Source organism: Anoplophora glabripennis, unplaced genomic scaffold (assembly GCF_000390285.2).
Source record: "Anoplophora glabripennis isolate ALB-LARVAE unplaced genomic scaffold, Agla_2.0 scaffold383, whole genome shotgun sequence".
NCBI classification, from domain to species: domain Eukaryota; kingdom Metazoa; phylum Arthropoda; class Insecta; order Coleoptera; family Cerambycidae; genus Anoplophora; species Anoplophora glabripennis.
In genome coordinates, this window is record NW_019416484.1 from 362,130 (window position 1) to 434,218 (window position 72,089).

The following is a 72,089-nucleotide window of genomic DNA, read 5'->3' on the forward strand; positions in this document are numbered from 1 at the left end:
AATTTACCGGATTTTCTTCGGATCTAATTATCCGATCGTATCATTCGACCTCTCATTCTCTCCATAATTTCATTCTCTACGATTCGTCCAGTGACAACATTAAGATTGCTTCAGTAGTTTGCATTTTATAAGCAAAAAAACTAAAAGTGCGAAAGTGTGCAGAATTTATCTACTAATTGTCCTTCACATAATCGCACGGTTGATTTCCAGGTAGTTTCTATGTCAAATTATGGCTATTATTTTGCTCTGTTGCTTAGCTTAAGAGTACAACACATAAAATTTATCATATTTACAATTGAGACCCAAACAAGTAAAACAAAAACACAATAGATTTTTCATTTACTATATCACTGTAAGTGCACAAAACAACCAGTTGGCATCAACAGTTTCTCAAAGAGTTGCATAATATTTAAAACCTCCAGATGCATCCAATTGCAATGGCCACTGCTTGAAGAACACTGACAACTTCCTCGTTAATGTAGAGATAATATTCAAACACTTAAAAAACATGAAGGATGGCAGTCAACTAGTGTGGCTAAAGGATATCTCGAGGAAAGCATCGTCAGTAAGTCGAAAATTTAAAAAAGTATATTTCATCAGCAAGAGCAGTGGCACCTCAAAATCAATCAGAAATGCCGATAGATAATCATAATAGTTTTCAGGAAGAACAAGTAGAATTGAATAAATTTCATGTTTCTAACTTTTCAAATTTGAATAATTATTGTACTTTTAATATACAGGGTGATTCAAAATTCAGTACAAATAATTTAATGGCGTATTTTTGAAACCAAAATAAGAATTTTTTTTCCTATAAACGTGTGTCCAAAAATGCTTCGATATACAGGGTGTCAAAGTTTTTTATTTTTTTCGATTTTTTAAGAATAATTTTCAAATAGATTTGAACGTTCGCTTAAAACTTGGGATACGGGTTTTTTTAGAATGGTAAATTTAAATATGTCATTGCTTTTGAAGCTGCTTATGGAGGGGGCCACCTATAAGAGTAAGCTTGAATTAAATTGGCCCTAAATTTTGCTACCCCGTCCTTGTACATTGACGTTTCCTATTAGTGCATTTATTCCCCTATCAGTTGTAAGCAAAAACGGTACACTTTGCCGAAATCTCTCAGGCCAACTGTTTCCGAGATACAGGTTGATGAAGAGCTAAATGCACACCATATTTCCAAATTTTATAACTATTTACGGTGAAAAATTTTAAAATTTATTTTGGTCTCATATTTATAGAAAAAAAAGTCTTATTTTGACCTCGAAAATATGCTCCTAAATTCTTTGTACTGAATTTTAAATCAGCCTGTACATAGCAATGTTTCCAATATTTAAATAAACAAGTAAAGTGACATTTCATGTGGTAAAGTGCCACTTTAATAAAAGATTTTGAATTTAGTAAAATAGCACATTATTAGTCAAAGTCAAAATGTAATTTTTGTAATAGTTATAAAACTGAACACTTGTAAAGAAGAAACATTTTGAACAAAATTCTACCTCTACAGGCTGCTACAAATTCGCTTCTCACCACAAAGATCTAGGAAACGGTAAGAGATAGGAAGTAGCTTAAATGAGGGCAAAGTTGCGTAATCAGGGGACCAACATTATGCCTCTAAAAAATCAAGGCTAACATGATTAGTTTTCGAAATATTTGAAAAAGACCGAAATTTTGGAAATCCATATTTGTTTCATTTTAGCCGTCTTTGAGGTGATATTGAAAAAAGAAAACTTTCTCATGGCGACTTTTTGTCCTTTATAAATAGCATAATCAATTTTTATATTTAACGTTTCGTCTCTCCAGGACCATCATCAACTTCATTTTTTTAAATACGACCCTGGAAATATTTTACTGCATCAGCTCGAACCAGATTCAGACGTTTTGTTTCATCTTCAGTGTATTCATTCTAAATTTATCTAATTTTTTTATTTAAATTTTTATGTTTATTAAATTATCCTACACTCTAAGTGTCGTTAGACGTTCATAATTTGCATGTGTGGAGTGATGAGAACCTTAAAGAAACACGATACTAATCACAACACCTTATAGCTACAGCAATTAACATCTTGTTTTCATCACCTAACTAAACTCAAAGTTTTAAATCCGCGACACTGCTAATTAAATCGATATGCACAGATCTGCAAATCATGCCATTTTTCTCAAGAATGGCTTTCTGTAGGCGATTTTCTCAAGATCCAATTTTTTTTAAATAAACCCATCTTATGTTGCTGTCCGCCGAGAAAACTATTACCCATACATCGATGTGACTACACTTTAAGAAACAATAGCTATAATAGTCCAAATAAATGTACCAAATTTTAACGGGATCGGTAAAAGGGTTATGAAGTTATTAATTAAATTAGTTTTACTTTTGACAACTTTGAAGGCTTGTAACTCAAAAACCAAAAAGATTTAACTTTTGTTTCGTAGATCGTCGTGAATATGCAGTTAAAAGTTGTCGGTGAAATTTGCGGACACCCTGTATATAAATAATAAAATTTGTGTCTTCCTTTACCTACTGCAACTTATACAACCAATAATACTGTAAGACTAGCCTTAGATTAAGCTACCCCTAAACTCTTATTAGTTAAGTGGATAGAACAATCTTATTCGATTGGTTGAAACACAGCCTTCCTAAACTACGCGGTTAACAAAATACTATTTTTTTTGTCTAAATATAGTCCATTTACATGTATTTATTCACAAAAGTCAATTTCAATCGGAACATTTAATCTTATAGTTAGGTACCATTATATCCAATTTATATTTTATTTCACTAGATTTTATAGTTTCACGGCAAATTGCTCAATGGGTCACGGTTCACTTCATCCTGCAACTCAGTGGCCTCTTGCTGCAAAAATCCTGCATCTTAAAGTTACTGCCTGCACTCTATTAGAAGTGACCATTCAATCAACGCGATTGTAACTGTGACATCGATATTTTCCCGTTTAATTACCAGCCATGATTCGCCGATTTATACAATGACTTCTCTTGTACACCCGGGACATCCGATCGTTCGCTTTATTAACAAAATCAACTGCCGTGGGGTATATCAAATCGCAGACAATCTCATTAAAATTATTGTTGTGCATCGTCAATGTATGAGTCCCGAAATGAACAAAGTAGGTGCCCATACAGCAAATTAATACTCTAAAAAGATTTTTAAAATATTATTACTCATTTGTTACGACGTTTTTGAAACATTTCGAAACATTTTTTAAACGTTTTAAAAATGCCAAGGCCATATAATCATTTTGAAAATACTAATTCGATTGACATAAATGCAATTTAAGAAACAAAAATAAAAAACTAAATACCCTACGTTGTAAATTATATTTGTTCTAAACATCTCACATACATATTTAATATAATAATAAATAGTATATTTAAGAAATGCAATTATGTACAAGTACATATATCAATTATAAAACATTATTTTTAACATTTACTTACACCTGAACTAATTTTTGAAGCGCGAAATATATACATGCAGTTACTAGTTAGGTATATTGCAAGTAGGCACCTAAAGACACTATTTGACACCTGAGACATACTTTTGAAAAATTTTTGTAACTATTATAGAACGCGAAATGGTACTTTTGCGTGCAAGCATTTCGAATTCGAGATGCAAACAATATTTTTTCGAAAACTGCAATAAAATAAGACAATTGTGTCATATACAACAATTTAATTTATATTTGAAAGCGTTTGATCAAGAGGGTTTAGGCGCGGTAACTATCATAAATAAATAAATAAATAAATAAATAAATAAATATTTGTTGTTTGAAAAAGTAGTGTTAGAATTATATATTGTAATTCAATTTATAAGAGTTTTTCATTCAAAATGAGTTCGGAAGGCGTAGGCAAGCCAGGGGAAGTATTGGAAACGGCACAAAGTATATGCCGTTCTGATGAGTTATGCAAACTTATTTTGAACGTCAATTTAAAAAATTTCAATGACATTATTGTAGTTACAATTCCAGATTCTAAAAATATGGTATGTCATGTACGTTTGCAATTACTTCTCGTCTGGGTTCTGTTTCTCACTTAGAAATTCTCATAGAAATATATATATATATATAGATTAGATTGGAAATTAAAAGTGAAATTTCACGCTTTTTCATGCGCTATCAAGCAGGTAGATGTTACAACCAATCAGTCGGTAAGAATACCCTTTCTATGATTCCTAATAAGATTGCACAGTTTTTGAAACTAGAATATCCTGAAACATATACAGGCCATTCATTCCGAAGAACATCGGCAACGTTACTGGCTAATACAGCAGTTGATGTATTAGCAATCAAGAGACATGGTGTGTATAAATCAGCCACAATTGCAGAAAGTTATGTTGCTGACAGTTTAAGTAACTAACATGAAATAGCCAACAAGATTCTTTACAATGACAATTCAACTCCAGGTTCTAGTATTACGTCGCATCATGCTGTTTTAATGGATCAGTCAGATAATATTGAGCCTCTGGTGACTGAAATGGAGTGGTCGAATCATTTTGAGAAAAATGTGACAATTAGTAGACGTGAGGGGAATAATTATCTAGATTTTATAAATATTACTAAATATAATAACTGTACAAGTACTATAAATATTTCATTCATAATAATTAAGAAAATGTAATGTTCATCAAATATTTCTATTTTATTAGTTCATAAAATATGCATTTATAACTTGAAATCGATTTTATCCCTAGGGAGGTAAGTTACCTCACTTACCTCCCGTTGTCCATAGCAATATCCACTTCTACGGTAAAATCTACTTAACCTACCTTATTAATAGTCTATTTGCTATAGTGGGAGCAGATAAAAGTATTCTGCAGCTAGGTGATAATAAAGACTCACTTTGTCAACTGAAAATTGATCGAAAATGTCGCCTTTTGATGACAGCCTTCGAAAAAGGTAAGTATTTTATCTATTATAACTTTCCATTAGATTCTAGTAACACTAGGTCGTTTTTTGTCTCAGCGATATGGACTCTTTCTATAGGCAACCATACATACAATTAGGTTTGAATGATTGATCTACTAGAACAAAATTATGTTTATATCAGTAAGGAGTTGCAAAACCAGATAAATCCAAAAGAATGTTTATAAAAAAAAAACGAATAAATCCAATAAAACTGATATATTACTGATAAAACAATAGATCAATTTCTTTTCAAAATGAAATTGAGGACCGTTCTAAGCACGTGTTTTGCCGAAAATAATGTTTTTTTTAGTTGAAGTTTAATTTAGTTCTGGTTTTTGATATTAAAAATTGATTTATTTAAATTCATCATTTATATTCTTTTATAGAAATAAATAAGTAGTTTAAGATGTGATTTTATTATTTTATATTACCACAAAATCAAATAGAAAATGCAATGTTATTAATTGTAACAATAAATCAGAAAGTTTAATAGGACGGATAAATACTTTTTAAATATTAGCATTATTTAGTAATACTAAAGGATGAAAATGTTAATTATGTAGTTATTATTAGAGATCGAAAATCTTTTATATAATTTTATTCAAACAAAAACTGACATAACCATTGCCATCTTATAACTGAACTCTTCGTATTATGTACGTAAGTACATATTTGCATAGTAGTATGAAACAAAAAGGGGCATAGTCTATTTTTCTACACTAAACACATGGAATTTACCATAAAATATATAAGTATAGTACGTAGTAATATGTATCACCAAAAATTAACAAAAATAATAATTTTCTATTACGTCCGTACGATATTTGTTGACATTGAATTTCAAGAAGACCCCTGCTTCACTTTCTTGGAATTAACCGCATGTTACGTACCTACTATGATCCGCACGCACGCCTTTGATGCGCTACAGCAAAACGGCTGTCATAAATAGAGCTCGGGACTCGGTCGGATGATCATAGCCGTCGCGTCGGCCTTTCGCTACAGCGCAAAGTACGAAACCGGTAATAAAGGCAGTTATTGGCTTCGCGTTTACTTCTTGTATAAGTGTTTTAATATTCTATTATTGTAGAACGCGCCAAGGGATGAAAACGGCCTTTTGCTGATATAGTACGCAAATTTATTTATTTTTATTTGTTTACAATAAACACGCCGATACTAGCTGATGAAAACCCTAAGCTTTAATGATAAAACTGGTATTTATTAGTTGAGCTGTCATAATCGGCCCGCTAGTGATGGGCGCCGTCAATAAGATTTCCCTGTAATCGAACGATTTCTTTTACGATTTTAGTTGTCTTTTGATGCAATTATGTCCAGCGCAGTTAGTGCTAAAAAACAGCAAATAATTCATACTATACTGACAAAAAAAACAAGTTTACCGGTAAGCAACTATTCAAGTTCCATTTGATATAGTAAATAATAAAACATTTCATTCCTACTGGAATAAGTACAACCCCGAGTGGAAATTACCATGTCGGACCAGCTTGGAAGTAATTTGTTTAATTATATAAATATATCAGTAGATGTCGAAAGGTCGTTCTCTTCAGATTAAGATATTTTATCACCGACCGCCGCGAATAAGTTTCGCTGAAACAAAAGTGGAAACATGCCTAATGATGCGATCTATAACGGATCCTATCCAGATTGTGGTATCGATGGCAACGAAACCTAAAACAATTTACGTGTTTTACATGATACGGTGACTTAAATATTATAATCATTGTTCACTTTATTTTATGTTGATGATCCGCACGCCTTTTGGTGCGCGGCCTATTCTGACAACTGTATTTATAAGTCTCGTTAAATTATTACCAATTCTTTTTGTATTTCATCACATTTAATCTGTTATTTTTGGATTATTTAAATGTTAATTTAAATAAAATTTTCGAATATTCGAGAATTACGTGGAAAATATCTAATGAGGAAGAAACAGCGATTTAAAGGGAATGCTGATGTCTTAAGAAAAAGTCGTTATTAATTTTTGTGTTGTTTATTTTACAAATGGCAGTGTTTAATAAGAAATATGGGAGCAGAGAGATATTATAACAAAAAATAGCAGTGAAGGTGTATCGGATCGTTTTGTCGTGGTTTGACTAGAGTAAAAATTAGAAATTTGATGAAGGAATGTCAGACAAGAGTATAAAAGTGTAAAAATTTACGGACAAGTCCATCACTGCAAACTTAAAGCGAACACATAAATTACTCTAGAAATAGATAGCACCATAAATTTATTAATTACAAAAATATTCTCTTTAAAAGATAACTAGTATTACGCTTATGATAAGAATCATCACAGCAGGCCTGTTAAACTGTGATCCGCCTAAGAGTACACCACTGGCTTCGACAGAAGGATTTCCTCGTGTGGTATCATTACATACATACAACTTACCCTAAGTACTATACAAAAATCTTTACATGCTTTTTATTGTTACACAAACATGGCACGGCGTTATTAAAAAAGTTACAAAGCATACTATACAGTTTTGACCGCGTGTTGCTAAGTACTTGGTCATCCGTTTCTGTAGAAGTATCACGCTAGATGGTCAAGTACTTTCGCCATACAGGAACACTAATGGTTGAACACAGCTTGTCTATCGATGTGCCATTCCCACCAATATTTAGTTGTGGGTATGAGTAGGTACGAATTCGTGCGAATGCCACATCAAACATGAAATTATAAAATGATTTCCTAACAAAGTAGCCTAAATAAGTAACAAAATTTACGTGTTCCTAATGCAGACTTGACATCTGCTGATCCTATTTCTGACGTTGCCGGCTTTTAGGGTTTGCTTCTGTGGTTTCTCAAACTGTTGGTTTGTCTCGATTGTGGCCAGCCAGAAACTTAGGGTATTGGCGAAGTAATGGCAAGTACCCTGAGCTCCATTGCACTCTATGAAAGGCGTTGCTCTGAAGTCTTCCAGACAGGAACCTGGGCTGGACAATGACTGACCGCCACCTTCTGCTCCGGCAGCCGTATGCTAGAAAAAAATCAAATGGATTACATTCTGGTTCTGAATCGAGAAATATGCAACTTACCATGACAAAACTGTAACCGATCCAGAGGGAGCTCCAGCCGTAAGGACAATCTGGTAATGTTAGTGACTGACTGTGGACAGCGATTACGTTTGCCGGCGCCTCGCACACCACGCATCTTGAAATGTATTCCTCGATTTCATGTTCGGCTACTGGCATCATTGGAATAGCTGCGCTAGTTGAGAGCCAATAAGACTTATCATTGCGACTGGCGTAGTGGCACACGTTGTTGTAATCACAGAACACAAATGGCATGGTGGAGAATTTTCTGATGCAAGAGCCGGCGAAACCTAAATCTTGAGCGTGAGCTTTTTCATTACCCTCGACATATAGAAGGGAGAAACCCTCCCACAATCTAATGTGACCACTTTCGCACTGTGGTATTTCTCTGCTTTGGCTATGCCGTACCAGTAGTGTGCCTGTCAGATAATCTGGTACATTAGTGCAAGGAATACCGGGTTCTCCTTTTTGCCCAATTTCTCCAATAGCTCCCTGAAGACCAATCGCTCCTTCAAAACCACGGTCCCCTTTCTCTCCTACCAAGCCGGGACTTCCTGGTATTCCCGCAAATCCTCGATCTCCTTTTTCACCAACTTGTCCAGGTAGTCCCGGAATGCCGTCAATTCCTGGCGACCCTCGTTCTCCTGGAATACCTGCAACGCCAGGATAACCCCTATCTCCTTTTGGACCCGGAAAACCTGGTGGTGCTGGTTCTCCTTTTTGTCCCTTCATTCCTAGCGCACCTGGGAGTCCTGGCGTTCCTGTCAATCCTTCATCTCCTTTAATTCCAGAAGGTCCTATAGGACCTGGGAGTCCTGGACGCCCATCGAAACCTCTATCGCCCTTTTCCCCTGGTAACCCAGGAATTCCCGCCACTCCTGTTAAACCTCGATCTCCTTTTTCTCCGGGTGAACCTATAAGTCCAGGAAGACCCCTATCGCCTTTTTCTCCAAGGGGGCCCTCAGATCCATCAATTCCAGGGAGCCCTGGAGGACCAACGGGACCTACTGGTCCAGGTACACCATCAAATCCGCGATCTCCTTTTTGTCCTTGTAGGCCCAGAGGTCCAGGAGGTCCTGAAGGTCCCGTTTGGCCTGGTAATCCCTGTAAACCTCGTTCACCTTTTTCACCCGTAAGACCGGGAGCTCCTTCTCTTCCATTCTTGCCTGGGAAACCAGGGAGACCTTTTTCTCCTTTCACTGTAAGACCTGGCAGTCCAGCAGCTCCAGGGTATCCCGCATCACCTACAATATTTTTTCCGTTAAATCTATAGCGAACAATTACTTACCAAACAAATATTTATATTTATTCTAAAAATATTAATTTTTAATTTACTATTTAATTAAATTGAATTTAATGAGTGACAATAGTAAATTCTATATAGAACGAAAAATTTTAATTTTGTTGAATAATTATTTTCTTTTAATTACTCGGTACTTATTAATTAATCAAATGTTACCCAATTATATAGAGAATTAAAAGTCTGATATTACTTTTATCTACAGGTACTTTATACCCACCTTTGGGTCCGGGTATACCAGGTAGTCCAGGACTTCCTGCAATACCTGGAAGTCCTATATCTCCCTTTTCTCCAGGTAGTCCAGGTTGTCCTATATAGCCTGTGTCGCCTTTCTCTCCTGTTCTACCAATTAGACCAGAAGGGCCAGGTTCCCCTTTTTCACCCTTCATCTGAATTAATGGACCAGGGGGACCTCTTTCTCCAAAATCGCCCTTAGGTCCAGGGAAACCTACAGGACCAACCGGTCCTGGTGAACCTCTTTCACCTTTTGGTCCATCATAACCGTTTATACCGGAAAAACCTTTATCTCCTTTTTCACCTGAGAAGCCGGGCGCTCCCGGATAACCTTTATCTCCTTTTTCTCCTGAAAATCCATCCATGCCATCAATACCTGGTGGGCCGCGATCACCAGGGAAACCTCTGTCTCCTTTAGAGCCAGGAATGCCATCAAATCCTCTATCTCCTTTTATTCCGTTAACTCCAGGTAAACCATCTAGTCCTGGAGGGCCAGTATCGCCCTTTTCTCCAGGAATACCGGCAATGCTTCTTCCTGGTTGCCCAGAATCTCCTTTCAGACCTTGGAAACCACGTTGACCAGGCAATCCGTCAGGTCCACGCAAGCCCGGCATCCCTGGTTCTCCCTTTTGACCTTTCTCAGACACTGCGCCTGGCTCTCCTTTTCTTCCTGGTAAACCAGGTATTCCATCTTCTCCCTTAAATCCTGGCACACCGGGTGACCCTGGCACTCCTGGAGGTCCAAATGGACCAATGTCCCCTTTTTCCCCCGAAAAGCCTACTTCTCCTGGCATGCCGATCAAGCCTTGTGGCCCTATAGGTCCTGGATAGCCTCTTTCACCCTTTTCTCCGATCAGACCTGGAATTCCATCCATTCCGGGAGCACCTGGTGCTCCAGGACGCCCTAGACTGCCTTTGAATCCTTTAGGTCCTTGACCTCCTGGTATACCATATTCTCCCTTCGGGCCCGGGAAGCCTGGCAATCCTGATCTTCCAATTTCTCCCTTTAGACCCGGTTCTCCTTTAGCACCTTCTGGTCCAGGCCTTCCAGGTATACCATCAATTCCCGGAGGTCCAAGTGGACCAGGCTCTCCCTTTTCTCCTGGAGGGCCAGTCAAACCATTAAGGCCTGAATTTCCAATATCTCCTTTCTCTCCCATTATTCCAGGAAATCCGTCATTGCCAGGAGGTCCTGTTTTTCCTGGGAATCCTGGAAGTCCTTTTTCTCCCTTTATACCGATTGGTCCTGGAGGACCTGGAGGTCCTATTCCAGGAATACCCGCTTCACCTTTCTGCCCTTGCAATCCTCTTAATCCAGGTAGGCCGGAAGCACCGTCTCTTCCCGGTTCACCTGGGAAACCCATTGGACCGACTTCTCCCTTATCCCCTCTAGGACCTGGTAGACCTCTTTTTCCTACTGGTCCTGGAGGTCCCAATTCACCTTTAGGGCCGGGGAAACCAGGGCTACCTGTGTCTCCTTTGAAACCAGGTTCACCATCTCTTCCCGGGAATCCGGCTATACCCTTGTCACCTTTCAATCCTTTACTTCCTTTCTGTGGAGGATATATTGTATCTAATGGACATCTTCCCGGTTCACCTTTACGTCCCGGATACCCAGATACTCCTACTTCCCCTTTGTCTCCTTTCAAACCCATCTCTCCGATGTCTCCTTTAATACTTATTCCCTTTTCACCTTTCGCTCCCGGTATACCTGGTTCACCAGACCTGCCGTCCAATCCTGGGAAGCCAGTGTAACCTTTGTCCCCTTTAGGTCCTGGTAAACCTGTTAGTCCAATTTCGCCTTTGGGTCCTATTGGTCCTGGGAGTCCTGATGGACCTGGTGGCCCTACATCGCCCCTTGCTCCTGGCTCACCCTTCAGAGGTCTTTTTAGACTCTCAGGTATGACTGCATCCTTTCCTGGGGCTCCCGATAATCCCGGAAGACCGTCATTTCCATCGCGACCCTAAAAAATAAATCGAGCACAAAATTTGAAATAGTACTCACAACTATGAACAATTCCTTATTTATTAAGACCGTTATCACAAAAATAAAATAATTTGCAAAAAGGAAACTTACTGGTTTGCCTGGTGGTCCGTCTCTTCCAGGTACCCCGTCTTGACCTGAAAGTCCCCTAAATCCTGGGGAACCAGGGGGTCCTCTTGGTCCAATGTCTCCGTCTCTTCCATCGAATCCTCTATCACCTTTATCTCCTTTTACGCCAGGGAGGCAGTCGATGCATCTACCACCAATGTCTCCTTTTTCTCCTGGTCTGCCCGAGCTTCCGGGGATGCCTGGTCGACCAGCGTTACCCTTTTCTCCCTGAGGTCCAGATGGTCCAGTAAAACCAGGTATTCCATTTAATGCATCTCCAGGTGCTCCTCGAGGGCCAGAAAAGCCTTTTTCTCCTTTTTGACCCTTTTCTCCATCTCTTCCCGAATCCCCATCCTCTCCTTTAGGTCCCTAATAAAACAATTCATGCAGTTTAATGTATTCCCTTTTATTTAATATTTACTAGGCTTGTACACATTGTATAGAGGTAAGTAGTCATTATCTACATTACGATATTTTACCGGAAAAATCAAAACTCCGTACGAAAAGGCGTATAAGGCCTTTATAAATTGATGGGGAAAAAAATTAGATCGAGAAGTTCATTTGTTTTATTTTACTGAGAAATCCCAAAAGCTGGTCTCTTCAACCTTACGAAGCTTATACACAAGTATATGCTGGCCACAAAAGAAAATGGGCATTAGTTCTTCAAGCTAATAGCATTTATGAAAAAAATCTATTGATTATATGCCAAATAATTAAAACCTTTCTGGATAATGCTACCGACAGAGAATATCTTAAGTTTAAAGTATACCAGAAAGAAAAAACAAAGTTAAAAGTGGTTACAATGATATGATAAGAAAACAATGTTGCTCGTCAAAATCAAAATAATGATTCCGAAAGAGATATTCAGCTTCATAGGCCAAATCAACGAAAAAAAGTTATAAGCGTGAATTTACGTAAAAATTGTACAAATTACCAGCCTGTAAACAATCTTCCCCCATTTTTATGACTGTGGATACTAATATGTTATTATACATAATATTTAGCATCTATAGTGATAAATTCAGCTTGCCGAAATAAAAAGTCGTGCCCAACTCTATATTATCTGGCCTATTTACAAAAGTTATTTACAGCTAAGGCCGTCGAACACCATCTGTTTATATTTTATAAATGTATTCAACTCAAATTGCAGCGACGTATTCTGTGGAAAAACTTTTTATTTACCATTATAGATAATCCTTTTTCTCCTGGTAATCCTGGTGCGCCTTGAGGGCCAACGGGTCCAGGAAAACCTCTTGCTCCATCACTTCCAGGGAATCCTATCGAACCAGATTCTCCCTTCTGTCCTTTTTCTCCCGGAACTCCTTCCGGTCCGGGTGTTCCGGGAAGCCCAGGCCCTCCCGATGGTCCAACTGGACCTCTGGGTCCGGGATCTCCTGGGAAACCATCCATGCCTTTTGGTCCCATTGGTCCAGGATAACCGCGAGGGCCTTGCGGACCAGGCGCCCCAGGAAAGCCTTTTCCACCTCCTGGTGGCCCAGGAGGGCCTGTCAATCCTACTAAACCCGGAGGACCGTCTCTACCAGGTTCTCCTTTTAAACCTGGCCTTCCTGCTAACCCTGGAAGACCTTCCAGACCTCTATCCCCTTTTTGCCCGGGGGGTCCAGGTGGTCCAGCAAAACCATCTCTTCCCTAAGAAGTAAAAGGAGCTTAATTATTAAAATAATAGAATTATATTCACTTACCCTAGGTCCAGGCGCTCCTGGTAAACCCTTTTCTCCTTTCATGCCGACACCACCAGGTATTCCATAATCTCCATCGGGTCCAGGTTCCCCCTTTTGTCCTGGTAATCCAAATTCACCTCTGTCTCCTTTCATTCCCTGTTCTCCCCTTGGTCCAATATGCCCACCATTGCTTTTTTTTTCACCACACGCCGGTTCCCCCGGTGCTCCTCGAGGACCCGGTACTCCTTTCTCACCTTTTGCTCCGTAAAATCCGACCCCCATAGACCCTTTCAGACCTTTAGAACCAGGTGGGCCTCGCGGACCCTAGTTAGATTACACAATATCACTAGTAATTCATTTTAGAAATAACACTATCGTCACTTACCACATCTCCTGGCGATCCTTGCGGACCAGATGGGCCTGGTGGACCAAGAGGTCCAGGATGACCAGCTGGACCAGTGACTCCATCTCTTCCAGGCTCTCCCTTTTGACCTTTCAAATAGCTTTCGCAGTGGGCTGCTTCTCCCTTTTGTCCCTTAATTCCAAATGTACCAGGGTAACCTCTTGGTCCCGGTTCTCCTGGCAGACCATCGATTCCAGGAAGACCCTAAAAAAGAAAAAAAAAATGAATTGATGAACGCTGAAAATAATTTTATGCATACATCAGTGCCGTTACAACCGTCCAAGCCTGGTATACCAGGAGGCCCCGATGGCCCTTGAATGCCAGGAATGCCGTTGATACCAGGAAATCCCGGAACACCGGTTCTTCCTCTTTCACCTTTTGGGCCACGCGGTCCCATCGGGCCTTGTTCCCCTTTTGCTCCTTTTTCCCCCGCTAAACCTTCCTCGCCGGGAAAACCACGGTGTCCCTTATCTCCGGGTATACCAGGTATACCAGGGAAGCCCTGTGTGAGAAAGTACGAAATTTAATAATGCGACGTAAACAGATAATAAATTCTGGAACTGTATACATACGCGATTTCCTTTTTCAGCAAAACATTTCGGTATGCACTTATCGCTACCATTTCTTATACCATAAGCGCTTCCGGGTGCTTCGACTATATCATAACTACTAGCGTAGGGCCTGCGGTTTTGATAAGGACTACTGTCATATGAGCCATAGGGGCCGGACGATTGGCCTGATTGACTTCCATATGATCCAGACTGACTGCCATATGAGGCTGATTGACTACCAGATTGACTACCGTAAGACGATGATCCAGACTGGCCACTATACGCAGCTGATCCAGATTGACCGCTGTATGACCCCGATCCAGATTGACCGTTGTATGACGCCGATCCGGATTGACCGCGATATGACGGCGATCCAGATTGACCGCCGTATGATGATGATCTAGACTGTTCATCGTTTGATGATGATCCAGATTGGCCGCCGTATTGGCCATCCAATGATGCTGATCCAGATTGTCCACCGCTAGACTCATAGCCATACGATGACTGCCCAGAACCCTGTGACAAATTTGGTGAATTTGTAGAATACTCCCTTCCATTTTCCCTGGAATTGTAAAAAAGAGTGGAACTACTACTGGATGAATCATATCTTGTATCGACATCTCCAGATTCTCCATATCCTCTTTGAGGCGTTTCCCTTCTCTCAGATGACTCGTATCCACCTCTGGATGATTCATATCCATTAAGAGATGAGTTGATGTTCTCGGACTCGATGGGGTCTTGATCTCCTCTGAATTCAGTAAAAAATTAACTTTTTAGATTTTATAACGCTAAACAATAAAATATAACGTTTTAAAATATGTACAAGGTTTTACATGGGTAACATAAAAAAAAGGAAAAAACATAAATACATTTTTTTTGTAATCGCTTCTGTTTCCGAGATATGATGTGTTAAAATGATAACTGCTAATTTCTACTATACATATACTGTATATAGTAGAAATTTGGAAAGCTGGCATTTTAAGAAGGATCGTCTACTACTAATACGTATGTTCATACATAATTACCATTTTCCGAGTAAACATAATGTCTCAGATTTCTTTTTTTTTTTCTAAATTTATACCATTTTTAAATATGGTCGGAATGGTCAAGAATTGGATATTTCGAGCTATGGACAGCGTATTCCCGCGAAAAATAAATTCAAAGTTTAATTGACTCAAGATATGAAGGTTACTGACCACTCAGAACGCAGAGAGGTCGTTGAATGGGTGGGTGATGGAACAACAAGTGGATGCTGCCTTCTTGTACAAAATCATCTTTAGCGGTGAGGCTCAGTTTCATCTTTATAGCTTCATTAATAATTGTCAAAATTGTCGTATTTGTGGTTCAAAAATGCGCGAGGGATTGTCGAGAAACAAATGTCACTGTCTGGTGGGGATTTTGGTCTGGAAGCATCATCGGACCATTATTCTTAGAAAATGCGACTGGTCAGGCAATAGTAGTTAATGGTGCTCGCTATCGAGACATGATAATCCAGTTTTTTTGTGCCTAAATTGCAAGATATGGATGTGGAACGACATGTAGTTTCAGCAAGACAGTGCTACATGTCATACAGCCCGAGAAACGATTCAATAACTACGTGAGTTATTTCCTGGTAGTGTAATTGCCCGTTTTGGTGATCAAGATGGGCTGCCCAGATCATGCGACGCCGTTGGACTTTTTTCTCTGGGGTTTTTTGAAGTCTAAGGTTTATGTCAACAAGCCCACGACAACTTACACCTTGAAGGAGAAAATTGAGCGCTGTATCGACGGAACTCAGCAGCATTGACGCAAAACGGTAATGGAAAATTTCGACTAAAGTGTGCATATGTGCTAGCAATGCCGTGGAGGTCATTGACCCGATACGATATTCCGTACATAACCCTTTATACTTTATGAATCAATAAAAAATTCAACATTTTTAATTATAAATCTGTTTTTCTATCAAAATTCTATGAAATACATTGGTTTAAAAATTTTTTTATTGTTGTTCTTTCAGCTAACAAATTGATATAATACGTTTTTTTTTCATGATTAATATGTACGATATGTGTATTGTTGGCTGGTGACTTTTCGCAAAACATCAGTTTTCCAAACTTACTTACTGTGGTAGAATGTATAAAGGAAACTGATTTAGTAAGAACTATTTTCTTGTATTTCAGAAACAAGCGATTAGGGAAAACAAAAAAGTTTTCATTTTATTTGCGGCGGTAAACTGTTACAGTAGTTCCTATAACAGAATTTTATTGGCTTATTCTTTTCTTGGGATTCTAACAACAAATATTGTACGGACTGCTGAAGAAAAGCCACATAATAAATTTGTATCTTCTTTTTATTTAATTTGTTGGAAATTACCTTTGGTATTCCTCCCTAGTTTCGTACGTTGGATGTTCTTGAGGATTTATGGAATCTGCATCCGAGCTTCTATAGTAGCCAGGGGGCACCCTCGAACCACCCCGATTATGGGCGTTGTAGTATCGTGCTCGTTCTCGGTCATAGTTTCTTCCATATAGTCCTGTTCTGTTCTCTGCAGTGTAACTGCTGACGAATTGCTAAAAATAAAAGGTTATTAATAAAAGAAAACTAGGAACTTGTAGACTTGATTATGTATGAACATTTTATGGACAAATTCTTAGAGAGAAGTACAAAATAAATAAGGAACTAAATTGTTGGAAACCTCCGAGACAACAGTAAGTAAATACCAAAGTTAGGGTATAATAGGCGAGCGGTTCACCCCTAAAAAGATGCTTCTAAATGAAGGTAACCGACTAAATTTTTAAAACAAAAACCTACAGCATGAAACTTTTTTTATTTTATAAAGTGTATTTTTTTGATAATTTACATATTTTTTTTATATTTTTCGGCGTAGTCAATTGTTATAAACAAAAAAGTTGTAAAAAAAATTACTCGCCGAATGGCTTTGAAAATAGTTTCTTTATTGTAAAATGGATTGAAATAAACACATTTTGTTCTTTGACAAAAATTCTAAAAATGCTTCGTTTCCGAGATATCTACAATTTAATGTGAAAAAAAGTGACGAAATCGACAAACTTTCGGAATATTTTCCCAAAAACTACTGAACAGAGTTTAATTCTAAAAAAAGCATAATAATCAGCAGATCTTCTACTTGTAAGACATATTTTTTTTGGTATAGGTCAATTATTTTATTCAAGGTCTAAAGCGAGTAAAAAAACAGTCTACAAATAGTGAAATTGTAACTGTATCCATTGACACATGGATGGATGGAAAATCGAAAATGATTGTTTGGATTTTAATTATTTCGAAGGAGAAACTGCGTTAGATATGCTTCAAAAATATTTTTGCTCATGTAGTAGAAAATGTTCTATGAAAAATTGTAATTGTTTGTCATCGAACCTGGAATGCTGTGCAGTCTGTGCGTGCTCAGGTGAATGTCAGAATGTTCCATCCGAAATTGATGATGAAACGCTTATTTCAACTCAAGAACTTGTCGAAAATTACGAAAAACTTATTATTTAAAAATTAAATCAAAAAGAAATTAATATACTTTTATTGCTCTTAATATTTTTGTAAAATAAAAATAAAATAATTATCCTANTGTTTTTCTATCAAAATTCTATGAAATACATTGGTTTAAAAATTTTTTTATTGTTGTTCTTTCAGCTAACAAATTGATATAATACGTTTTTTTTTCATGATTAATATGTACGATATGCGTATTGTTGGCTGGTGACTTTTCGCAAAACATCAGTTTTCCAAACTTACTTACTGTGGTAGAATGTATAAAGGAAACTGATTTAGTAAGAACTATTTTCTTGTATTTCAGAAACAAGCGATTAGGGAAAACAAAAAAGTTTTCATTTTATTTGCGGCGGTAAACTGTTACAGTAGTTCCTATAACAGAATTTTATTGGCTTATTCTTTTCTTGGGATTCTAACAACAAATATTGTACGGACTGCTGAAGAAAAGCCACGTAATAAATTTGTATCTTCTTTTTTTTTAATTTGTTGGAAATTACCTTTGGTATTCCTCCCTAGTTTCGTACGTTGGATGTTCTTGAGGATTTATGGAATCTGCATCCGAGCTTCTATAATAGCCAGGGGGCACCCTCGAACCACCCCGATTATGGGCGTTGTAGTATCGTGCTCGTTCTCTGTCATAGTTTCTTCCATATAGTCCTGTTCTGTTCTCTGCAGTGTAACTGCTGACGAATTGCTAAAAATAAAAGGTTATTAATAAAAGAAAACTAGGAACTTGTAGACTTGATTATGTATGAACATTTTATGGACAAATTCTTAGAGAGAAGTACAAAATAAATAAGGAACTAAATTGTTGGGAACCTCCGAGACAACAGCAAGTAAATACCAAAGTTAGGGTATAATAGGCGAGCGGTTCACCTCTAAAAAGATGCTTCTAAATGAAGGTAACCGACTAAATTTTTAAAACAATGCATATTTTTAGTATACAGTAATTACTGATAATTTCGTCGGGGTAAAAACTGATGCCGACGCCAATGGGCTTCAGATGCAGGTTGCATCGACGCAAAGTGCAGAGCCAGGTCCGACTGTGATTTACGGGGTGGAATTCGGCAGGTAAAGTTGAATGAACTGGCTGTGTAATGCTGCAATCAAAAGAGAAAATTGCATTTTGGGTTTCGGCCTCGTCGTCCAGTATAAAAATAGGAGTATTTATGTTCTTTATAATTGCTCATAAATGTGGTGACATAGTTTTTTAAAAGCTGCAGTTACTGAAAATTGATTCATTATTCCATGGCGAAATTACAAAAAAGTGGATTCAAGTGTGGCTTGGGTGGTCCGAGGAAATTGATTTTTGTCTTCCTGTGTGGCATGACATATTTTTTTACTTAAAAGGAATTGGTTTATTTTCTCTTTGTAAAAAACAATTTATTATGTGAGAGAAATATTATCTGAAAGATATAGGCAATTGTAGGAAATGTTTGATTCATTTACACTCAGGTTTTTGTTATAATTTAGGATTTACTTTTGAAGAAACTTAAAGTGGCCTAATCACATCTTTCCTTTATAAATATTTCAAAATAATTTTAATATAGGCACTAGTTCGACAAAATAGAAATTCTTAGGATTCATAATTAATAAAAACGTATAATTGGAATGGAGAAGGGCAACATATACCAGTACTAAAGACTTAAGAGAGTATAATCAGATTTTCATTATTAATCCACCACTAAAAAACTTAGATATTAGATTACGACCAGTAAAAGGAATGTTAAAACCTTTATTACCTTTTAAAGCTAGTTATAAAAACTTTAACAGCTTAACTTTATTTAGAAAATATCCGAAACTTCAACTTTTCCCTTTTACTTATAGTTAGTATCAGGGTTTTAAAAAAATATATTTTAATCTAAATATCATATGATGTTATTTTAAATAAAGTAACAAAGTTCGGATCAAACTCATATCGTCACTGAGATGATCAGATTAAAAAGAGAGTCCGCAGTAGATGTAACAAAGACAGGATACGTTAATACCGAGCGATCCAGAAGGACTAAAACTGACGTCACACGTAAATGTTACCAAAGATGTTAAAATTTACTTCCATTTGATCAAAATTACTTTCCGTTTTCTTAGATTTCCGACCACCACGATTCATAGACGTCCGTGCCTCCCATGTGTGCTTGTGTTGTATTTATTTGTGTTTTTATTTGAATTTACCGTAAATCTTTTAAATAAAATCAGTGTCTTTAAACGCTAATCATCTGTGAACTGTTAGTTTTGTGGTAAGGAAGCAAATACTGTAGGTTTCTTCGATATAAAGTACTCGAACTGTTTTAGGTTAGAAAATGGTATTTTCGTTAGAAGACGATAAATTTATTGTAGAGGCCTACTTCTGGAATGGTCAACGAGATGAAAATGGATGGAATTATTCAATCCATTCATGTTTTTTGCAATTCCAGGAAGAGTTTTCAAATCATAAGCCGCAGATTATTAACATTTTTGTTCAGCATGTTCGACGTTTGGTGACACGATTCAGAAATATTGGTCGTGAAAAGTTAAGTAAAGGGAATTCACCTGGAAGAAAGTCAGTTCTAACTGAAGATAAACTGGAGGATGTTAGAGAGAGTTTAGCAGCAAGCCCCACTAAACCTTTACGACAACTTTCAGCTTAGATGGGTAAATATTTATAAAATGAAAAATATGAGTATTTAATGTCATATGGTTCGGTACACAGAGCTGTAAGAGAATTACGTTTACATCCATATAACGTTTCCATCTGACCATCTTTTAGATATAATTGTTTTACCGATGAGGCCTGGTTTCATTTTAGTGGTTTGCTGGAAATCCACACGTGTTAGTGGAAAAGATTTTACATCCTTTTCAAATAAGTGTTTGGGTAGCCATTTCTCAGCGAAAAATAATAATTGTACCTTTATTTTCTTTCAAGATAGTGTTACTGCTGAGACAGACATGTTTAATCAACTACATGATGAATTTCACAATAGCTACTTTTAACAAGATGGGGCAACAGCACAGACAGCTAACACAATACTCGAGTTCCTAAGAGAATTTTATGACGATCGCATTGTTAGTCGAAGCTTATGGCCTATAAGATTTCCGGACTTAAAGCCCTTAGATTATTATCTCCTTGGAACATTAAAAAATTCCATATACAGGGTGGTCCAGATTTTAATAGACAAACTTACTTTTATGCCATTGAATTAATTGGTAATATGAATACACTCTTTTATTTTTGTCGAAAAGTGAATGGTTTAAGAGTTATGAGACATATTATGATGCGGTTTTCCAGATATTTAAAACAATTAGTTTATTTTTGTTAATTTCAACACCCTGTATCTCATAAACGGTAGTTTTCTGCATCTATGTTCATAGAGCAAAGTGAAGTTAATTTTTGTTATTTAAAGCTTTCCCGAAGTTTGTCTATTAAAATCTGGACCACCCAAATTTGTTTTATTTTTCCCTATTTCAACGCTTTGTTTACTTGAATAATATGTCTCATAACTCGTAAACCATTCACTTTTCGATAAAAATAAATGAATGTTTTTTCATCCGGAATATTTCAGACTATTATAAAATGTATTCATATTACCAATTAATTCAGTGGCGTAGAAGTTTTACTCTAAATAAGTAAACGACATCCTTGTTTCTCCGTCACTGATCTTTGAATTTCGACTATGTGCATACAAAACTAGGGGAAATATTTGAAAAAAATGTGTACCAAATTTGGATAAATTTGATAAAGCCGTTTTCCAGTTATTTAAAAAAAAAATGTTTTATTTTTGTTAATTTCAACGCCCTGTATCTCATAAACGGTGGCTTTCTGCGCCTATGTTCATAGAGCAATGTGATGTTAATTTTTGTTGTTTAGTAGTTTTCCGAAGTTTGTCTATTAAAATGTGGACCACCCTGTATATAAACCGTTTACACACAGTGAATGAACTAAAACCATAACAAATAAATTAGCTAATACTAATTACAGAAAATGAATTGCAAAATACAGAACGAAGACAGACATTTTGAACACTTATTGTAAATAAATTGTCATTAAAAATATTAAATATTTGTATTCTTAGTTTTAATATTTAAGTAGTTGGAAATTATAAAAAATTGATTACAAAAATTATTATTACTGGTAGGGACAGAATTTTGGTCAAAATTAAAAGTACGTATTCACTTTTTTAACTTTAAACTGAAAAAGCAATTATTATTTTAAATTTTCTTGTTCCTTTTATGTTAGAATATAACAAATTTTAAATCGATTTTTTATTCGCATTTCTAAATGTGAAAAGTAAACCAAAATTCACTTCAAAATTGAAAGGTTGCATAAAAAAACGAGATGGATAAATAATTATTGTTAAAAAACGCTTCTTATGTTAGTTTTGAGGTTAATGATAATAATATCTAAATCATTTTTATTTAATCCATTTATTTAGCAAATTTACAAACCCTTCAAATTAATTAATGCCAACATTCTGCTTTGTGTATTGTATTTTTGTGATTAAAATAAATATGTGACCCTATTGCCACTCCTATTAACCCGTCACTGAACGAAGTAAGTCATTGTCATTGTTGCCAATTACAAGGAGTGGAAATAATAGGAGAGCGGCACACTCGATCTCTCTGTAGTAGGGCAGGTATCTTCTGTGCAATAATTTCAAATTTTCTTCTTGTTCATTTTGTTTTATTTATTTAATTTTGTCCAGTTGTATCAACATATTTTATTATCGAGGGAATCAATCTACTAGATTCCGCACTATACCAATGCTTACCGTGGTCGGCACGTTCGATAAAAAAATTTATCCAACTAACCGCGTGGAAGCAACTTGCAATTTTCAGCCACCGTCCTGAAAAACCATCCTTTATCACAGTAATGCAATAACGGCTACGGCAAGCATTGAACCGCGAGATTAGCATTGTGTTTTTACGATTGTTGCAGCACAACCCGGATTACATCTCGGATGTGCATCTCGGCAAATATCTCTCGGGAGAATACGTTCAACGCGCCCATCTTAAAAACGTGACCAAAAGAGTACGATCTGATAATATAGTTATTTACTGGCGTCTTCAGAGCACTGAAAGGCATGAAACAAGAGACGTATAAAATCGGTTGTGTCTACAAGGAATGCGAAAATGTCGCTACATCCACAAATATCAATCGAACAGTCGTTGGCTTAATTTTTGGGCATGCACTGAATCAAGTGGCTGTCCTCATTGAACAGCAGCCCACATAGGCTTAAAGGCTACTTCTCACAGCCGAATTCATTGCACTGTCAAAAGCGTTGTCTGACTTCGGCAATCCTGCAAGTTTATGTCACTCCAGTCGAATTAGATCATAAAACCTGAAAAATCTGAAAAAATTATTTTCTAGTAGACATTTTATTGCACCTTATGACGAGGGCGGGGTATGTAGCATGATAATATCAAAAAAGTAACTCGAAATAAGTTACGCTAAGTTGGCAAATTGCAAATAAACTTTCACTTTTCTTTACTGTCCATCTAGAAATCTAGACTACATATCGGAAAATTAATTGTTTTATGTTGTAGGCAATTAAATTATCTACAATTTAAGGTTCAGGTTCCTTTAGGAAACAATTTAAAAAAAATTGCAATGTCCAACTGGGAACAAAGAGGCGTAGGTGTAGGTGATATTTATTTTTTTTTAATTACCGTAAAAATAAGCTTTATTTAATGCAAAAAGAGCGAATTCCCGAGCGGTTTTTGACTGACCCTGGAACAATTTGGTAATAATGCTTAATTTAAACTTTTTTGAATTTTTCTTTTTCGATACGTTTCTTTTGATCAATTAGAATCTATATCTACAATATTAACTTCAAATATTAACGTTTGGTAATTAAACAATTAGTTGCGAAAAAACAAACGAAGTTAATTAACAAATATCTGGAGCAACACTTTCAATGGAATCGGGGTTTGGCACACATGTTGGCCACTGGATTGGCCGTCTTTTCCAACACTATTTTACAGTTCATAAATAGGTGAAAAGTGACTTCAGATACCCTAAATTGTAAGTAATTTCATTGCCTATAATGCCTATAACATAAAACAATTTATTTTCCTATATTAGTCCGGTCAAATTAGTCATAAAAATAGTGGTCGAATAACGAAAATTCCGACACAGCTAAATTTTGGAGGAGACCTTTAGTACACTATCAGAAATAAAGTGGCAAAAGTCCCCATCGATCCCATGTGTGCTAAAAAAGTTATTCTACATGATATGTACATATATGCCACGTATATACATACATAGTCAGGCACTTAATACAAGTAAAAATGCCTATTTGTGTCTCTTGTATGTATAAACTATACAATTCTGAGAATATACACTCAAAAAAACTCAGTCCCTTAGTCAATTCCCTCTACCCGCATGGCCCTAAATAACATCTGGCTACTGTATTGTAAAAACTTTTGTAGAAAATACACGAGACAAGAAACAAGTACAACTATCTTGTCTTCCTCCAACATCGGCTTCTGCTAATCAACACTTGTATCGAGTATACTATCAAGTTCAGACATGGCTAGGCAATCAACTGAACCCAAATGACTGGGGTTGGAAATTAACAGATAATACTTTGGAACCGATTCAAACTTTACTCCCATCTGCTCCGGAAAAACTCCTAAACACTAATTTTTGCAATTGCAAAAAGGTTGTAGTGCTAAATGTGGCTGTAGAAGAGTAGGGTTACTGTGTTCTCTAGCGTGTACTAATTGCGAAAGCCAGTCTTTCTCAAATGTCCAATTGAATACAACAGACGAAGATTCATGTGATATCAATGAAGAGACAGCTGATTCATCTTCATTTGAACAATTTATGAACATACATCAAGAAGAAGAGGAAGAAGAAGAAGAAGAAGAAATCGAAGAAGACATGACTGTTGAATTCGACTTTGACGAGTATGAATCAGATTAAAATATCAAAAGGAATCAGAACTACAGTTAAAGTCAATAACCAATATCAATATCAATAATCATCATGCAGTTAAAAGAGTATTGTCCCTGAAAATTCCGTCATAACTGTTCGTGGAGTAGGCCTACCGGGGAAACCACGTTAAAAAAACGCGCCAAAGTACACTACCTCACAGGTGCTGTGGAAATGTGTGTATATCCTGTAGAACGTGACTCCTTCAACTATTAGAATCGCGATATCTCAGGAATGGTGATACTTAGAAAAAAAAGTATAAGGACCATTTTCGTAGATAATTTTAAAATCTATAATTTTTGTCAGGGCTACTTTTTTGATAAAACTTACCGTTTTCCAAAAAAATCTAAAAAACCTCAAATTTTGACCTTTGACCCAGTATAATTTTTTTAGCACACATGGGATCGATGGGAACTTTTCACATTTTATTTCTAATGGTGTACCCAAGATCTCCACCAAAATTTTGCGCTGTCGGAATTTTCGTTATTTGAAATGTCTATTTTGACCGGACTACATGTCGTCTAGATTTTTATGGACAGTAATAAAAGTGAAAAAACATGTAATTTTGCGACTTATTTGAAATTGACCAACTTAGCGTCACTTCTTTCGAGTTACTTTTTTGACATTATCATTCTACATACTCCTCCCCATCATAAAATGAATAAAATGTCTACTAATAATATTTTCACGTTCAAATTCGACTGGAGTATGTTTTCGTATTTTTTGTGGTTTAGAATTAAATTAAGCATACTGGGAAACGTAGGCTCACAAATTTTTGTTCAGTTCTGACTTTTTCATCAGTTCTGGAAGACCTCGTATATGCTTAAAACCCTGCCTTTGTAGTAACAACATAAGACAGATTTTCCGAACTACACTTGTGGATTTACTCAGACCTTATATGCGTGCATAGTTATTTAAAAGAGGTCGAGTCACAGTGACCGCAACTTGGTGGGCGATCTAGTTTCGATTATAGGCGTACTGGAACAGTACAGATTAATTTGGAAACAGTCCAGCCCCAGGTAAAGAAAACTACCCTTTTCTCGGGTACAGCTAGACAGAAAATTAATATTGCAGCCAAGATTCCCTTGAAAAATATTAACGGAGAAGATACGCTTGATTGTATCTAATTAAATCAACACAGCACAGCACATGTGAACAATCGACTGTCACTTGTTTTGCGTAACAGAAATCAGATCAGTATGTTAGGCAAGGTATGAGTCAACGTTTTGTTTATTCCTTAATGGCTTTGAAACAGGTATAAGAGATTATGTCAACTTGGAAGCGATGTAAATTTGTACGATGCATAACTAAGTCGAGTGGTCCAACAGAAACAAACGCATCTGGAGACCAAATAAAAACTGTTCTATACAGTACTTACAATTAGCCACATACATTTTTATCTTTATAAGTACAGTGTTTTTTTTCCAAATTGCATACATATATAGATGTTTTAAAAGGCTGTTGTTAACGATTTCATGAAGAAAACTTCGTGTAAATAAGTGGCCTGAAATATATACTTGGTTCTCAATGTACAGGGTGTTCAAAGTTGAACTCTGGATATGGTTTTCTTTTAATATTTTCAAAACGTTTAAGGATTTGTAAATGAAATTTTTCCATGCACCAAAGTTTGTACGCCTTATGTAAAATATAAAATTAGATTTTTGGCACGAAATGATGATTCTTTATGAGATTCTGTGTCCTTTGAAATACAATTTGATATCAATATTGTTTCAGTATTGCAGTTTTATGTTTATTTACAACAAAACCTCAGTTGATTGATGAACTTAAAAAGTACCAAGAATTTTACAAATGATCCTACCATTCTTTCTTCTCGGCATACTAGATGTTCCTATCGCAATTTTTTAGAAATGAAGCTGCTATTTTTCTGGAGGATGTTCCTGTATTACTATAAAATCAGATCGGGAATATTTAATCAGGTCTATCCTAATAAGTAAATAAATAGATATGGACTACAGCACCAATTGAAATACCTTTAATTTTTGAAAGAGTGTACTCCTCTATAAGGACAAAATTTTTTGCAATGGTTGGCAGAGGTCATTTCCAAAAATTTTATAGTAATGTTTTGTTTCATGATACACTGTTGGTTGTTAAAAACAAAAGATGTTTTAATTGAATTAGTACATATTAAGAATTATATTATCATTCGATTAGTAATTTAAATATGTAAATACTAGTTTGAAAATACGAAATGATTTTACTCTAATACGGCGCATCTCGATGTCAATATACATACATTTTCGTACAAAAAAATTTAATTTTAAAGTTTTATCATTAAATGTTGAAAAAAATATCCACTCAGAAAAATATAGCAGTATTTACTCTAATTCTCCCCATTATAACCCACTTTTGGTGTTTTTTTTTAAGACAAAGAGTTCAGTACATATGTCAAATTTGATTTACGTTAAGTGCTTCGAAAATATAAAAAAAAACTTCTTTAGAATTCAACTTTAAAGACCCTATCCATCAAAAACAAGAAATTTAGGCCACATATATGTTTTAACCACAAAATCCCCTCTTAAGATATCTACTTGTTGCTTTGCTTTTTTATGGTTACTGTTTATAAAAATTGTATATTAAGTGAAGTCTATTAGCTTGAAGTGAAAAATATGGACACATTTTTTTAAATAAATTGATTACTATTAGCTCGAGGTGACAATTTCTCTGAAGCCGTCTCTGATGCTAAGTAGCATACGCGACAACAAATTTATTAATTCAAGCGTTTTGCATTCTAGAATGCGTATAATAGGATAGTTACAATATTTAAAGGAAATCCGTGAATAGAACAAGTTAATTACTGTCAATTTACTTTCTGGTAATGTGGGATGGCTTCAGCGATTGCCTACACGTACTATCCTTTTAAGAAGTGTAAATATTGAAATTTATTGACAGAAACTAGTTTCGGAATTAGAAATTTTAAGGAAGTGTTCCCTATTTTTAAACGTCCTAATTTCCTTTTAAACAGGAAGAATTACTAATCAATCTATTTCCTATTTATTAATGTCCTTCATCTATATATAATTAGATAAGACTGAAAATAAAAGTAGGCTCCCTTATCTAACAGATATGTATACGGACATTATTTACTTCTACTTGTGTGGGCGGCTTTAAACTGTGTGGTGTAGGGACCACTTAATAGTTCAATTAATTGTGACTTTTGTAGAACGACGTGTGAAATGTGTGTTATAATATTATAAAAAATTACAGCAATATCGTAACTGTAGGTAGACAATAAAAAAATTACTGCTAATACCAAAAAACGATGAAATAACTTTCTCCGTCATCAGACGTCATTCTTGAGTTTTTGAGTGAATTTACAGATCCTTAAACATTGAAACAGCTCAACATAAACCCTCAAGATTTAAATGTAAGGTTTTCTGAACATTTCTTGACACGCCATACTTAATTAGTTGATTAATGATGTAGTTTTAGGCAAAGGTTACTCAGGCTTTTCAAAATCGTTAACAGACCTTTTATTTAAACAAAAAACAGATGCTGCCATTCAATCTAAAACAACAAGAGGTTATGTGAAGTTTGCTCTCTATAATCTGTAACGAATCCCCATTGAAGAATTAGAAATTCAACATTAATAACCACTTTTTTTATAGAGAAAAGAATATAAAAACATATGGAGCTAGGAACACCTGTTCCTAGCTCTTTATCTATCGCAGCATTCTTTATATATTTTTTTGAAATCTATAAACCAGCATTTGCCGTCACCAAACTGCAGTTATGAGGTAATACCAAATCCATAAATCTATTTAAATACGATGGGGAACCTTGACAAAGCAGTAAAATGAAAACAAATCGCCATTATTTCCTCGTATTACATAGCCAACTACACCTACTGCCTCAGTGCCAGCGAAAACTCTATGCAATATATTATCGCGCGTACTATTTATTATATATTAACGATAGCTAATCGATTAATGATAATATTATGTAACTAATAGGTGATGTCTGTCAGAAAGTGGTGGGCGAAAACTACATTAAAAAAACTGCTGAAGTGGTCACTGAAACTTAACCTTGTTACGCAGATAGAAACTGTTCGAAATTTTTTTTATTTATAATCATTTTGTAGTACTATGGAGAGCCCGAGGGTCACATTCAAGATTTTGAACCGTTGGGATTGGTTTGTAAAGTATATTCATATGTTCAAGAGAACGACTATCTGTGTCGACCTGAGTTCAGTTACAGCCCATCATAAAATTCGGTTATAAAGGGATTATTTAACAAATAATTGTACTGTCGCGATCTGGACCATATTTGGAATAATAATAATAATAAATATATTTTTGCAAAACCATATACAGGATGTCTCAGAAAGACCTCCCGTAAATTCAGGGGGTGATAGTACACAAAAAATAAGAATTTTTTGTCTTATGAACTATATGTCTATCTCCTCTTGTTTTCGAGATACAGAGCGACAAAAGAAAATTTTTTAAATAGAATTTTTACGAAAATTTCCAAACCATGTGAAATATTTTTATGAAATTTGGTATTCCGGGGATTTTGAGGACGCCAACTACGCTGGTCTAATTATTTTTTGGGTATATCATAGAGGGCGCTTGTTACATTACATTCCTATAACATTTTAGGTTCTAACTTTTTTAAGGTTAGGTTTTTTACCATTCAGGCTCCAATTTCTAATGTACAATTTTATTTTCTAAAAATAGTGTACTCTTGTTAGAACTTAGTAACTGTAGTTAGTAATGACTGATTGCAGTCACTAAAATTTTGATATAAAGTTAATTAGAATTTTTAAATAATACTGAGAATGTATGCGTTGTTTATGAGACATCCATCAATAGGTTTTGACATAAGCCTACTTTGAGAAAAGTCACTTATTTTCTACATCGTAATATTGTAAGTGTTCAATTAAAAGCCTCTTTTCTCGAAAACCGTCCACATTAGGAAGTTCTAACAAGAGGACATTATTTTTAGAAAATAAAATTGTACATTAGAAATTGGAATGGTAAAAAACCTAACCTTAAAAAAATTAGAACTTAAAATAAAATAGGAATTTAGCATAACTAGCGCCCTCTATGAAATATATAAAAAGACAATTAGATCAGCGTATTTGGCGTCCTTAAAAACCCCGGAATACCTAATTTTATAAAAATATTTCGCACCATTTGAAAATTTTCATAAAAATTCTATTTAAAAAATTTTATTTTGTCGCTCTGTATCTCGAAAACAAGAGGAGATAGACATAGGTATAGTTCATAAGACAAAAAATTCTTATTTTTTGTCGTACTATCACCCCCTGAATTTACGCGAGGTCTTTCTGAAACACCCTGTATAACAATAAATATTGTCAACCAAGAACATAGTTTTGATTATTCAAATATGTGACTTTTATGGAGTAGAGAATCAAATGAAGAACAGCTGGAAATAGTACAGTTATACTGAGAGAATGAAAAACAAAGAAGAAGACACTATTAGGTGTTGTTATTCTGATATTTCATACTGGAAGTGATCTAAGTAATTTTTAATAATCTTTGCAATTTTGCGCAATGTGATACATATTAATAAATATTTCATTACGATGTTTATGATAGTAGTATTTGCAATTTTATATAGCAAAATTATTTTTGGTTTTCTTATAATCAATTTTTTTCTATTTTACATATAAATGTATATCACACATTATTTTGATCGCAGTTTGGTAGGAAAATTATTTATTCATTTATTGTTTTCAATATATTAACAATTTTTTTCCTTATTTTTAATAGCAAATTATAAATTTTGTAATTTTAACAAATTATAGGTACTGATGTTATATTTTTTGGACAATGTAATTTTCGATACATCTAAATGTCCATTAAATTTAACGGTTGTTTAAAAAAATAAATAAAAAATTCTGTCAAAGAACACTAATTCAACTACAAAATATAAACGAATATAAAAACAAGGCAATTTCCAATATGTATAGCACGCATTGAAAATTATACAGGGTGTTACTGGCGTATTTTACCGCTGAGATACAGGGTGTTAAAAGTCTCAAATATTTATATTATTTTTCCAGTAACTTCACTGGTATAAAAGTTTTTTTTGGTAGGGACTATCTTTTCATGGATAACTTATTCCAAAATACACTCAAGTGGCGTAGTTATTGGGGGTGTAGGCGACCTCTTTTGAAAAAAAATCGTACGCCACTGGTTTTTTAAATAATTTTAAATGTCTTTAAAATGATAATCAATTTGTGGCAATAAAGTATTCGTAAAATTTACTGGTCGTTAAATAATAGGGAGATCAAATAAGAAGACACTTAAGTACCTAGACGTTGCTATTTTTATTATTTTCTATTGATACCTAAATGTGTAACAATACCTAGTGTTTTTGAGAGATTTCAAAATACTATACAACGCCACTGTTTTGTGTGTTGCAAAAAAGTTTGTTATTTTTCATACAACTAAAAAAAGATTTTAATAAAAAAAAATTTGGTATTCAATTATACAGCATTTTGAACATTTCTTGTGATGTATAGTGTTTTGAAATCTCCCAAAAATATTTGGTATATAATTTATTGTTACACCTTTAGCAATCAATAGAAAATGGTAAATAGCAACGTAAGTACTTAAGTGTCTTCTTATTTAATTTCCCAATTATCTAAAGACCAATAAACTTTACGAATACTTTACAAGAATACTTTATTGCAACAAATTGATTGTACATTTTAAAAACATTTAAAACTATTTAAAAAACCAGCGGCGTACGATTTTTTTTCAAAAAAGGTCCTCTACTCCCCCAATAACTACGGCACTGGAGTATATTTTGGAATAAGTTATCCATGAAAAAATCATATAAATATTTGAATATAACACCCTGTATCTCCGTAGGGAAGCGTCTTACCAAAAATTTTTATAGGGCAAAAGTTGATTATTTTCATTGCTAGAACACCCCATTAAAGTTTGGCAAAACTTATCATTAACACCCTGTATGTATTAGTACATAAACTAGACTTTCTATTTTCCATTAATTTGTCAAAAAATGCATTGAATTAAAGGAAATATATTATACACTCAAAAAAAATCGAAAAACAAAGAATAAATGGTAAAATATTTCTCGAAGAGGAATATAATCAATTTTTCTGACCATCTGAGGTTTTTAGTATGGAATAAGCCGGCAGATAAGTTTTGAATGTATTTCTTATTTAGGGTGTTCCATAAAAGAAGTTGCAAGCTATAACAATATATTTTTGGTATGGTACTTAACCGTACCATTTTTACGTTTTATTTTGGATAATTATTTATTACTAGCTATTCTTAGTTATTAGTACTAGATATTGCTGGTATAGTTCAATGCTAGCTGGAACATGTAGCCCATAGAGAACATTTTTTGATTTTATGTGATAAGAGTTTTTAGAAAAAAATCTTAACTTTGTTTGAATTAACTTAAAATCTTTACAATAGACTAATAAAATGTAGTATAATGAAATTAACAAAAAAAGTGCATCGGAAAGTCAAGTTATGAGTTATGATATATCGTTGGATTAGAAAAAAATCTCTATCAGATTAAATACAAAAACACATGACAATCGCCTGCCATTGAGGTAGACTTTGGAAACTGATGATTAAGATATAGCTTGCTGTGTTTTTTAAGGGTCACCTAATACCGCTAAGCGAAGTATGAATTTAATATTTCTTCATAAAATTCTAATTTTAATGGCGACTCAAGAAACAGCTATCGCTGTGTGAAATAGTAATCCACTAGTAGCGAGATGGTAATTTTCTTTTAATAAAAGCTTGCGATATACTAATTTTTCTATTCAAATATTCTTCTAGTTTGACTATAGTAGGATCATATTCGATGCAAAGTAATAAACCCAGTGCAATACGCTTTTAAAGGTTTTAGGAATTGAATAATTTCTTTATACCTTATGAAGGGACGAAGGAATCAGTTCACGTCTGGCACTCTTGTTCCTACAAAAATTCCTTTATTCTCATAAACTATTTATTTTAAATGTAATTTATTATAAATCCAATTTGTTTCCTAAATTCCACATATGTACTACATTTTACCTCTGTACGCGCCACTGTTGTTTACTTGTTTTTTGGAAGCGCTCTCTAATTGACGGCAAAGCTCGCCAGGTTAGTATTTGACGTATAACNTTGATATAAAGTTAATTAGAATTTTTAAATATTACTGAGAATGTATGCGTTGTTTATGAGACATCCATCAATAGGTTTTGACATAAGCCTACTTTGAGAAAAGTCACTTATTTTCTACATCGTAATATTGTAAGTGTTCAATTAAAAGCCTCTTTTCTCGAAAACCGTCCACATTAGGAAGTTCTAACAAGAGGACATTATTTTTAGAAAATAAAATTGTACATTAGAAATTGGAATGGTAAAAAACCTAACCTTAAAAAAATTAGAACTTAAAATAAAATAGGAATTTAGCATAACTAGCGCCCTCTATGAAATATATAAAAAGACAATTAGATCAGCGTATTTGGCGTCCTTAAAAACCCCGGAATACCTAATTTTATAAAAATATTTCGCACCATTTGAAAATTTTCATAAAAATTCTATTTAAAAAATTTTATTTTGTCGCTCTGTATCTCGAAAACAAGAGGAGATAGACATAGGTATAGTTCATAAGACAAAAAATTCTTATTTTTTGTCGTACTATCACCCCCTGAATTTACGCGAGGTCTTTCTGAAACACCCTGTATAACAATAAATATTGTCAACCAAGAACATAGTTTTGATTATTCAAATATGTGACTTTTATGGAGTAGAGAATCAAATGAAGAACAGCTGGAAATAGTACAGTTATACTGAGAGAATGAAAAACAAAGAAGAAGACACTATTAGGTGTTGTTATTCTGATATTTCATACTGGAAGTGATCTAAGTAATTTTTAATAATCTTTGCAATTTTGCGCAATGTGATACATATTAATAAATATTTCATTACGATGTTTATGATAGTAGTATTTGCAATTTTATATAGCAAAATTATTTTTGGTTTTCTTATAATCAATTTTTTTCTATTTTACATATAAATGTATATCACACATTATTTTGATCGCAGTTTGGTAGGAAAATTATTTATTCATTTATTGTTTTCAATATATTAACAATTTTTTTCCTTATTTTTAATAGCAAATTATAAATTTTGTAATTTTAACAAATTATAGGTACTGATGTTATATTTTTTGGACAATGTAATTTTCGATACATCTAAATGTCCATTAAATTTAACGGTTGTTTAAAAAAATAAATAAAAAATTCTGTCAAAGAACACTAATTCAACTACAAAATATAAACGAATATAAAAACAAGGCAATTTCCAATATGTATAGCACGCATTGAAAATTATACAGGGTGTTACTGGCGTATTTTACCGCTGAGATACAGGGTGTTAAAAGTCTCAAATATTTATATTATTTTTCCAGTAACTTCACTGGTATAAAAGTTTTTTTTGGTAGGGACTATCTTTTCATGGATAACTTATTCCAAAATACACTCAAGTGGCGTAGTTATTGGGGGTGTAGGCGACCTCTTTTGAAAAAAAATCGTACGCCACTGGTTTTTTAAATAATTTTAAATGTCTTTAAAATGATAATCAATTTGTGGCAATAAAGTATTCGTAAAATTTACTGGTCGTTAAATAATAGGGAGATCAAATAAGAAGACACTTAAGTACCTAGACGTTGCTATTTTTATTATTTTCTATTGATACCTAAATGTGTAACAATACCTAGTGTTTTTGAGAGATTTCAAAATACTATACAACGCCACTGTTTTGTGTGTTGCAAAAAAGTTTGTTATTTTTCATACAACTAAAAAAAGATTTTAATAAAAAAAAATTTGGTATTCAATTATACAGCATTTTGAACATTTCTTGTGATGTATAGTGTTTTGAAATCTCCCAAAAATATTTGGTATATAATTTATTGTTACACCTTTAGCAATCAATAGAAAATGGTAAATAGCAACGTAAGTACTTAAGTGTCTTCTTATTTAATTTCCCAATTATCTAAAGACCAATAAACTTTACGAATACTTTACAAGAATACTTTATTGCAACAAATTGATTGTACATTTTAAAAACATTTAAAACTATTTAAAAAACCAGCGGCGTACGATTTTTTTTCAAAAAAGGTCCTCTACTCCCCCAATAACTACGGCACTGGAGTATATTTTGGAATAAGTTATCCATGAAAAAATCATATAAATATTTGAATATAACACCCTGTATCTCCGTAGGGAAGCGTCTTACCAAAAATTTTTATAGGGCAAAAGTTGATTATTTTCATTGCTAGAACACCCCATTAAAGTTTGGCAAAACTTATCATTAACACCCTGTATGTATTAGTACATAAACTAGACTTTCTATTTTCCATTAATTTGTCAAAAAATGCATTGAATTAAAGGAAATATATTATACACTCAAAAAAAATCGAAAAACAAAGAATAAATGGTAAAATATTTCTCGAAGAGGAATATAATCAATTTTTCTGACCATCTGAGGTTTTTAGTATGGAATAAGCCGGCAGATAAGTTTTGAATGTATTTCTTATTTAGGGTGTTCCATAAAAGAAGTTGCAAGCTATAACAATATATTTTTGGTATGGTACTTAACCGTACCATTTTTACGTTTTATTTTGGATAATTATTTATTACTAGCTATTCTTAGTTATTAGTACTAGATATTGCTGGTATAGTTCAATGCTAGCTGGAACATGTAGCCCATAGAGAACATTTTTTGATTTTATGTGATAAGAGTTTTTAGAAAAAAATCTTAACTTTGTTTGAATTAACTTAAAATCTTTACAATAGACTAATAAAATGTAGTATAATGAAATTAACAAAAAAAGTGCATCGGAAAGTCAAGTTATGAGTTATGATATATCGTTGGATTAGAAAAAAATCTCTATCAGATTAAATACAAAAACACATGACAATCGCCTGCCATTGAGGTAGACTTTGGAAACTGATGATTAAGATATAGCTTGCTGCGTTTTTTTAAGGGTCATCTAATACCGTTAAGCGAAGTATAAATTTAATATTTCTTCATAAAATTCTAATTTTAATGGCGACTCAAGAAACAGCTATCGCTGTGTGAAATAGTAATCCACTAGTAGCGAGATGGTAATTTTTTTTAATAAAAGCCCGCAATATTCTAATTTTTCTATTCAAATTTTTCTAGTTTGATTATAGTAGGATCATATTCGATGTAAAGTAATAAATCATTGGGATTGAGATCAAGGGATCCAGTGCAATACGCTTTTAAGGGTTTTAGAAATTGAATAATTTCTTTATACCTTATGAAGGGACGAAGGAATCAGTTCACGTCTGGCACCCTTGTTCCTACAAAAATTCCTTTATTCTCATAAACTATTTATTTTAAGTGTAATTTATTATAAATCCAATTTGTTTTTAAATTCCACATATGTAGTACATTTTACCTTTGTACGCGCCACTGTTGTTTACTTATTTTTTGGAGGCGCTCTCTGATTACGACCAAACTCGCAAGGTTAGTATTTGACGTATAACCGACCACTTCGTACACTCGATGCATCTGGGCGACTACAGCTACTACCAGAACACAGTGCGTATGCAGCGGTGTTTCGGATTTTACATTCAATTTCATTTTAAATTTAAAATGGTTCATCTTACGCCTCCTAAAAGTGATGACACGATTTTCCTTTGATAAAAGACCGACGAATTTTTACTCTACTTTGCATCGAATACGATCCTACTATAAATACCCGAACCGCAAGCAACGCAAATCAAATGCATCCATATCTTGTCAAATCATTGACGTTGATGCTGGTTTGCATTGGAACCTAATTTATCTACAATTTTTTTTATGCATTTCCCACAGATATCCTGTTCAATCCAGCCCACTCATCTGCTACCTACTTATAATTTATCATTTGTAAACTATCCCTTTAGTCCCAATTACCCAAAACTAATGTTTTGACAAATTAGAATAACAAAACTTTCCTGTTGGCCTAGAGAGTGAAACTCATAAAGCTGTCTGAGATGCAGGTCCAAAAACGCGCAAGGCGGGAGGCGACAAAGCGTAGTACGTCTGTGTGACCGAAGAAGTGGTACAAATGAATGGGCACCCCCGCAGGGAGGGTTGACTTTTACTACCACCGGGCAACAGGTGGCTGTTCGACTCTACTTACCCCGCTGACACATCCCCACAAGCCTATTAGTATCACCAGGAACCTGAAACGAAAAAGAAATGTCTTAATGTTGGTCATTTAGCCTAGCTTTGTTAGAAACATCGCAATAATTTGTTTATCAAATAGACTAATATCTATATAGATAGTGATCTCAGATCACTGATCTGTTTGCCTCTTACGTGTATAATAGACCTCAAATGGTAATAGTCAGTGGTTTTCGATCTAATCCAATACTTATTTCCTCTGGTGTGCCGCAAGATTCGCATCTAGGTCCGTTATTTATATACAGAGTGAGTCACGAGAAATTTTACATATTTCTGTCGCAAACAGAGTTCATTAAAGGGAATATCAAATGACCATTAATATCTTTATTAATATATACAGAGTGTTTGTAAATAAGTACGACATATTTTTGGGAGTGGTTGCCGGTTATTTTGTGAAAAAAATTCATATAAAAGTCGAAATATGCCGTTCGTTTACGAGATACAGAGTGTTTAAATTTTCATTTTTTATTTATTTTTATTAATTATTTCAAAGAGTTTTAAAGATATTGACTCGAAATTTGAAAAACATTTTGGAGAGATAAATGTGCATTTTTTGGAGTGATCCGAATATTTCTACTTGCCCTTCTCGTGCGAGAATGCCACAACTTTTTTAATAAAAAAAATGGTACGCCACTGACATTTTTCCCGTATTGATATTTTTTTAGAAATCCGTCATCAATTCTGAATGAAATTGGTCTCTTCAATTTTCTTCACAAAATACACCGTTTTGAGAAAAAAAAAATAAAACATTTTATTGCATGTTGTGTATTTTTAATTTCTGTTGATACACTATGTAGTAGGTTGCTGTCAATATTTCTAAATAAAATACAACCATCAAATTTTGAGTCAACATCTTTTAAAACTCTTTGAAGAATTAATAAAAATAAAAAAAAAATTTAAACACTCTGTATCTCGGAAACAAAGCATATTTTGTCCTAAGTTTATATGAACGTTTTTTCACAAAATAACTTCGGCAACCACTTCCTAAAATATTTTCCACTTAATTACAAACGCCCTATCTAGGGCCATTTAGCTGGCCTTCTACTGAATTCGTGTCTATTTAAAAAAAAATTAATTAGAAGAGTTCGTATGAAAAAAATCATTCTGTATATGATATTTTTTTAACGTAACTAGAAATTTTAAAAGTAGGCAAATGAAAGCTATGTATTTGACATTTTTGTCACACATTTGTTGATTATTTTACAAATAATCAATTTGATCAATGATCAATTTTGACTAAATTTTAAAATTCGGCTTAAAAGACAGCTATTAATGCACCTAACTATGAAAAGCAAACTTCTAATTGCAAATAATTAATTCTAAAAAGAACTGATTTATTTGAAATCATTCCAGTTATTTAAAAGTACGATTTTGGTAATTCACTGTTATTATTCCGTGTATTTTGTAGTAAATGCATTCGGGACCACGTATATAAGATTTTTTTCTTCAAATTACATTTTTGTTCCCGTCTAATATCATATTTTAAAAATTAGAAGCACAACTCGTGTATTAGAATGAGAAAACTTGTTTGAGTTATAGGAAATAACAATCGAGAGGGATCTATCTATATTTATATACAAGGCGATTTATTGGTCTGGAAAATACAAAGAAACCCTGTCATTGCTGCCTTTTTGAGAAATTGAAATACTCCCTGAAAGAATTCAAGAAAAACATTATTAAAAGTTAAAGTATGAAATTCATAAAAAATGGCATGTATATAGAAAAAACTCCGTATAAAATACAAATATCTTACAGGTCTGAAGATATGATGGTCTTTCATACTGTTAATTTTTGTAAAATTTAGGAAGCTTTCTATACAGTCTTAATGCAAAATTATTTACATGATCTTATTTTGAATTTTATGAGAACTTTTTCTTTCTTTTAAAAAATCTAACTTACTGATCGCCACGCTGGCATACATAATTTGCCAATAGTTTTAAAGTATTGTATATTTGATGCTCTCTAACTTTCATTTGAACATTTCTTTGTATCTCAAAAAATAACAGAGCAATTGTACTTTGACAACAAACTGACAGAAGCTGCATCTTTGAGACTATTTGCGCCAAAGTCTAGAGAATCTTACGACAAGGACTTGGAAATTGGAGATAGGGGTTTTCAGTTTTTTAATTGTACCTCGAAAACGAAGCAAAATTTCGCTATAGTTCATAGAAAAAATTATTTAGAAAATTGAATTTCCCATCGAAATGGCATATTTAAAAAATTTAAAAGGAAATTTTTTTTCAAAAAGTCGTTAATAAACAATTTGAAAAAAAGCAAAAAATTTGATTTGTTGATTTTTTTTACTTTTTTGCCTCTACTTTTTTTTGAGTAACGATAGGTATAGGCAATTGCTTAAAAAAAAAAATAGATAAGATTTCCTTCAAAAAAAGAGGTTGTACAGTATTTTTGGATGAGAATTGACTGATATATGGCCTCTCAAACTTAGCCAATTTTTCGATTTTCGTCGCGTGTTCTCATTTTTCTCAAAAAGGGAAGAATTCTTTCAAGGATTCATTACATGATTTGTTCGAAGGGTCATTAAAAATGAAAAAACCGCGGGTTGAAATTGAAAATAGGGTTTTTGCAGTTTTTTAAATATAGCACGAAAACGAAGCAAAATTTCGGTATAGTTCATAGGAAAAATTTTGTAGAAAATTGAATTTCTCATCGAATTAGCTTATTTAAAAAATTTGAAAGAAAAATTGTAATGCTAAAAATCGTTAATAAACCATTTAAAAAAAGTAAAAAATTAAGATTTTTTGATTTTTTTACTTTTTTGGCTCAATTTTTTTTTAGTAGAAGTAGGCAAAGAAAATTGCTGTACAAAAAAACTAGATGAGATTCCCTTCAAAATTATGCGTTTTCAAATTAATATTGACTGAGTTATAATAGGTCAAACTTAAGTATTTTTTAGATTTTCGTTGTTTTTAATATAAATTAGTCAAAAAAGTAAAAAAAAAATAAAAAATCGAATTTTTTTGCTTTTTTCAAATTGTTAACGATTTTTTTGCAAAAAATTTTCCTTTTAAATTTTTTAAATAAGCCATTTCGATGGGAAATTTAATTCTCTAAATAATTTTTCCTATGAACTATAGCGAAATTTTGCTTCGTTTTCGAGCTACAATTAAAAAACTGAAAGGGGTGCATTTCACCACTACCTCCAATTTCCACCCTCTAATTTAATAGCACTCCGCGGTTTTTTCATCTAAAATGGCCATTGGAACGATTCATGTAATAAAATATCTTGAACTTCATAGTTCCTTTTAAAATCCTATAATCAATAGCCTATTGTAGCAGCAAATATAAATAGAATGATGTCTCACAAAAAAATGAGCCCTTTTGGAATCCAATTTCATAACGCAACTTCTCATTTTAATATCAATACTAGTAAATAGTTAATTGTTTGATGCTGCTTTATTTATTTAAATCATAATTTTAGTTCACTGCTTCCTATAAAAATGTAGTTACTAGTATTGAAATTATATTAGTCACTAAAAACCAACTTACAAAACTGTAACTGTTTGGCAAATTACATTTTTTTAATGGTCGTAATAGTTTTAGGGAAAACAATTGGAAAACTTGCCTGGAAAATTGGAAAATTCGGATAAAACTGAAAATGCTTTTTTCTATTAGATTTTTGTATGAACTCAAAACCATATTCCACGATTCGAACGATGTGTATGCGTAAGTCTTTTCTTATTTTGTTCGTTATGGTCCTGAAAGAGTTTTCAGGAAAAAAAATCGGGACAATTACAAACGGAAGTCGAACTGGGAAAAAAATTCAAAAATCTAATTTTTGTTTGCAATCACGATCATAACTGGGCGATATGAACGACATATTTGATTGATTCTTTTTTTTGTTTTGTTGGTTATGCTTCCGGAATGGAAGTAACTTAATTGAATGTTTTAAATTGAAAAAAAAAATCTGGAAGATTTGAAGAAAAATTTGGAAAAACGCATTCCAGTCTAACGCATGTAAAATTTGCCATTGACGTACTTCTGAATTCCTCTTCAAATTGAATATCCATCGCTACAATCATTAATAGATACAATGGTCACTAGGAAATAAGATTTTTTGTCTCATTTTCACTTTTTTACACATTTCCAATAGCTTTTCACAAATTCACAAACCAATCACAAACAAATTTATTGAAATTTAGACAGGACAACGTCTGTCGGGTCAAATACTAATAATTAGATAGGATATTTATTTGTCCTGACTTAAACTGTTTTCAAACTGAATATTTAACAATCGGTTAATCGAAAAGTACACCCTTAATCTAGAAGGTGGACCAGGAAACAAAGGAAAGCAATTTCTAGCCTACTCTGTTACCGACAATTTAAATTTTTGCCGGGTGATAATCCTGTTGCNGTTACTAGTATTGAAATTATATTAGTCACTAAAAACCAACTTACAAAACTGTAACTGTTGGGCAAATTACATTTATTTAAGTATTAAAAGAAAATATGTGCAAATATTTTATCCTTAATACACAAATAAATCTATAAAAATAAAAATTAAATTCTATTCGTTGGTACTTGAGAAGGGCTGAACTAATTTGGCTATTTTTTTTAAATGGTTGTAATAGTTCCAATAAGGTTCTTCGGGAAAAAAAATTGGAAAAGTTGCCGGGAAAATTCGGAGTAAAAAGTACTTTCTTCTATTAGATTTTTGTATGAACTCAAGACCTTATTCCACGATTCGAACGATGTGTATGCGTAAGTTTTTTCTTGTTTTGTTCGTTATGGTCCTGAAAGAGTTTTTAGGAAAAAAAATCGGGACAATTACAAACGGAAGTCGGAAAACTGGGAAAAAAATTCAAAAATCATAATTTTTGTTTGCAATCACGATCATAACTGGGCGATATGAACGACATATTTGATTAATTCTTTTTTGTTTTGTTGGTTATGCTTCTGGGATGGAAGTAACTTAATTGAATGATTTAAATTGAAAAAAAAAAAAATAAAAAATCTGAAAGATCTGAAGAAAAATTTGGAAAAACGCATTCCAGTCTAACGCATGTAAAATTTGCCATTGGCGTACTTCTGAATTCCTCTTCAAATTGAATCACTAAGAAATAAGATTTTTTGTCTCATTTTCACTTTTTTACATATTTCCAATAGCTTTTCACAAATTCACAAACCAATCACAAACAAATTTATTGAAATTTAGACAGGACAACGTCTGTCGGGTCAAATACTAATAATTAGATAGGATATTTATTTGTCCTGACTTAAACTGTTTTCAAACTGAATATTTAACAATCGGTTAATCGAAAAGTACACCCTTAATCTAGAAGGTGGACCAGGAAACAAAGGAAAGCAATTTCTAGCCTACTCTGTTACCGACAATTTAAATTTTTGCCGGGTGATAATCCTGTTGCAAATATCTTTAATACAATGTTAACTAACGCACTGCCTACAACTAAGAGACAACACAATCGGACGATAAATTGTCTCGTGCCAATCCCCACGAAGTGCAACATGTATATCAGGAAATGAAGTATCTTTCTAAGAATAATTTATGTCAGTCCACCGAAGACGCTAAGTCGAAGATTCGTAACAAACAAACAGACGCCGGAAGTGTAGATTTAATATCACCTATAAATCAGAAAAATCTTGGCTTGTTTGATACATTATCTGAGGCAGAGCTGCGGAATTCACATTATTTACTACATTAATAAAGAAGTGCGCGAGAAGTGGCTCTTTCAGCATATTCGCGAGTAACGTAAGGCCTACAACCTGTAAGTTGACACCATATTAATGTGTTAACGCGTAATGTACAGAGAATTTACTTTATGGGAAATGCAAACGCTGCGTTGCGAAATAAGCTATGCTTTACTAAAATAGCTCCAGATACGAATAATGGGTAATTTTTCAGTATTACCACTTGTTTACAGGGTACTACCTATACACAGGGTGTATCCTAAGTCTATGTCATAAATTAACGGGGTGATTCCTTTTATGTTAGGCCCAAAAGCCTTAATAAACCAGGGCCCTAAAGTTGCTGGTTTTCAAGATAGAGGGCGTTGAAGTTTTTGAAAATATCATATTTTTTCAATTATTATAAGTTGTTTGACCTAGATTGATGAAACTTGGGGAAGTGATTTAAAAAATTAAAGGTTCGGTATATTTCTATATGAATCTGTCAACCAGTGGCAGAAATAAAGGGGAGCTTTTAAAATAATTTCTAATAGGTATTTCATGGTTACGAAAAAATTGAAACGTCAATAGAAAATGAAGCAGATTTAAGACAAGGAATCATAAATGGATGTCAGCAAGTCAGACAAATGTCATGTTGTGTTGCTGCCAATAGAGGGCATTTTCATTTTGCTGGCATTTGTCTAAATCCATTTATGATTCATTGTCATAGTTTTTCTGAGGGTTTTAATGACAAAGCTTCCCTGAATCTCCGCCATTGGTTGATTTGTATAGAAATATAAAATGTAATATTTTTCAAAAACGTCCTCTATCGTGAAAACCAGTAACTTTAGAGCCCTGGTTTATTAGGATTTTTGGGCCTAAAATGACCCAAGGAATCACCCTCTTAATTTATGACATATCCTTAGGATACGGCCAGTATATTAATGTACTTTTAAGTTTATGGTTGAATTTAAGACATCTACCTTTCGGCATAATTTGACATCCTTTAAAAAAAAGACGTTTTGAAAATACCAAATATTTTGGAAACTACACACAAAAACAGGATGAGGTTCTTGCTGTTCATTGAAGCAAGAAAAAATCTACCGTAGTCGAATAGAAAGATAGTACATATTTACAGGTGTTGAAATGTTTTGGATCACCAAAACTTTGAAATTTTTTACATTTGTTATTGCTATTTCACCATGAAAAAATAAATGCCACGTATTTCCAGTTCAAAATTATAAAAATATTATGTTTTAAATTAACATTTTCCAAACAATTGTCGCAAATCTTTTTCATGTTAAGAATTTTTTGTGAAAATTGTTATTATTAATAATACTATTGGTGCCTGTTTTTTAATGCCACATGTTGGCAGTGACAAATATATTTTTGTAAAAGTTATATCTGCTTCGACAAGAAATTAAACTAATTCAAACAAATTTGAATCTTTATTTAAATTTTTTTAATTTCTTTTAACATTTTCAAAACATATGGCATGTGTTTTTGTATTAATTACAATTAAGTGTATCATTTTTAGTTTCTATTCTGGATAATTATTTATTACAAGCTGTTTACTAGGTATTGCTGGTGTACTTCGATGCTAGTTGGGATATGCAGCTCAAAGAGTACTTGTTTCACGCAATATCAGCTGTTAGAAGTCTTGTCTTTGACAAACTTTTGCATATCTAGACTTCTGGTATCGAAGAACATTGTTTGACTTCATTCGATAAGATATTTTAGAACAAATATTACGAATTTATTTGAATTCACTTACCTAATAAAATAGAGTAAAACACATGAGATCTAATAATACAGTAAGTGTTTTTTAAGAAGTTTATTTTCACGTTCTTTTCTGTTACTGAACTATGCCAATTTTAGAAACGTCATTCTTTTTTAACATCGAAATAACAACATTATCAAATCATTAATATATTGCAAAAGAGTAGTTAATAAATTCTGTTAGAAATTAAATTTTCCATGTGTCAGTAGGTATACTTTTACAAATTTGACGAAATTCTGAAAACTGCATCTTGTTATCCTTATTAGTTTCGGAGATATCTTCAAATATACTGCAAATGTCAATAAAAAAACAAAAACTTAAACGTCAAAACTGCTATGATATACAGCATATTCTATTTGAACAAAAAAAAAATAGTAAGGTAGGTAACACCTCAGAAAATAATGCTTACTTTTTTTATTATTAATATTAATTAATCCCGCTTAATTAAAACAACATGTATTCCATTACTTTTTCTTTCGAGAGGTATTTCAACTTATCTAGAGAGTAGGTCGTATAAGCAAAACACAAGGTAGTTTAGCAGTTAATCGTCTGACACGCATGGCCATATCCCGTTTACTATTAGGGATACAAAATATTTTCTTTGGAAATCCAAAATGGTGTCAGTTTCAGTCAGTTCAAAGCCACCAACTAAAGGAATTACGCGAGAAAATTATTGAAGGTTTTAAAAATTTTTCTGTAAACTTTCCGGAAATAACAATTAAATTCATTAACTACTTCCTGCATTATCTTTCTGTTATGATATTTGATTGAGTCATACATCATTGATAAAAAGAGTTACAATTTATATGGTGTTGAAAACCAGCATTTTTACGTGCTTTAGTTTTAGATACAAAAAAAATCAAGAAGTTTAAACAAAAAGAATGGCAACCCCTATATTTAAAGTACAATATTCGCTTCCTTAGCCTTTGCTAAGAATCTTTTATCTGCCGTTGTCGTTCCCGGGCTAAGTTATGTGGAGACGGACCTCGTACTAGAACCCCTAGGCCCTCATTGATGTTGATGTCGATTCTTGTCGTTAGCAATAATGGTTCTCTGAAACGTTCCATAAGGCCTTACCTATTTTTGATCCATCTGTCTGCATAATAACGACCCTGACCATTTTCTGTTGTGATTATAAAAACCGTACTGCACGACAGATTTATTAAATAAGTCTCAGCCAGACATGGCTTATCCAATAAGAAGATTAAATGAAATCTATCTCTATGGGTTTTGCATATGTTAGTACCAAATAAGGCAGTCATGACAAAGTCACGATTAATAGCAAACTTGCCAGTAATAAAAATTAACGAAGTACATTCTAAAATAGGCAGTATATTTTTTCTTTCAACACAATATGTCAAAGCGATTTAAACCAAGGGTAGGAACCAATTTTCTTAAGTTAAATTAATGTAAGGCAAAAAAATCCTTTAGTAGCTAATGGTAGAAAAATATTGTTATTTCTCCAAAACTTTTTTATTGGGCAATGTCATTTAACAATTGATATTCTCAAATGTACGGCAGATGTAATTTTTTTCTTTTACAAAACAATCATTGTCCGGACACTATCACTCTCATCTTCGCCACTAAACCATTGGAGCACATCGGCACGAAACTAGAAAAAGCTTAAGTCCTTGATGATTCTCAACTTTTTAGTCGTTCAAAAATGCAGCACCCAACGTCTTGGGACACGAGGTTTTTGTCTGGACGACCACTGCAGGAATTATATTATAAATCTGACCTGCTGGGTCCGCTTCTATTTTCTACAAACGCACATAATTATTTAAAATGGAGCTGGGGCCATTGTAAAACTGTTTCATTGGGTAGATAACAAGTTTATTTAGAAAAGAAGACGGATAGTCAGGTATTTTATTACTGATAAATATATTAGTAACAATAATAATTTCTCTGAGTAGCTTAAGACATTAATAACAATAATTATTATTAAGATGACACGGTGCGAATAACAACGAATATAACAGCCATTGAAATTAATAAAATGTAGATTTTTTGTTAACAAAGAATTAATTTTGAATTTTTTTTATCATCCACGAAATTGATTGTACAGGCTGGTCCATTTTCGATGGGATTTCAGGGTATCTCAGAAACTACTAAAGGTATGATAAATCTGACACCACGTTCTCGAGCTCGATTTTCATGGCAAACTCGACTGTCAAATCAGAAATTTGCTATCTTCATTTGTTTTTGAGTTACAGGGCGTTTCTCATTATTGTGACACTTTTGAACATGTCTGTATCTCAGCTGTTAAATAAGTTAGAGTTAAACTGAAAACTGCTCAAAACTAATTCTTTGGCGTAAAATTGAATGCCGGTGTTAGATTTTTAGTAGGTCTTAAGATTCCGGAGTTATGACCCAAACTTATAATTTTTTAAATGGAAATCGTAGTTGTTTATGACCTAAAAAAATGGAGATTTATTTTGCTTTTCAGCAATATACTACATGCTATAGTTATTTTTCCAAACACAGAAGATACGGGGTGTTTTATATATAAATTCGATCCTTTTTTACATTTTAACATGGCTAGCTATGAAAATACAGACAAAACTATAATTCTTACTTTTACAAAACTCATATCTGTTGTAAAAATATGACGTTTATTTAAAATATATATTACAGATAAGAAAAGACAGAGTTTTCAAATTTTTATTCCACTTCAACTGAAGTTACAATATTAAACGTAAATTAAACAATAGTAAGTACCTACATCAATAAAAACTTTCAAAAATGATAGCTAAATGTTCAAATTACGGTCCCTCAACTGTCACACATTTCACGCATCTTCTGGCAACGCTTCGGGTAGCATTAAATGTATAGGTATTTGAAATATTATTAAAAGGAATTTTAAATATAATGTCTTTTAGAAAACCTCAAAGGAAAAAGTCCAACGGACTCAAATCAGGTAACCTAGCTGGCAATCTGATCGGTCCGTTTGTTCCTATCCACCTATCTCCTAAAATTTCGTTACTATTATATTATCACACGAGTATATGTTGTGCATTTAAAATAAATGTCATATTTTTACAACAGATATGACTTTTGTAAAAGTAAGAATTATAGTTTTATCTGTATTTTTATAGCCGATCATATTATAAAGGAAAAATAAATATAATTTATATATGAAACACCCCGTATCTCCCGTGTTTGTAAAAATAAGTATAGCATGTGATATATTGCTGAAAAGTGGAAAAAAATCTCTATTTTTTTAGGCCATGGTCAGCTACGATTTCCATTTAAAAAAATATAACTTTGGGTCATAACTCCTAAATCTTAAGATCTACTAAAAATCTAATACCGGCATTCAATTCTACGCCAAAGAATTAGTCTTGAGCAGTTTTCACTTTAACTCTAACTTATTTAACAGCTGAGATACAGACATGTTCAAAAGTGTCACAATAACGAGAAACGCCCTGTAACTCAGAAACAAATGAAGATAGCAAATTTCCGATCTGACAGTCGAGTTTGCCATGAAAATCGAGCTCGAGAACGTGGTGTCACATTTATCATATCTTTAGTAGTTTCTGAAATACCCTGAATTCCCATCGAAAATGGACCAACCTGTACAGTTTTAAACCAATATATGAAATACGATTTTCAAACTTCGCTGTTTTATGCTAAGTGAACTAACAAATCATATTGTTTTGTTACATAATTTGTGATTTAAACAATTCATTTAAACAAAAATTTGATTGCCTTTCTGTTAATAACTAACAATAATCTGTTAATAACACATTACACTTGAGTTTTCGCAGTTCTGGGAAAGCATTCTGACAGAATATGAAAAAAATAAACAGGATGTTTCGTGAAAATTGAGCAATAAACCATTTTCCTATTCCAATAGGTGTCTTTAAGAACAACAAAGCTGCAGTTGAATTTTACCCTTTTTTGCCTTTGTTTATTTTTGACACTGATATCCAACTTCAATTTAGAGACAAAGCATTTTAATCAGTTAATAGAATAACTAATTCTGAGAATTTTAAAAAATACACATAAAATTTGGGTCGGAGTAAAATTTCGAGGATCTAGCGCATGATTAAAATTTGAAACTATGGATTATTCATTATAAAATATAATAATACGTCCTTTGAGTGGCCAGAGAATATATAAACCGCATTGAGAATTAGTGTTTAGGTTGAAAGCAAGGACCTATCTGTTACATATTTCTATACCTAACTTATAACTATCGTAAATACATGTAAGCTTCGTTTTCACTTGCATGAGAAATTCTCATTTATCTCTTCATCAAATTTTATATTAGTCTACTCAATTCAAGAACCTATAAATAGATGGCATCTTTAAAAATATCTTCTGTCAGAAATTCACTTGCCACTCGGACGGAATATTTTTAAACTATTGTTTGTTTTACTGATTTATTAGCCTGAAAGCTTGATTTTTGACGTAGTACAATGAGATTCTTTTGGAATAAAATTCCGTGTGATTTGTATGAAACATGTGAAATGCACTAATATAAGACTGCATTCCTCATCCGGCATTCTCCTGATGCATCTGCATAACGTTAACAGAGGCACTAAATTTATGTTTACCATACAGGGCGATGAAAATGTGATAGCTTCATTACTGTATTCTTGGAACTACTGACATGCGAGAAATAGCAAACAAATATAGAAAAATTAGTTGGAACACAACTTTTTTTATTTTAACTCCTTATTTATAACGCATACCTTTCAGCCAATATACTTAACTGAATGAAATATTCGAATCATATTTCTAATGCAAGTGTAATGCATATTTAATAGACTGCTGATTGACGATGATAATCTGTCGATTAGGTCAGATACAATAATAGTAGCATATGTTTTACATAACAATTTGTCTTGGTCTTGGGAAAATAGCTCGCCCACATCAATTTCAGTTGCGGTTAAGCGAAAAATGTTTATTTGGCGTTGTTTTATGTAAATACTTGTAAATGTACTGTTGGGGAAGTATAAATAAATATGCGATTGCGTTGATATATGCAACCGCAAGTTGCGATAGTTTCAGAATATTATGAATTTAAGTAAAATTTGTGAAATAATAAGGTTTTGTTATAATTACTATTTAATTATTAAAAAAATATATTAGCCGTAAAAATATTTGCTCTGACATGAATTAAACATTGAAAATCTTAATTTTGGGCAATTTAATTGAATGTTGTATAAAATTTTCTTACACTTAATAACAAAAGGAAAAATTTTTGTTCAGTAGAAGGCTCTTAGATGTGTAATAAACAATTTTTATGTTACAAGCATCTGTTAATTTCAAGACATCGCTTATCCTATAAGAACATTAAATGAAATCTATCTCTATGGGTTTTGCATATGTTGGTATAAGGTAGTCATGACAAAGTCACGATTAATAGCAAACTTGCCAGTAACAAAAATTTATGAAGTACATTCTAAAATAGGCAGTATATGTTTTATTTCAACGACAATATGTCAAGCTGATTTAAACCAAGGGTATGGAACCAATTTTCTTAAGTTTAAATTAATTTAAGGCAAAAAAATCCTTTAGCAGCTAATGGTAGAAAAATATTATTATTTCTCCAAAACTTTTTTATCGGGCAATGTCATTTAACAATTGATATTCTCAAAAGGAAACATTTTTGTTCAGTAGAAGGCTTTTAGATGTGTAACAAAGATTTCAGATAAGCAATTTTTATGTTACAACCATCTTTTAATTTTTTTATAAGGTTATTCATTTACTGCTATTATGTATGGTATATTTTTTAGATTTATATTTTCATAAATTATTACAGTGGTGAAAAAGGATGTACTCTGAAGATTTTTTGAAATTTTTTTAGTTCTTACAATGGTGAATAAAATTTGTTCTTCAATACAAAATAAATTAAAAAAAGTTTTTGTCACTTGAATTTTGTTAAAACTGTATGGCAACACTTTTGTATCACTTTCTTCGCTTTCCACCAGCGGCAGCGCACAAAAATCGAAGAAAATTCGAAAATGAAGCAATTCCTCGAGGATTGAGACCCAAAAAAATACCAAAAAAAGGTACTACACAAAAAAGTCAAACTTACCCTAGTCCATGGTCGGTCATATCGACCAGATCTCCCCCAGTAGGGGAACCACACTCACACTATCCTATGTAAGCCACACACGCGGGACCGCGCGTCACTGAGCATCCAAGAAGACCTCCGTCTCAGAGAGCCGATTGCCGACCACTTCCACATTCCCAGCATCCTGCGCGGGGTCCACCACGTACCACAAAATCCCCCCGAACTCCCCCGGGGTTCGCCAGAGCCCCCCGAAACTCGGCACAGCCACCCCTTGGGGCGTCCCCGATGACTGGCCCAAAGCACAGCCGGGTAGGCCCATCCAGGGGGTGTGAATTTTCAAATCTGGCTTTTGGCGCCGCGTGGCCCTCGGATCTTAAGACCGTCGGGGTGGGGATGAGCTGAGAGCTTCGAGACGCTAAGAAACATGGAGCTAGTTGGCCATGGCGCTGCGGCCGGGGCTGTGTCGGGTTTTCGCCCTGGGGATTTTGATTGTTTTCACGATAGTGCGCAGCGTGGAGTCGGCGGTAAGTCAATTTTGCTACCCTTTTGAATGGTGGTGTGAATGAGAGGAGCGTCGGCGCGCGGGGGTGGCTTCGCCGCCCCTGGAACGGCGCAGATTGGCTGCGACTTTCTGTGTATCTGAGCTCAAAGAAAAGTGTTTCTTTTAGTAAATCAGTTTAATTCGTTCCAAGCGTCATTAAAAAACACATTTTTTTGCTGCTGAAAAAGGTCTTTCAGACATTTTTTAACTGGGAAGGATACACAATATATTAAGAAATGTTTAAAATAATTTCTATTTGTATCTGTGTGCATGAATTTGTGCTTTTATTTTATATCTCTATCTTGAAAGTAGCATATTTTACAACAAGAGAAAAAGAGTCGTTTCTTGGCGAGTGACAATTATTATTGTCTGAACCGCGCTAGCGGTGAGTGGGGCAAATTCGCGAAAGAAAAAATAATTTCACATTATGTACCATTATGATGTTTTTTCTAGTAATATACAAGGCGATCCATAATTATTTATAAGTTACGGATTTTGAAAAGCATTTTAATTTAATTATTTTAAAGAGTTTTTTAAGAATTTCTATTGAAATTCGATATATGGGACCTAAAACTTAACTATTGCAAAGAATATCTAGAACAGTCTTTTGATTTTTACCATAATCTTTTTGTTAGCAAAGATTTTGAAACGTAGATGTTTTGTGACACATAATTTTATTTATACTGTACAAAAATATAGTTTTTTACTGTCTAAAATTTAAGAAAAAAAACTATTTTCAATTTTCTACTATACATAAGATTATTTCGAGACATTCTAATTTAATTATTAAACTCCACTCTTTTAAAAAATTTTTACCTCTGTTGATTTTTTTGTATGTGGATCAACAATCAAGATTGCATAAAAAAATTGACACACTAACAGGTTTTTGAGGCAACTTGGTTAGTTGTTTGGTTTTGGCTGGAAACTGTGGTTCAATTTTTTTACACTCGAATATGAATATGATTCACCATATGTCCAATTTATGGCAAAATTGACAGTTACAAATTTTTAGTTGTCTCTAATAACATTTCCAAAAATCACTTTATAGTTGCATTTATATAGAAAGAGTGAAATATAATTTTAATTTAGTTTCGCAGATATATTAGGAATTCATGCAAAATGTTCCATTATTTCATTTAAGAAACTTGTAGATTTTATTTACAATGTCTTTTTTATCTTTGACCAATATCTTAGTTTCATCACTAGAGAAAGAAAATGTCAATATCATATCAGCTAAGCAATAAGATAATTTTCATTTGTACATTAAATTTTTTTCGATGTGTACGGGGTGATTAACCCCCTTATATTTTTTCTTTTCCATTAAGTAAGTAAGTAAACTGTAAAGAATAATGATTTATAAAATTTTCTTGCGATGTCAAAGAAGCATATAAAAAAACAGTTGACTGTCCGAATTTTTACATATCGAATATAAACCAAACTTTTGTTTTTTATATGCAACAATCTGTTCTATAAATTTTCGAAAATTGATTTAAAATCATTAAATATATTTAATCCAGACACAGTTTACTTTGTGGGATTTTTACAAAAACAAGATTGAGTATGGAGCTTATATTTTATTTTGATTTCTTTCTTTGTTTTTTTATGTGTATACAGGGTGTCCCGTATAAGAACCGACACAGGGCAGGTGCATGTAGGGGTGTCCAAAATATTGTAATTTAACCAAACCACCCCTGAGGAGTTATTAGCCCCCAAATTGGGGCCCTAAATTTCGAAAAAAATTAAAATCCCTGCAACACTTTATCGTAGAAGAACCAGATTTGGTACATGATTTAGGTTTATTACTTGTCTTCTTTGACAATGATTTAAATTTAATTGAAGCACTACAAGGTGTTCATTGGGATGACTCACCCCTAATTGTTCAGATTTTTTTTTTCATTGACCGAATTGAAAAATCGTAGGTAATATTAATTCACAGCAGAATTTAATTTAAATTTTTTTTACTCCTGTTAAATTTTAAAAAACTTTATGATTTTCATGAAAAATTGTATTAACTGACACGAGATTTTAACAGTGTTCATTAGAAAATAATCAAAAAGTCAGTAGTATTCAATGAATTTATCTTTCAAACTTGTCAGTTAGTAATAAAATGATTTTATTTCAACAATTGCCTCTGATTGTTGTCGAAAATGGCTGGAAAATTTACATTTAGTTGATATGGATGATGATAGAAGTGTGGAAGAATTGTTGTATTTTTAATTTCCTTTGATGTCTTTAATATTATTCTTTATTAATTTTTTCTACTGGGTACTCAACTTTTTACAACATTTTTCATTTCTTGGTTCTGGAAATCCAACGTACTGAAAAAGAGAATATATTTTTCTATGACCAAGTACCAACCATAATAAAGTAAAACTTACCCAACAATTAACATGGCAGCTACCGTCGATTTAATCGTATTCTAATACATAAACTAAAGCCTTAAGCCTCTACCTGATCCATTGTAACTCTCGCACACATATTATTCAACGGAATACATTTATTTTTTACGAGTGCATCCAAAATGCGGTTATAAAACTGACTGATGTAAATGAAAAATCAAGGCTGAGCGCATAGTCATCGTTACTGTTTAATAATAACTTGCGGTGCCACTCCGTTTAGATTTTATTACTGTGAACGATTTGTTCCAGTAAACTGGTACACACAAACCGTTTAAAAAATTATGCTCTATATTGCTCGGAATATGTAATGAGAATTTTACGCTGCAGAATGTTATGTAAGTGCCAGACACAATTTTAAGTTGCGGGGACATAATTCAGCAATTTAACCTTTTTAATTATTGGTACAGGGTGATCACACTGAGTTGTCATCGACATCGTCATTCAAAACTTGCGTGAAATTTTGTTGGAAACATTATTTAATCGTTTGTGTTATAATTTTTAAATGTATCGCTATTTCTTTGAATATTACATGTTAAATTTTCTACTTTTAAATGTTCTAGAGAAGGACGGAAAATGTGATTATTAAAATATCTTTGAAATCTGGCGTAGAGCCCTTCTTCAGCCAGCAGAGAAAATAAGAAGTCATAAGCGACGTTGCCAAGTAGTCCAAAAAATTCTTCAGGCAAAAAACGTTCTGTGGAATTTAATATTAACAGTAACAAGCACTTATACAGGGTGTCCCAGAGATAAGTGCCAAAATTTTAACCACGTATTTAACTTATCGAAAGCAACAACTTTGCCAAATAAATTATTTCGAGCTGTTACATTTTTGTCCTAAATACCCATTAAAAAACCGCTAACGAGTTGCCCATGGATTAAATAATTATTTCGATAATGTATGCTAATATTTTATGAAAATATGAATATTAACACTTGTTTACCTGTACGATAATGACAACATTAATATTTTTATAACTTGAAAAAATGAAGCACACTAAATACACAAATGTCAACATATAAATCAAAATAAATGTAGAATGAATAAAGTAATGTCAACATTTTCGTGATATTTCGTGTTGTTTAATAGTTTGAAAGTCTACTGTCATTCTTATTCATTTTCATTTACAACTATTCAATCTATTGTTGACATATCCTAGTTTCCTGAGATCTAGGTAAATTTGCGCGCATTTGGCAACGCCGCTGGCGAGGCAGGTAGATCGGTGGATTTATGAACTCACTCGTCTAGTCGCGTCGGTCGGTTACGTGAACTCTTGATTCTTGTAACCGCAAGGCATGCGGCTCTCAGACATCTCAGCTGACTGCAGAAGAACGGCCTGCTGCGATTGCATCGCGAAATTCGGCTCGAAGGTGTTTGATGGAAAACGAAATGACGCGTATAGTGCGTTTCGAGATATTAAGAATCTTGAAATGTCAATTTTGCGGAATAAATTCTTCAAACTAATAATAGTCCACTTCAGCGCTATTATCCTTCACGCTGTTGATTTTACGAGTTACAGAAATGTACCACAATCGATTGAAATAGACTCGACGCGTAGAATTACTTCAAATTGTACATTGGAATTAATAAAATCGCTAGTGAAACTGTAGCTAGGCATCACGTCTATTTATAAGTTTTAAGACCACTAAAAGATCGATTGTCATAAAGCTAAGAATGTGCCAATAAATTCGCGCGTATAAATCAGGATATATAAAAGTCTAAATTTAATTCTAGCTTCGATATTGTACACATCGCCGAAATATTCAGGGCTAGAAACGAGGAAGAGTACCAATAAGAAGCATTAAATTTTACGACTAAAAATTCATTGGTCTTTATGTGGGTCAAAAAACTCGAAGGTCCAAAAACTGCATTGTATCTGCTATGTCAGATCTATGTTTAACGTCAGTGGCATAAATTCCATCTTCGTTTCATCACAAGTTCTTTTATGAATCCAGTTAACAATATTTCTTCACTGTTGGGTCACTATATTTTATCAGGGGATCGATGTTAGCTCTAATCCAAATGTAATATAAACATTAGATATCTTTGTATCACTCAAAAGTCGTTAATTTAATAGTTAACCCACATTTCTATTTTAAAACGCGGTCTAAATTTGATTGATCGACTTTGTTTATATTTATTGTATCTCATTACTTGTTAGTTTCCTGCTTGTGCATGTTTGTTTTTAAATAATTTTTTTCTGAAATGAATGGATTGCAATGTGCACCGACTAGACTTAGGAAGATTAAGTTTTATAAATTACACTAACAACTATCCAACTTGATGTCAATACAGGGTGTTCTACAAGTTCTATGTCAAACTTTGGCAGATGGTAGTTGGGATAATTACAAACATTTTTTCTTATGATCATATATTTTCATATTTCAATCAAAGTAGCCTGATAAATAAGAATGATGGTTGCTATAACAATACTAATAAAAATTTCTAAGGTTGTTCCTATTTATAAAAATAATGATACTAGTAATCTCTCTAATTTCAGATCTATCTTTGTAATACCTCATCTAGCTAAATTATATGAAACTATCTTAAAAATACAAATAACTAATTATTTTGAGACTCAGGGACTTTTCAATCCTCAACAATTCGGTTTTCGAAGTAATCTATCGACCACACTAGCCATAGATTGTCTAACATCCACAATAAACAATAGTTTTGAAGAAGAGAAATACGTTGCTAGTCAGTCAATTTTTAAATCTGACAAAAGCTTTCGATTGTGTATCACACGAAATTCTTGTACATAAGCTACATAATTATGGGTTTTCATCGTATAGTTCGGATTTATTGAGATCATATTTGAGTAATAGATTACAGTATGTTGTATATAATAATGTGAAATCATCCATAAAAAATATTGAACATGGAGTTCCACAAGGTTCCATATTGGGTCCGTTACTGTTTCTGATATATATTAATGATTTTCCTAATTGTTTACCTCATGATACTAAAAGTATACTCTCTGCTGATGATATCAATATAACTAGAACCAACGTAAACTTTGAAGAGGTAATGACATCAATTTATGACCAACATGCATCGATAGAAAACTGATTTACTAGTAATCAACACAGTTTGTATACTTTTTTTGGTCTCCGGAATATGGAAAACTGGGATAATCCAGCACATGTAAAATTCTTGGGAGTTCATCTTGATCCTAAACTGACATGGGATCAACATGTTCATTGTGTTTGCTCCAAGATATCAAAACATACTTATTTACTCCGGAGTCTCAAACGAAGAGTCTCAATATCAAGCTAGCTGATAGTTTATCATGGCTATATCCATTCCATCATAACATATGCTATTTTAGTATGGGATCGTTCCCCCTCTATGAAAAAAGTTTTTACTCTTCAGAGAAAAATTATTAGAATCATATCTGACCTTGGTTTTAGAGATGATTGTAGAGATCAGTTTTCTAAATTGAACGTAATAACTGTACCCTGTGAAAAAACGATATAAAAGAATATTACTAAATTTAAATAAAGTAAAAATTTAACATCAACCGTGTTATTCCTAATACTCATACTCGCTTGGAATAGCCTCACACGCAGGTGAGATATTGTTGATATGTTATCGCTGTCGTCATTAGCGTATTTTCTCTTGTTCTGTCATTTCAACACTGTTAAATGGTGTTGAGTAATGTTTAAAAAATTATTGATTATGACATGTCAGGTTTTTCATTCCCCATTACTTAAAAAAACTAGAAATATAGAACACTTCACTGCATTGAGAAGCAAGCCGCTTTATAGTAGCCAGCCCAGTTATTTTTATCTAGAGTTTGTATATTCCAGGAAATGCACTCGAGTTAAAACAATACAAGGTGACTCAGCACGATTGCGCTGTTCACAGATTATCTCGAATCGAATTCAAAGGGCACCCAAAGAACCAGTGGAAAACTAATCATAAATGGGTACTTTTTTGAATGTCATTATCTTTAAAAAAGTTAAATCACATTAATCTTTCTACAAGTAAAGTGACTTTGTATTTTCTACACGAATAAAATTACTTTCAATCACTTTGCTTTTTGGTTTTTGGAGCATAAAGGAAGATATTGAAGTTTTATTGTTGCTTTTAAATTCATTCATCAGAAATCGGTAAAAGTAATCTTATTGCTCCAACAGCTCGTAAAACTCTTTTTTTTTCTCTGTAGTTGACTGAACACCACATTCCCGCGAAATGTAATCAAAACAAAGTTTTGTGTCTGTTCTTTATCTAACGAACATTCTAAAAATAAGACCGATCGGTTAACACCAAGCAGGAAATTAATATCTTCCACCAAAATGTATAAAGAAATATTTAAATGGGGTTAAAGTGTAATAATAAAGTTTATTTGTTTCTTTAACCTCACTTAACACTTTCCATTTTGAATGGAACCGAGTTCAAACAAAGATTACATCATCGCAAGTGCTGCAATGTAAACAAAGTGTATGATATTATTAGCATCGCTATCTTATTGAACAGTTTTTGAATATTATTCCAAAATTTGGGATAATAAACTTCCTTGTTGGAGTAGGCCTTCAAATACATAAAAACAAAAGACAATTAGGCCTCGAAATCGCGAAATAGAGTTTCATGATGCAGGTTTTGAAATTATGAAACGTAAAGTTAGTTTTATACGTTGTACGCATATGTTGATTTATTAAAGTAAGCAATAAAAATGTTTACGAAATTTAATCTGCATCAAATTATTTGATCAATTGAAGACATATTTAGAGATACTTAGTAGTGGTTGTCACATTATGTAACCAATAATTATAGAAAATAGAAAATAACCATGACATAATTGGGCATAAACAGAATTTGTTGACATCAGCAATTAAAGCAAATAAGAATTTAGATGATAATTATTACCGCAACTTATAAACATCCAGACTAGATAGATACGCGAGAAAAATGTGCATGTGGTTTCTGTTCCGCTGTCGAAATAGCGTTCCTGTTTGTCTCATCTCGAACCGACCTTCCTATATGCAAACTTAGACGCAACTGGTTGAGGATTTTAAAATATTTTAATAAATTAAATTCAGTAAATATTTTTCAATTTTTCCAAGAAAGCTGTCTTGAAGAATGGCCCGATTATTTTGGGATACCCGGTATATTAAAGAATAGAAGTTGATTTCTTAATATTTTTCTAAAAAAATGGTACGTTTTCAGTGAATTCAAGAAACGTAATTTTCTTGTGAAAAAAAAAAGAAAAAAAGCGACATACACTATTAAAAATTAACCTCACAAATGTCGATTTCAATAGGAAAAGCCCTAACTAACTAAGTACCTTAGCAAAACTAAACACTGACATATTTGTAACTTCAAAATAATTTTCCTATATCACTACAGGCTTAAATGGAGGCCAAGTTGTATATTCAGGGGACCAACATTATGCATCTAAAAAATCAGGGCTAACATGATTAGTTTTCGAAATATTTGAAAAGAACCTAAATTTTGGAACGCCGTTTTTGTTTCATTTCAGCCTTGTTTGAGGTGATATTGAAAAAAGAAGAACACTTTCTCATGGCAATTTTTTGTCCTCTATCGAATGGCATACTTAATTTTTATATATAACGTTTCGTCTAGTCAGGAGCATCATCAACTTCATTTTTTTAAATACGACCCTGGATATTTAATAAGTTTTTTGCAAGTCTTCATGACAGTCAATACTGTACTGCCTCAGCCCGAACCAGGTTCAGACGTTTTGTCTCGAAAAATTCATCTTCAATGTACTCGTTCCAAATTTATCAAATTTTTTTTAAATTTCTATGTTTATTGAATTATGACACTGTAACTGTCGTTAGACCCCATGAAATCCACCTGGTTATTTAAACTGTTACCATCACACGTTACAATAAATCATTATTATTAGAGTTTTAATGCCATCACCTGGTCATACATAATTCGATAAGTTGTTGCGTCAAAATTAAAACATTATTAAAATTTTAATTTCATTATGACAAATTAATTCTTAAAATGCATATGAACAACTAAAACTCCAACCTAATATTATACTTTAAAAAATTACAGTTAAAGTTCAACAATGTTTCCATTTTGGCAAATGTTGAGAATGAAGATAAGCATAATATGATCGGAATTTATTATACTGTATCCGCAACTGCGAAAAAGCATGTCAGATGTACTTGCATGAATGTCCTGAAAAAAATGTAGATGTAGAGTGTACGATAATTCAAGAAACAGAAATCTAAAAAAAAAAATATTTTGAAACGAATACATTGAAGAAGGATTTTTCGAGACAAAACGTCTGAATTTGGTTCGGACAGTATTGGGGGTTACAAAAATTGTAATAAAAGGAGGAGGGCCCCTAAGGCCGGTTTTTGGCCTAATTTACTTTTGACTGAAAAAAGTCTGAAAAATTTTTTTTTAGTATCTACTAGCAATACTGAATCGTTTGCACCATAAAGGGACCAACCCCCTCACCCTCCTTTCCCCCTCCACCCCCTTAAATGCCAGGGAAACCATTGCTTATTAGAGGAATCTTTAAAGAGCTTAGAGATGCGAAAGACATTCAATTTCTATGAATCTTACATATGAAGAATTTTTTGGGTCGCTGATCACGAATCTGGTCTCGGAATCTCGAAATTCAAGATGGCGGATCCAATATGGCGAACAAAAAAATTAAAGTGTGTTCAAAATGCATGAATTTTTGTGTTGGTGGTTTTTGTGTTATACTCGTCAAATGGGATACCCAACCATTTGACGAGTATAAAAATTGAAATGTCTTCAAAATGCACAAATTGTGTTGAGGGGTTTTTCAATCAATAATTATACATACATGTTTGTGCATATTTGATTAGCCACTTTGAATTTCGTGATTCTGAATTCATAATTGTAATCAGTGATCCAAGAAAGTTTCTATAAACAAATATTTGAGGATTATGAAGATCTTTTTAATTTATTTGTCCGCTATATGGAATACGTCATTTTGAATTTCGTAATTCTGCCTTCAGATTTGTAATCAGAGACCCAAAAAACCCCACTACACAAAAATTCATGCATTTTAGACATTTAAATTTTTTTTGTCCGTCATATTGAATCCACCATTTTGAATTTCGTGATTTAGAGTCCATATTCGTAATCATAGACCCAAAAAACCCCATTACAAAAAAAATCATGCACTTGGAAGATATTTCAATTTTCTTGTCCGTCACATTGGATCTGGATTGGATTTTGAATTTTGTGATTCTTAGACCAGATTCGTGATCAGCAACCCAAAAAACTCTTTATATGTAAGATTCATAGGAATTGAATGTCTTTCGCATCTCTAAGCTCTTTAAAGATTCCTCTAATAAGCTATGATTTCCCTGATTTCCCATTTAAGGGCGTGGAGGGGGAAAGGAGGGAGGAGGGAGGAGGTTGGTCCGTTTAAGGTGAAAACGATTCAGTATTGCTAGTAGGTACGAAACGCCACGAGAAAGTGTTCTTCTTTTTTTCAATATCACCTTAAATAAGGCTGAAATAAAACAAAAACGGATTTCTAAAATTTCGAATACTAATCGTGTTAGCCTTAATTTTTAATTTTTTAGAGGAATAATGTTGATCCCGTAATTACGCAACTTTGCCCCCATTTAAGCTACTTCGTATCTCTTACAGTTTCCGAGATCTCTGTAGTGAAAAGTGAATTTGTAACAACCTTTATTATTATTTTTTTTGGAAAACTTGATTTAAAAAACATCTTTAGCTCCCCGTATCTCAAATTATAAACTGTTAGAGCTTTTGATCAAATTGACTATTTTGTATTGCTGTACAACAGAAGAGTACAAGATCCCTAGAATATAATGTCAATGCTGGGATACCACAAGGGTCAAAATTTAGCCCTCTTCCATTCCTCATTTTCATAAATGACTTCGTAAAAATCTTTGCAACCACCAGTACTTCTCCAAAGTTAGCTTCACGAGAGGATTGCCTTCTTCAGTGATGTACTTTAAATCGATTGAAATTAAACACGTCGAAATGCAAATCTGTTTTTTTTTTCTGGAGAGGAAGCCACACTAAATTATAATTACAAAATTAATCCCGCCAGAGTGTTGCAAAAAAAACTAGATTTTGTTATACATAACCGCAAAAAATAACCGAGCATTGGAAAACTTTTCGACCTGCTTTAAACTTGCTACCCTATCCAGTCGCCTGGAAAAATTTTCGGCACTGATGAGGCGCCTTCGCGATATAAATTCGGTGTGGTTTTCCATCCCCAGTCGCGTGTCTTGCCGTCTGTCTGCCGCCTAGCATTCCAGCGTCCTCCCAGTGTAAACAGCGCATCGAAAATACCTCCACCTTCCTTATTTATAGGTAAAAACACGTGTGTTGAGTGCGTGGGCGGCACACACAATCGCCGCTTTGTAATAAACGCTTGAGATGCGGCGGAGCGCATCTACTAATTAAAATGGAAATTTCGACTCGCTTGAGCGATGGTCACCCCGGAGGACGCAGAAGTAAAAACGGAAAAATAATTGGCTGTTGCCCGTGGGTGTTTAACATTACTAGTTATTACTTACTAGGACGTCATGTTGCCACGTTTCCGGGTTTGACAGGAGAAATTATGGATAATGTACCCGCTTCTCATGGCGGCCCAATACAGGGTGTTAAAAAAAAAGTGTAAAATATTTCAGGAGGTAATAGTATGAACCAAAATTAGCAGAAAAGTCTTAATAAACATGGGTCCGCAAAGTAGCGGTTGCGGAGATATGGACCACTATTCATTTTTCAAACATTTTATTTTATTAGGAATAAACCAACAAAGGAAGCTTTTAACAAACAAAAAACAAAGTTATAGAAGATGGTCAAAGTGCCCTCCGTCCATTGCCAAGCAGGCACGACATCTTCGTCTCAACGATATTCGAACTCTTTCGAAAACACCCTCCTTGGTTTGGATTTCTTGACACTTTTGATTAATCCGTAGCTGCAGCTCTTCCAGGCTATTTACAGGAGTACCATACACTAATGTCTTCAAATATCCCCAAACAAAGAAATCTAGAGGGTTCAGATCAGACGATCTTGGAGGCCATAAAACAGGTCCGGCCCTTCCTACCCATCCATGTGGAAAAGTTTGGTGTAAATGCTCTCTAACGGCCATGGAAAAATGAGCTGGAGCACCATCATGCTGGAACCACATTTGTTGCCTTTGATTCAAAGGAATGTCTTCCAAAAACTCATACAGTGTGTTCTGCAGAAAGTTGAGGTAAGCAGCGCCTGTTAATCGATTTGGTAAAACAACAGGACCTAGAAACCTGTCACCTACAATACCCATCCAAATGTTTAATGAAAAACGTGCCTGATGTCCAGATTCTATTAGAGGATAAGGATTTTCATCGGCCCAAATATGCGTATTGTGAAAATTAAACACTCCATTTCTTGTGAACCCGGCCTCATCAGTAAAAAGAATGTTTGCAAGAAAACGAGGGTCTTCAGCATAATGACGTAGAAACCAGCGGCAAAAAACCAAACGTGCTTGATGATCATTTATTGGATTTAATGCCTGTACTCGTTGCACATGGTATGATAAAGCAGTTGCTCGTGAAGGATTCTCCAAACAAAAAGACCACTAATTCCTACCTCGGCTGATATTCTCCGCACACTCGTACCTGGATTCTGCTCTACCAGTGCTAGAATTTCTTCTTCTGCTCTAGGAGTGGATACCGACCTTGGTTTTCCGGATAAATGGCACTGTTTGCTCAAGGAACCGGTATCACGCAATCTTTGGTGAATTCTTCCAAACATGCGTTGTGAAGGAATCTGGCGATTTGGATAAGCGTCAACATAAAGACGTCGCGCTTCGGTGGCGTTCCCATTAGCACGACCATACATGAAATGCATGTCTGTTAATTCTGTGTTAGAGTAACCAGCCATAGCGAAAGAAAACTTGTGCACTGAGAACAACTGTCAAATACGTACTGTTTATTTCACTAAACATCAACCAACTATTATAAAAAAATACACAACGTTTTTGCAAAATAAAAAAAGGGACTAAAAAACATAAAACATTCCATATCTCCGCAACCGTTACTTTGTGGACCCATGTTTATTGAGACTTTCTGCTTATTTTGGTTCATACTATTACCTCCTTAAATATTTTACACTCTTTTTTTAACACCCTGTATACACGAAGATTGTGGTATCCGCGCATTGATACAAAGACTAGGAGACATAATATTTCTGTAAACCAAAATTGGTTTGCTTGACACATGACCTCATGTGGAGAGTTGTTAAAGTTTTTCATTGATAAAGTTAGTGCTAATAGCTTACGGATACGTATATAAAAAATATTAGAATCAAAATAATTACTTACCCTTCAATATTATCAACATTATTCGGCAATTCTTGTGCAGCTTTTTCAGAATCTTCCATGGATTCTGACATATCAAGAGTTTGCTAGGTTATACTGTCTTATTAGTCATTTTGTGGCTCTTATTTTTTTGTTTTCAACAAATCCAAATATTTTTAGTGTTACATATACAGATATTTACGCCTGCAAGCTTCAACCTAGATTCTTTAAATATTTTCATATTTTTAAAATTGAAGGCAGGATGTCTTTATTAAAGAATGTGTGTTGTTTGGATTAGATTATATGTTTTATTTTGTTTTGAGACAATTACAAATTGTATAACAATAGTCAGTTATGGCCCATTCCATCTCAAATCATGCAGAGCTCCATGTGGACCCCTGTTCCGACTGTTATGTACTCGGAAATGCATCGCCGAAAAGAAAAATTAAAAAGAAAATTCCGATTGTATTTTGATTGCTTGTTACTTTCTTTATTTTTTGACACGATAAAATAATTCTTATTTCACCTGATAGAGGGAATGGAGTCCTTCAAATCTACCTTTTCAAAAATGTGAATAAATTGTTCGGCAGAAAATGCATTTTTTCAAAAAAGTGCATCTTCGAAAAAAATTGTTTTTCTCAAAAAGGCCATATTTTTTTGCTCTCAAATTTTTTTGGAGATTCTTAGTACCAATACCTTTAAATCTATCCTTCTGAAAACTGCGGTTTTTGCTTTTTATCGCATAAAACTTAAAAATGAATAAACCACAATAACATGTGAATAATATGAAACATTCATTTCTATTGAATTATATACAGGGCGTCGCGCTTAAATTTCATACAAGACTGTAACTTTTTTATTTTTTGGCCTATTTCAAAAATTTTTTTATGGAATGTAGGGTAAAAGAAACTCTATCTAACTGTGATACTGCTGTTTTTTATTAATGCAATACACGGCTAGTCTAAAGATGTATCGGATTTGATGAAACATGGTAATAAGACGTTTTAAGGGATGCTGAATACGTAATGACCGCTAATACCAATTAGCTGTTTTGGCGTCAAGAAAACGCGTACTAGTTGACCGTGTATTTTTTAATTTACTTCTTAATAAATTTAATAGTTCACTTTCGGAGAAAGGTTTTAAAAACAAAGTTTGATTTACTGTTTTGTTAACACACACTCTATTATCAACATTAACAGCAGATATCTTCTCAACAATATTTTTTGGTGTATTAATGAAAAAACTATTAAAAGTTGAGGCAACCTCAGCAGGATCTTCAATTGTTACTCCATTATATTTTATATTACTCCTATCTTTCTTTTTGTTAGAAATTTCTTTTACTATATTCCAAGCTGCCTTTGCTGGATTATCCGAATTATTAATTTTATTTAGGTAATATATTATTTTTGTTTCTCTAATTGTAGATATATGCCTATTTTTAGCTATTTTATAGACAGGAACTAAATCGGCGTAATTTGTTTTTGAATGAAAAAGAATTTTAAGACGGGAGCTAGATCTTTTGACTTCATCATTTATCCATTGTTTACCTGGGCTATTTACAACCAAAAATGGTACCACGTAATAAAATACGAAATTTACATCGCTTTAGGTTCCATTTGGTACGAAAGCCAATGTATAATGATAGCGTGGCATTACTTATCCGATACGAATCATTGTTTACTCTCCGTATGACGTCATAACGTGGCCGCGGGTATGCGCAATATCGTAGCCCTTAGTCTTTATATCATGGCAACCACAAGTTCCTCTGCCAATCTCCTGGAACGTTGAACTCGGGCTACAAAGGACATTTCGCTGGTCGTCCTTGCTTGATGACAACTTGAAGTTAAGACTAGATTATTTTTTTAATTATTTTTGTTAGTTACCCAGCTGTATTGTTCAAACAGTTATAATGTTCCAGCTGATAATCCACGGCATTCTGTGATTTTTACAAGCTATTTTTGGGAAAATCACTTAAAAGAATAACTTCATTAAAAAATCTCCCTGACTAGATTTAATCAACGTCACTTATAACCCCGCTTTCTCAAACTTTATCAATGAAAATAATATCAATTTATGCGCCAGTTAAATTTTAAGATTTTTTTTAGATAGTGCCGCATCTTGTTAAATAGTTACTATCTTTAAAGTTAAAAAACATATCAAACGTTGATTTACACACGTGCCGCTCAATCGGTTCCAGGTTTATAACAGGAAGTATAAAAATGTTAATTTGTAGCAAGTGTTTATTAACAACTAAAAAGTTTATTATTTGCAAACGTCTATAGTATTTCATAAAAATCTTATGCCGAATCATTAACAAAGTCCATTGATAAGAGTACTCTTATTTTAAATGTATTCGTATCTTTATGTGAATTTTATCAGTAAACACTGTACAGGGTGATTCCTTTTAAGGCGATATAAGTATTAGTTTTTTTTTCAAAAGATGAGCTATAAAGTAATAATAAAAATAATTAAACTATGAAATGTGTCCTTTGAAAGTGATCTGGATATAAATATGGTACATGTTGCTGCTTTATGCCATAAGGAAGCAGTAAAAGTGCTAATAAAACTATTTATTGCAATCTTCCTAAGTTTTTCAAATAAACATGACGGTAGCAGATATAAAATTCCTGAGGAACGTTACAAAAAGAGAAAAATGGGACGAGCAGTGTTCTGTGAATCATTCCAAAGCTATTTCATAATGTTTATATTTGAATGTGATGTGCAGTACACTGGTATTAACGATTTTATTAAATCTGTAACAGATGATACAATCACTAATAGGAGGTATACTTTTCTGCTCTAAAAATAATGCTTGCTTTTGTTCTTTTCTATTTTTGAAGGCAATTTTGTAACTTTTGATATATTTCGCTCATTACTTTGACTTTCATTTGTTTGATATTTTTGTAATTCTGCAGGGAAATTCGTATGGGCAATATCTGCTGACAAGCTTCTAGTTCATTACCATTAGCAAGTCCATAGATAAAATGCATGTCTACATCATTAAAAAACAGATTTTTTTACGCGTTTCCTGACTTGTTCCTATATGACCTCTTTTTCATATATTTTCCTACCCTGACTTTTAAAACTGGAAACAAAACTATCCTTCAAGCGTGGACATAAATATTGTTCCCTGAAACAAACCACTTATTTCTTACTAAACTTCAAAGACGAACCCAAATCTGTATATTCCCCACCCTGTATGAATCTTCCGACACCGAATCCGAACGGTCTATTTCCAATCTTCGCCGCCAAAGCCAACTGGATAAGGCTATCGGTTGACCGCGGTGTAGCAGGCCAAGTTATCTCTATAGATGGCCTAAAACACGTTAAAAGACCCCAAACAAGCCTAACTAAATTGTGTCAACTAGTGCGACATGACAGAAAAGAAAACATCTGTGATGTAGATAAGCGGTGGTTATTTATAAATGGGTTATGCAATTAGATTGTTGCAATAATTTGGACGTTATGGCATACTTTATTTAATAGAAACAAAGATAAGGTTAATCTGAGATGTCTTGGAATTATCTGTACCAAATTTGTTGACCCCTCGAGATTAGGAATATCTTTAGAATTAACGTTACATTTTCGTAAATAGAAACATGTTACAATGTCGACTATTTCCGTTTAGGTATCACTTATTTTAAAGTTGTTTGATGAATGAATTGGTGTGGCAATATCAGATCCTAATTTATTCGATTTCACACGAAATAAAAAAGTGAGCTGACCTGGACAGGCTCTCTATAAATCGCCAATAATGGCACAACATTCCGAAAAATTATGAAATAAAACAATTATACTCCAGTCGATTTAAAAAAATTGAAATCTGAAAACTTGAAAAAGTTATTAGTATACATTTTATTGCACTTTATCACAGGGAAGGGTATATGTAGAATGATAATATCAAACAAGTAACTTGAAAGAAGTGAGGTTAAGTTGGCAAATTGCAAATAAGTGGCAAATTTACGTGTTTTTTCAATTTTTTACTGCCCACGAAAATCTAGACGACCTATCGGAATATTAGTTATTTGTGTTGTAAACAATTATATTACCTACAATTTAAGGTACCTATTATAGTCATTTTTTACTAATTTGTTGTGTAAAATAAAGGTCAAAATATCACTTTTCGAAAATTACGCATTATTATTGCAAAAAGCGATAAATGTTGATGAAATTTATGGAAAAGACTGTTAATGCAATGACCAACATGTGTGCCAAACGCCGATTCAATTGACGGTGAAATTGTTGCTCCAGCTATTTGTTAATTAATTTCGTTTATTTTTTTTGCAATTAATTGTTTAATTGAAGTCACCAATAATCAATTTTTTAGATAAGCATTCAGTTGTCTCTGATTATCAATACGGCTTTAGGGAGGGGAGGTCAACCGAAGATGCTGTTTATAAGTTAACATCATATATTTATGACAAAATTGATAAAAAAAGTGCTAATATTGTGCATTTTCTTTGACCTCTCCAAAGCTTTTGATACCATGTGCCTTAAAACTTAATTGAATAAAATGGAAAAGCGCCAGCAAGTAGTACAAGTGAATGAAGTTTACAGTGGTTCGAGACCTCTTACCTGTGGCGTCCCGCTGCTTTTTACTATATATGTACTAAGCTTTGCCGATGATACAACCATTTTGTTTGAAGGTAAATCATGGGAAGAGTTAAAAACTGTAAGTGAAACTGACTTTTCATTAATCGAAAATTGTTTTAGATTTAATTTACTTACCTTACCGTTAATATAGAAAAAAACCCAATATCTAGCATTTACTTCGTACGAGAATACTCTACCTAACATGGGACTCCTAAAAATAAATGAAAACGTTTACATTCGAGAATCCAAATCAGTCAAATACTTGGGTATAATGATAGATGAACATTTCAAATGGGATTGACAAATTAATATATAAATCCTCTGAAAATACTATATTTTTCACTTGTTCAGTCTCAGGTGATGTATGGCATTATTGGCTGGAGGGAGGGGGGTTGGTATAAAAAAATAACTTCAATGCCATCTAAAAATGGATAATAAAAATTATCGATGGAAGACCATTAATTTACTCTAGTGTTCCTCTGTTTTCAGAAGTAAATTTTTTGATCCTAGACAATTGTACTGCCTAACCACCGTAAAAAGAAATGTAATATCCATTAAATATGTATCTCACTCTTATTAGACTAAGCAATGAAAATGGAATTTACAGACCGCGATGTGTTAAAACTATCGGGCAATATGGCCCCGACTACTTAGCTCCAAGATTGTTCAGTAAACTGCCTGAAAATATAAAACGGATTAATAATTTACATAATTACAAAAATAACATAAAAAAATGGATTTTGGATACTGGAAGAATTTTTTTTCATGACTTTATTAATCAGAAATACGGGTAATAGTTATGCTTACCTTGCGATAATGGATCCATATCCCTATAAAACGTGTTATATATGTATGTTATTTTATTTAGTTGTGATGTTTTTCTTAAGTAGTTGTAAGGTGTTTTGTTATTCACGTACAAGCAATAACATTTTGGTTAAAGCTTTTGTGATAAACAATTGTGTACAGAAATTGTCTTATATTCAATTGTATTCTTATCTGTTATTTTTTATTGTAAGAAATGTTTCAAAAAGTTGAATTTAAGTTGCCCTTTACAACTAACAAATTATAAATAAATTGTCCCAGGGCTAGGCAAAAGCCGCTCGGGAATTCGCACTTTTTGCATTAAATAGAGCTTATTTTTAGGGTAATTTGGAAAAAAAAATCACCTACCCCCTTTTGTTCCCAAGATGGCTTTTTTATAACGTTAATTAATTTAAATTTTCGAAGAATGATCGTATTATAAAAAATGCCCTGTACAAAATATCGATATTAGCTAATGTAGGAGTCTTTGTATAATATTTGCCTATAACTCTTGTCTAATTATTTTGATCCAAGTGTTAGTAGCTGAAAGTTAATACAATTTCTTCGAGGTCATGTTTTTTCCAAAATTCGAAGAATTTTCTACATAACTTGGCAACCCCGCACTAAAATGATAAACTGTTTATATTGCCATATATAGAATTTTTCTCGTAAATTCATATGTTTAAAAATATACAGGGTGTTCCATTTAAAAAATGTAATATTTGGCGTGTCCCGTTTTTACTCATCGCCCTGTGTGTTTCAAATTAAATATATAGTTTAGTTTCTTGATTCTGTACAACTTTTATATAAACTTTTTTTCTGTATTATGTGTAACAAGGGAGTTATTTAACTTTCTCACACTAATGGCCCACCCTGTATAAGGAAATTCAATACTATTAAGTTTTTATTTAATCTTGTACATAATTATATTGGCTGTTCGTTTTTGTTTCAAAATTTGAACTGGTTAATCCCTCATAAAGAATCTAGCCAATCAATGGTGTTTTATAATAATGATGGCATCAATATCAACATCAACATAATATTGTCTGGTTTTTATGACATATAATCGCATTTCTTACAGCGATTTTAATACTGCAATATCTAGACTAATACAACAATATGTCTATTTTTAATTCTATTACGTTTTAAACTTTTATCGAGGTAGTTTTCATTTTTTATATTTTTAAGTATATATTTTCATTAATTGTATTAATGCGTTTATATTGTATTATTTGTTTTTATTGTCTGTAACTGAGTGTAACCTGGTTGGAGCAGTGTCATTCCGCATTTTAAATCATATTTTATGTAAGTTGTATGCCGGAAGCAGACAGCTTAGCCCAATTTTTTTTATTTGGTTGTTAACACTCATAAAAGTGAAACATAAACAGGACAATATTACACATTTAGCGAGATGTGTATCTATGACTAATTACCCGTTTTACTTTGTTTCTCAATTAGTCAAAAATGAATTTGCAAATATTTGTAACACTCTGTAGATATAAGATATTTAGATTTAACTAACTAATCTCAATATTTCAGTTCAGTGGTCAAAATACAAACAGTTGAATCGTTTTTGAAAAATCACAGTTTCTAAGATATCGTTTGATGCAGAATGAAAAAGAATACTCTACTTTTAATTAAGTGTGACTTAACATTTCTCACACTGTGACCAAAAAAACATAATTTCCCATCCTGCACGCCGATTATAAATAACTTATAAATATTTATATCATCGACTTATCTCCCGTCTGTGCAAAAACTTTGCATCCCAGTCTGTTTATCTTGTCCAAATGCGGTCACATGTGGTTAAGCTATGTACGAACATAAACAAACCAAATGAAAAAAATTGTAGGAATTATGTCATCCCGCGACAAAGTACACCGCCATCGCCTACTGCCATCGATGACGTCAGGTGCAGAAGTATTTCTTGAAATTAATTATTAACGCCAAGCAATCTAGATTTTAACGACTTGGCATCGCCGTTAATAGATCCAGACTGCTTGGGCAATTGATTTATATGTTCCATAAATTCCTCATGTTTAGAAAACTGGTAAAGATCGCGTACCTATATCTAGACAGCGTATTGAATTTCTAGCAGAAACCTATAACAGGCAGGGGGGTTCTTTGAAATTTTGATAATGTCGTGTTTAGATTTATCCCATGGCCTTTAGTAGCAAAGCAAAAAATATGACAGGAGCACACTTATAATAATAACAATAACAATAATAATATATGCACAGAATGTACCACTTACCTAATTTATAGAACAATACCATTTGACCAAAATATAATAAAAATAAAAGAAAAAATATCAAGGACTGACAATAGAAAAAAAAAAGAATTTGGAAACGGAAACAAATTCACGTTTATTTCCAACAGGATACAACCAGTTACAGGAAATAAGATTAAATAAAAGAATATAAGTGGAGTCATATAATAAACATAATTAAAATATATAATAAAAATAGTAAAAATGTAAGAAAGGATAACTGTGATAAAAGTCTACAATAAATAGCTGAATTGAAAGTAGGCATACTTTGATAGTATTTAAATTATAAAATTATAAAATTTAAAGCATGAATTAAGTTAACACACTTTATTTCCCCAATTCAATCATTTATAAAAATGTAAAAAGCTCTGGTCCAGGTTTTGTTCCTAGAGACACACCTGAAAGGACAAATTGTGGTGATTTGAAACCTTCCATTTCAACAAACATGCTGACGGTCAATTAATTATTATGAATAGAATACAGAAAGTGATTGAGTTGTGACACCAAATTGTTCCAACTTATGTTGGACCATTATGAAGTGGTCAAAAGATTTTCTGGAAATAAGTATGAATATTAATTTGGCTTTGTTGGCGCTCTTTACTAAGTATATTTTCATTCAATATCGAGCATTTTGATAATTTTTGAACTAAAACTGAGTAATTTTACTCAAATATAGATACCCGTTAAATAAATTCTGCAGATACACTCGTATTTGGCGCACTTGTAGCTAAATCGGAGTAAATGTCTTCATTATTGAGTGATCCCATCCCATTCTATGGTTGTCGTGAGTTGTCTTTGTCTATTCCCATCGTCCCCATTACAGATCATCTCCTGGCGTGGTATAAGGCGTGTCGTGCTAGACAAGAGTCCGTTAATCCTGTTGTTTTGGAGAAAATTATGTTTAAATAT

General features: G+C 33.3%; 1 protein-coding gene across 1 annotated transcript; it reads right to left on the reverse strand.

Moving 5' to 3' along the window:
* Positions 1 to 6,908: 6,908 nt before the first annotated feature.
* Positions 6,909 to 50,427, reverse strand: LOC108909457 (collagen alpha-1(IV) chain). Its single transcript, XM_023454680.1, has 12 exons — positions 50,319 to 50,427; positions 36,806 to 36,848; positions 18,225 to 18,421; positions 14,251 to 14,977; positions 13,938 to 14,180; positions 13,661 to 13,882; positions 13,297 to 13,599; positions 12,776 to 13,243; positions 11,579 to 11,962; positions 9,488 to 11,465; positions 7,971 to 9,211; positions 6,909 to 7,912 (listed from the first exon to the last, which is right to left on the reverse strand). The coding sequence occupies exons 1-12, from the start codon at positions 50,336 to 50,338 to the stop codon at positions 7,655 to 7,657; spliced, it is 6,084 nt and encodes a 2,027-aa protein (XP_023310448.1). The 5' UTR covers positions 50,339 to 50,427; the 3' UTR covers positions 6,909 to 7,654.
* Positions 50,428 to 72,089: the final 21,662 nt, after the last annotated feature.

Bases quoted from the DNA above. Each gene is read 5' to 3' on its own strand.
- LOC108909457 (XM_023454680.1), bottom strand. From the start codon at position 50,338: ATGACCGACCATGGACTAGG. The intron at 36,849-50,318 runs GTAAGTTTGACT...TTTTCGTTTCAG, and splicing joins ATGACCGACCATGGACTAGG to GTTCCTGGTGATACTAATAG. The intron at 9,212-9,487 runs GTGGGTATAAAG...AAAATATTGTAG, and splicing joins TGGTATACCCGGACCCAAAG to GTGATGCGGGATACCCTGGA.